Source organism: Lactuca sativa, chromosome 3, assembly GCF_002870075.4.
Source record: "Lactuca sativa cultivar Salinas chromosome 3, Lsat_Salinas_v11, whole genome shotgun sequence".
NCBI classification, from domain to species: Eukaryota; Viridiplantae; Streptophyta; class Magnoliopsida; order Asterales; family Asteraceae; genus Lactuca; species Lactuca sativa.
In genome coordinates this window covers 185,560,861-185,632,949 of record NC_056625.2, presented here as the reverse complement: position 1 = coordinate 185,632,949, position 72,089 = coordinate 185,560,861, and the positions used below count along the sequence as shown (strand labels likewise).

General features: G+C 38.4%; 2 protein-coding genes across 2 annotated transcripts; both read left to right on the top strand.

The window, feature by feature from the left end:
* The first annotated feature begins 20,466 nt into the window (after positions 1-20,466).
* Positions 20,467-24,120, top strand: LOC111907759 (uncharacterized). Its single transcript, XM_023903568.1, has 6 exons — positions 20,467-20,628; positions 21,601-21,726; positions 21,834-21,957; positions 22,042-22,376; positions 22,520-22,551; positions 23,652-24,120. Exons 1-6 carry the CDS (start codon positions 20,467-20,469, stop codon positions 24,118-24,120), a joined length of 1,248 nt encoding a protein of 415 aa, XP_023759336.1.
* Positions 24,121-25,279: 1,159 nt separating this feature from the next.
* Positions 25,280-25,633, top strand: LOC128132866 (uncharacterized mitochondrial protein AtMg00810-like). The gene has a single exon (XM_052769864.1). It carries the CDS (start codon positions 25,280-25,282, stop codon positions 25,631-25,633), a length of 354 nt encoding a protein of 117 aa, XP_052625824.1.
* The last annotated feature ends 46,456 nt before the right edge of the window (positions 25,634-72,089 follow it).

The window sequence follows — 72,089 nt, the reverse complement described above, 5'->3', positions numbered from 1 at the left end:
AGCACGCCAAATCATTGTTGATTCAGCAGCTATAAGCAAGTAGGTGAGACCAATTAGGGTCACGTCGTGGTCAATCATATAGTACTCTCTAACGAACTCACTATATGATTCAGGAAGTGACTGAAGAACCCAGTCAATATCCAACCCACTTGAAATCTCGACACCCAACATGTTTAACCTATCAATGTATGACTTCATCTCTAAGACGTGCGCACACACAGGTTTCCCATCTTCGTGTTTACTTGCCAAAAGGGCTTGAGTAAGCTTGAACTTTTCAAGCCTTTGAACTTGTGGGTCAGGGAGAATAATTGGAGGAGGTGGAGGAAGTGAAGCATGACTCTCATTTCCTTGATCGTATCTCGGAACGTCATCTTCATTTGGAAAGCTTGTTCCAAAGGATTTGGGAAGACTATTGTAAGATTCAGACATCTACAAAACGGGAGAAAATTCAAGTTAAGTTGATTAGAATTCTTGATGCAACACCCAAAAGAAACATCAAGCTAGGATCCAACACAATACTCTACAACCTAGAAGAGGGATGCCGTAATCTAGTTGCAGAATATTTGAAGGTAGGTAAATGACGATTTACCAATTTCCACCATGAAAAACGAAAAAGAAGTTTAAGTTTTAAATGAATTGAAACTCCTAGATCTTTTGAGACTCATTGAACTCTTCAATGGCATGTTTAATCTCGATTATGCCCTACTATTTGTGACTGGGATGCCGAGGATCACAAACAAGGTGTGAATAACCATGCGAATCACGTGGTGCACCCAATGTTACTATCACCTAATCAATGTGCCGGTTAGCCACACACGCTCCATTGATCTATGACAAACATCGAGTCACCCTTCGCTACCAATGTCATCCCCAAATTAGTGTGCCGGTTAACCACACACGCTCCACTAACGTTTGACAAGGGTACGAAGTGTAATTCCATGGGTTAGCATACAATTTCACCTTTTGCCTAAAGTAACTATGATTTGGGAATTTGAAAAAAAAACATTTAGTTACTTTGTACTTCATTATACTTATAATGGAAGGTTTCTGTCCTATCCTACCCGTTCGGCTAATGACCCTCCACTAGTCAAGTGTGTGGTGGGTAAGAGTGGATACCCATTCAATCGCCATTTTATAGGCAATTTCCTTAAACACCCCTTATAGACTAGCTTCGTGAATGAGGTCTACTAACGGTAAGACTGAATTTTTTTTTTTATATATATATAATATTAAACTTTTAATGTTATATATAGTATAAGGGTGTATTTTACACTTTTAAAATACTAGGTGGTTTAAATTATACTTTTAATTAACCAAAATCATTATGGATTTATTAAATCTCTTTTAATTATACACTTAATTAACTTAATAAAACCATAAGGGTTTAATTTGAACTTTTCAAAATTAGGGTTTTGGATTTTAGACTTTCAAAATTAACTTTTAATCAACAATTTAAATTCCAAAACTTGAGGGCAAGTTTTGAAACTCTTCAAAACAATTAGGTTTTAATCTCACTTAAAATTTTGAATTTGAGACATTTAAATTAAAATTTTAAATATTAAAACTGTTGATTTAATAATTACCATAAATTAAACAATTAATTTAAATTATTAAATCACAAGGGATTATCTAGATCATGAGGATAATTACCAATTATACATCTAAGATATCCAAATCCCTTGAATCCCTCTCTAAATCTCGAAAATAAGGGATGGGATAATTCAAGATCTTTAATTACCATATTTAACAATTAAAAGATAATTACAAGATATGGGATTATCCAAATCCCTAAAATTTAGGATCTAACCTTGGGGAAGGAGGTAATTTCGAAATCCAAGGGTTGGAAAACCCTAGATTTCAAAATCTTGGAGGCTAAGGAAAGGATTTGGGAAACCCTAGCAAAAATCGCCATCTAGGGTTTAGCAACCCTAATTGCGAAAAATACCTAGCCTTTAGGGTTCATTAGCCATAAACCCTAATATGTCAAGTTCATAAATTTGAATAAAAGCTAATTGAAAACAAAAACCAATGGCTCTGATACCACTGATGGGTTTAACACAAACAATCCTATGTGTGCATGCAACCCTAGTATTGGATCTATGTTTTCACTATTAGATATACAGCTTTATGAACACAAAAAGAAACCTGGCATGCTACTATAATTTTCGAAATTCATATATAAAGCTAGAATACATACCTTTTGTTGTCATATAGCAATAACAACTAGTTCCTTGAATTTCCTTAGCTCTTGAAAGCAAGTACCACAAGTGTAGTACCTCTAATGGAGTCACAAACACCATATGCAACTTGGATGAAGAGGAGAAGAAAGGGAGGCACCAAAAACGGCTGGAAACCCTAATGGAAGACTTGTTCACGTTTTTGGGGCATAGGGGCCCTTTATATACATGTAGGCTATTAGGGTTTACAACTAAGAAACCCTAATTTGACTGCTTAGGCCCTAAGCAGCCCATGGACTCCTTAAACATATCCCTTGGACGATTTCTAATGGGCTTCCCATAGAATTCGTCCAACCTATATATTATTAGGTGATCCATAGCCCAATTATAATTATCTTATAATTACAACTTCAGTCCCCTAAGTTTAATTAATCTCTTTTAGCCACAAAATTAATTAACAATTAATTCTTGACTAATATTAATTAAACAATATGATTTCTCCTTTAATATATTATTCTCATAATATATTAATAAATCATATTTAAACCTTTCTCTCCTTAAATCATCCTACATATTGCTATGGTGAAGGCAACCCAAAAGAACCATGCTCATAATCGGGTCAAGTACATACCAAAACAGTTATGGACTTAGACACTAATCCAACAGGGAAGCCATGAAAGAACTCCTGATAGCCGAATACTATCCCCGTGGTGAAATGCAGAAACTAGAGCATGAGCTTTGGAACTTGAAGATCAAGGGTTCCTATATTGCTGCATACACTTCTCGATTTGATGACCTCGCACTTCTCTACCCGGGATTGGACACTCCTGAAAGTAAAAAGATAGAAAAGTTTATTAAGGGGCTGACCCAGCCAACTAAGGGAAACGTCTTAGCTGCACGTCCGGATACCTATGATAGTGCCAAGAGTTTAGCCCAAACCCTAATTGATCACAGTGATGACGTCGAGGAAACCACCACCGCTCCTGAACCGACCAAGAGGTGTTATGAGAAAAGAAATTTCTGGAAGAAAAAGAAGAAGGATCAATCTTCCCAAGGATCCTCCAAGAGACAGCAGATTGTAGCAGTCTATGTTGCTACTTCCCCCGTTGCTGCGGCTGCTTCTGTTGTGGGATCCACAGCTCCAACTCCTACTAGCAGATATGTTGGTAATCTCCCTCTGTGTGAAAAGTGCAAATACCACCACAACCCCGACCCCTTTCGTGAGCTGTCATGTACCAATTGTGGTAAGAATGGGTACACAGTGCAATTTTGCAAGGCGCCAGCCCAATCTGTAAATCAATCTTCTGGAGCAGGCATTGGTTAAGCCTGCTATAACTGTGGAGAGGTTGGGCACTATAAAAGGAACTGCCCCAAGAAGTCAACAACTGATAATACTGGAAGAGTCCTAGCCATGGGACGGGAGGAGGCAGTCGTCGATCCCACCGTTGTTTCGGGTACGTTCCTTCTCGACAACTCATATGCTAGTATTCTTTTCGATTCGGATGCTAAAAGAAGCTTTGTTAGTCATTCATTCAAGCATAACCTAAAACATAATCCCCAACCTTTAACTGAAATGTTTACCGTCGAGATGGCTAACGGTGAGAAAGAAAGCGCCAGCGAGATGTTCATAGGTTGTACTCTTACCCTAACTGACCATTCATTTCCCATTGATCTGATGCAAGTTTCCATAAAGAGCTTTGATGTCATCATTGGCATGGATTGGTTGAGTCCCAATCATGCTGATATCCTCTGTTTCGAAAAAGCCATCCGTCTCAACCTTCCTTCGGATCAAACTCTCGTAATATATGGCGATAAACTCAGTCCCAATCTTCGTATCATTTCCTGCATCAAAGCTTAAAAGCTTCTGCGAAGGGAGTGCATTGCATTCATAGCCCATGTAATTAACGAGAAATAGGATGTTAAAGACCTCGCGAGCATCCCCGAAGTTTGTAACTTTCCTGATGTATTTCCCGAAGAGCTTCCAGGAATTCCTCCCGAGCGTCAGGTCGAGTTCTGCATTGACCTAATTCCTGGAGCCACCCCCGTAGCGAAATCTCCATATCGCTTAGCTCCAGTAGAAATGCAGGAGTTATCCAACCAACTCAATGAGTTGCTCAGTAAAGGATTCATTAGACCGAGTTCCTCGCCCTGGGGAGCTCCGGTATTGTTCGTTAAGAAGAAAGATGGATCCTTTCGGATGTGTATCGACTACCGTGAGCTGAACAAGTTCACTGTCAAAAACCGATATCCTCTTCCGCGAATAGATGACCTCTTTCATCAACTCCAGGGAGCCAGTTACTTCTCCAAGATAGACGTTTGGTCAGGGTACCATCAGCTACGAGTTCATGAGAGTGATGTGTCCAAAACAGCTTTCAGAACTCGGTATGGACACTATGAACTCGTAATGATGCCCTTCGGTCTAACCAACGTATCGGCAATGTTCATGGACCTGATGAACCGGGTGTGTCGTCCTTATCTGGATAAGTTCATCATTGTATTCATTGATGACATACTTGTCTACTCCAGAAGCGAAGAAGATCACAAATAGCACTTGAGGCTAGTGTTGGAAACCCTTAGATCCGAGTAGTTGTACGCGAAATTTTCCAAGTGTGAGTTCTGGATTCGGAAGGTAACTTTCCTCGGTCATGTGGTAAGTGAGGGGGGTATTCATGTAGATCCTTCCAAGATTAAACCGATAGAGAATCTGTCGGCACCGAAGACACCCACAGAAATCCGACAATTCTTGGGTCTCGCCGGCTATTATCAGAGATTTATCCTGAACTTTTCCAGAATCGCCAAACCCTTAAGCACTCTAACACAGAAAGGTGTATCCTTTTGTTGGAGTGAAAATCAAGAAACCGCATTCCAAACATTGAAGAAAGCTTTGTGCAGTGCACCGGTCCTGTCCTTGCCCGAAGGAACAGAGGACTTCATTGTTTTCTGCGATGCGTCTAATCAAGGCTTAGGATGTGTGCTTATGCAAAGGGGAAGGGTGATTGCATATGCCTCAAGACAGCTAAAAGCACACGAAGTCAACTATACCACACATGACATGGAATTAGGAGCCATAGTTTTGCATTGAAGATTTGGAGACATTATCTCTATGGAACCAAATGTACGATCTTCACTGACCACAAGAGCCTGCAACACATCTTTGATCAGAAAGACTTGAACATGAGGCAACGGTGATGGGTAGAACTACTCAGTGATTATGAGTGTGAAATCCGTTACCATCCCGGCAAGGCCAATGTGGTAGCAGATGCCCTTAGCCGAAAGGAGAGTTCAAACCAAAAGGTGAAGACCCTGACGATGACCATCCATTCCAACTTATCCATGCAAATTCAAGAAGCCCTCAAACCCGAGAACGTGTCAAACGAAGCCTTAAGAGGAATGGAAAAGAAACTTCAGATTAGAGGTGAAGGGGTCTACTGTTTCATGGACCGAATCTGGATTCCAAAGTCTGGAGGATTCAGGGAGATTGTTATTAAGGAAGCACACAAGACCAGATACTCGGTTCACCCAGGTTCGGATAAGATGTACTTAGATCTCAAGAAACAATACTGGTGGCCAAACATGAAAGCTGAGATAGCTACGTTCGTGGGCAAGTGTCTGACTTGCGCCAAAGTGAAAGTCAAGTACCAAAAACCCTCGGGCCTGCTCCAACAGCCCGAGATACCCGAGTGGAAATGGGAGATGATTACCATGGATTTCATCACCAAGTTACCCAAATGTCCGAGTGGGTATGACACCATTTGGGTAATTGTCGATCGTTTGACAAAGTCCGCTCACTTCATTCCGATCAAAGAATCATTCAAGATGGAAAGACTCGCGAGAATTTACATCCAAGAGGTAGTCCGACTGCACGGTGTACCTACGTCCATTCTCTCTGATCTAGATAGCAGGTTTACCTCTAGATTTTGGCATTCACTCCAGAAGGCTCTTGGAACCAATCTAGACATGAGCACGGCGTATCATCCTCAGATCGATGGACAAAGTGAGAGAACAATCGAAACCCTAGAGGACATGCTTAGGGCATGTGTCATTGATTTTGGAAAGTCGTAAGACACACATCTACCTTTGATCGAGTTCTCGTACAACAACAGTTACCACACCAGCATCAGGGTTGCCTTGTTTGAAGCCCTATACGGTCGTAAGTGCAGATCCCCTCTGTGCTAGGCCGAGTTGGGGGACACACAGCTAGCCAAGAGTCGAGTCCCCGACAGTGCTCTCACTCGTCCTGAAATCATCCGCGAACCCACTGAGAAGATCATCCAAATCCGAGAACGATTGAAAGCTTCACGAGATCGCCAAAAGAGTTACGCTGAGAACCGCCGGAAACCTCTGGAATTCCAGGTTGGAGACCGTGTCCTGTTGAAGATCTCGCCCTGGAAAGGCACGGTACGTTTGGGAAAGCGATGGAAACTTAACCCTAGGTACATTGGACCCTTCGAGATCCTCGCCAGGATCGGTCCGGTAGGCTACAAACTTCGTTTACCCCATGAGCTCAGTAACATCAATCCCGTCTTCCATGTTTCAAATCTCAAGAAGTGCCTATCCGAGGAAACCCTAGTAATTCCTTTAGACGATATCGAGATCAATGAAAACCTCAACTTCGTGGAGGAACCGATCGAAATCATGGATCGAGAAGTCAAATGTACAAAGCAAAGCCGCATCCCGTTAGTGAAGGTCCGCTGGAATGCCAAGCGGGGACCGGAGTTCACTTGGGAGCGTGAAGACTCGATGAAACAGAAGTATCCGCATCTCTTTCCAGATCCATGATTTGTATCTTGACTTGTATCTTAATTTTGAATTTCGGGTCGAAATTCCCTCTAACAGGGGGATAATGTGACAACCCGAAATTTCTAACCCATGTAATTGATCTGTGTTTCAGCATTAAAACTTGAGTTCATTGTCTTTTATTAAATCTTTTGGTTCCATATGGGTGCTCTAGACATAGTATAATCTAGATATGAGTCTTAGGAAGGGTTGGAGAGTGTTTAGTATCACAATATCGGGCCAAACTCACCAACTAAGGTGTGTGAGGCCACACACTTGTGTGTGCGGCCACACACCTATGTGCACGGCCACACACCCAACCGCAAACACCCTCAACCTCTCACCCAATTCGATATATGCATGGATACCCCTTCATTCATTCATTTAGATGTTTCTTTTCCCTCTCTCTACTTTCTCTCTCTATATCATCGACCAAGAACACTTGGAAGGCTTCATAATCGTGATCTACTCCATCTTCAAGATAAGTATAGTGGTAAACACTTGGATCCCAAGCTTAAAACTCACTATTTTCATCATATTCATCATCCCATGAAGGTATACGGCCGCACACCTTCAGATGGGGGCAGCACACATTCAAAACTCCCAAGTATGAAGAGCATTCACTTCGAAAATCAACATATGGACTCTAATGAGGAGTGTATGGCCGCACACTCCTGTGTACGGCCACACACACCCTCTGTATGGCTGCACACTCTTGTGTGCTGCCTCACACACACTCCTGGCCGCACTCCCCAACCGCACACTTATTTTCAAGACCATACACCCACTCTAATAACCATATTTGTCCCTAAACTTGCATAAATCATTAAGTTTGGATCATAGGACACTTATTCTTAGTAATTCCAAGCCCTAAGAATGTTTTCCCATCATGATTAGTCAAGAAACACCTTAGTTCTAACTCATTTATGTGTCGTCACATGAAAAATAGGGGCCATAGGAGTTCAGGGCATCCGTTGACACTCGAATTCTACATTAAGCGGTGAGTTCATACGCTTACCCTTTTTCACTGTTTTTCACTGTTTTCAGGGGGAACACAGGCATAGTACAAGGGATTACTTGTACTCAAAACTTGTTTTCATGTGTGTATTTCACATTTTATATGCTTTTAACACTGATTGTTACAACTGATAATCGTTTGAACATGCAGATCACGTAAACATATATTTGTGAAATGGATTTTAAACCGTTATGTTTTATATATTTCACAAATGGTTTTCCACATTTTATCAGTTAAAAGCATGACATTAGAACCTTTGAGCATAGAACTTTTACACTGTTTTGTCCTCGGTAACACTCCACAGAGATACACGAGTGGAGGATTATCATATTATTACTAGTAAATTTGTTAGTCCTATATGATTGAAGACACGTCCTCAGTGAACACTCCACAGAGATACGCGAGTGGAGGACTGCACCCGTAAATAGAATCTCTTGGATAGGGAGCGTGACTTGAGTGTATAGATCTATACGGGGCTGACTACCCCATGTAACACCCCCGAACCAGACGGCGGAAACGTCCGAGGGCTGTCGTGACTTAATTGAATACCATAACATTGAATATATATGAAACATAACAACATTCGTCACCATGCATTAATATAGTAGAACCGATAAAGTTTACATGAAGTACATTGTTTAAACATTACATTCCCAAAAATAAATTGTTCGACTCGTTAATAAGTAAACTGTAAGCCATCACTGAGTACATTTTCCTTTGATTCATTGGTTACCTGAGAATACAAGTATTTTGAAAAACGTCAACATGTGAAATGTTGGTGAGTTCATGAGCGGTATTTGAAAAGCAATGTTTTGTATCATTTTGAAAACCACCAGGAAATCCGATATTTTCTGAAAAGAGCTTTTGAAAACATTTGTGAAGATCCATAGGTATGCTTGTTTGTTTCTATAGTTGTAAGAAAAATGTTCATCAAAATTGTGTACATTTTGAAAAACGTGTGTATTGAAAAACCCTAGGAAAACCCGATGTTTTCCTAATTCTTTGAATTCCATGAAGTTAAAAATAAAACCATTGCAGCGTGTGAAGTCATTAATTCCAGGCGATGTCGGTACTAATCACGTAATCCGACCGCCCTGACTTCGAGTAATCCCACATCCGAAGAGAAAGAGGACACGAAGGCCCCGATGACTCCATTAACCGGTTGGGGATAAAAAAAAAAGGTACGAGGGGCCCTTGACCCGCCTCGCATAAAATACCGACTTTACTAGCAATACCATAGGACCCTTGGGGACCAATAGTATAAATGCCATTGAAAGTCCTTTTACGCTGTGTTAGATCATGTAAGACCCAACAACTCGTAAGGTAGAAGTCTTCGGGCCTTAAGATCAGGTCATTGGGCTAGCTAGGCCCAACAAACAAGATTTTACACTTTGGGGCCCAAAGATGGTGCGTAGACGTCTGTGCACTCTCATGTGTGTATTAAATTCCCAAATGTTACTCGTGTGAATCGAGGTATCGTCGCGTTAGTAGTTTCGGATTTTTATTGGTTCGAGATCGAACCAATTCATTTAACAACGACTTTTGGTATTATTGTGTATTGTATTACGTCGGTAGTCGCGGTGCCAATGTTTGATCAAGTTGCGTGTATTGAATTAGCCTTGAAAGTTTTCTGTTTTCAGCCCCTCATTGTTTGTAAAATTTACTTTCTCAACCCTCTAATTAAATAACTTTCCGGTTTGGTCCTTAAATCATTTTTCTTGACATTTTAACACCAAAAATTATTGAAATTAATATTTTTCAGCATATTTTTCATTGAAAACAGTTTAAGTCCCTGAAATTGCAGTTTTCTCGGTTATAACCCCTCTTTTTCGCAGTTTTTACAATTTTGGCCCAATTGGAAAATTTTTGCAACTTTGGTCCTTTTTAAATTTGAAAAGCATTTTAAACCTTTGAAAAGTACTTGGAACACTAGTAGTCCACTGTTTTACAGAAAAACACAGTTTTGGCCCTCGAAAACAGAAAATTTCGCATAATGGGCCCTATTGGGCCGAAATTGTCATTTTTAGCCCATTAAGCTTGAAATTTATATTTTTAATCCTCCAAATGAGTATATTTCCAGAAAATATTTTATTGAAACTGTTTTGACACTCCTTATCCATCAGAATTCGTGATATGTCATTTTGGGCCCTTTAACTTTATATTTTTAACATTTTATGTCCAAAAATTGAGTTTTTAGCCCAAAGAAGATGTTATTAAGCCATTTAGCTATTTTTCTTGGAAAACTTTGTATGTAGAAATATATTTGATGCTAGTATCATTTAACATAAAGTATATCTCGATTTTTAGGGGTTTATGGCTAGATCCAACATCATAAACACACAAAATCACACATATAAGCATAGAAATCATACAAGGCATACAAAACACATATAGATCTACACTCTCACTTGTATTCCCCCTCCCCCCCCCCCCCCCCACAAAACTCATAAAGACAGAAAATAGGGGTATGAAGCTCACCTTAGGGTGTGATTTCGGTTTTTGAAGAAAAAATGGGAGAAAACTTGGTGATTTTTGGCCTTAGCACCCTTTTCTTGAAGATCTCGAGTTTGATGTGCTTCTAGGATGTAAGATCACGGGTTTTGCATGGATTAGGAAAAGATTTTGATAACAAAAAGAATCTAAGTCATAGATCTAAGCATAATCTTACCTTAGATGAAGAATTTGTGGAAATATCCTCTTGAAAGCTTCCTAAATTTCGAGATTTTGGAGTGGAGAGGGAGGAAGTGTTCTTGAGAGAGTTTGAGAGATATTTGTGTATGTGTGTATGTGTTTCGGCCGAGAGTGAGGGAGGGAAAAGAAGAGAAGTGATCCTTGATGAGATAGGTGCTTGGAAGTATGAGTTCCATGCATGGATATCCAATGAATAAAAATGAGGTGGCAATCCAAAGTCAACTCCTCCTTTATCCTTGGGCTTGGGCCGAAAATAGAGAGGGAAGGAAAGATTTTTGGGCTTTTTGCCTCTAGGCCCAATATTAGAGTTAGTTTGGGTGATCATTGGCCCCTTTAAAATAAAATTGTGATTTTTATTCTTCATTAAGCTAGATTAGGTTAATTATGGATCAAGGCTTTTAATTCATTTCATTCTAGGCCCACAATGGCCTAAAATGTTAAAATAAATGATTGTGGGTCGAATTAGAGCCCAATTAGGGTTCTAAGCCCATGATAGTCAAATCGGAAGCTTATTGGTCCATTTGGGCCCAAGGAAGTCCTAGTCCAAAGTGGACCTAAACAAGAACTTCTAGGGTTTCCAATTGTTTGATGACTATTTGTAGTACTTGTGTGATGTATTTGATTGAAGTTTTTGATGTCATAATAATAGGTATCACACATGCTTTTAAGTTTTTGATTCACATTAACTTGAGTGTATAGATTACATGACACAAAATTTCCAGTGGTGACATCATCCCCCCGTTAGAGGGAATTTCGTCCCGAAATTCTGTTTGAAAGCTAGATTTGAGAGTGCTAGAATAGGTGAGGGTACTTTTGCTTCATTTGGTCTTCGCGTTCCCACGTGAATTCTGGCCCACGCTTTGCGTTCCACCGTACTTTCACGATCGGGATGTGACTTTGCTTAGTACGCTTCACCTCCCTATCCATGATTTCGATTGGTTCCTCAACGAACAGGAGATTCTCATTGATTTCGATTTCATCAAGAGGAATGACAAGGGTTTCATCTGATAGGTACTTCTTCAGATTATAGACATGAAACACGGGGTGTACACCGTTTAGCTCTGCGGGTAGTTGCAGTCTGTAGGCTACCGGACCTATTCGGGAGACGATTTCAAAAGGTCCAATGTATCGCGAGTTCAGCTTTCCCCGTTTTCCGAAACGTATAACCCCTTTCCAGGGTGAGACTTTCAACAGTACTCGATCGCCGACCTGAAATTCTAAGGGCTTTCGCCGTTTGTCGGCGTAGCTCTTTTGTCGGTCACGCGATGCTTGCAATCGAGCTCTGATTTGAACGATCTTTTATGTGGTTTCGCGAATGATCTCCGGTCCCGTTAGTGCCCTGTCCGACGTATGTGTTCTTGCTAGCTGGGTGTCACCTACTTCCGCCCAACATAACGGTGATCTACATTTACGCCCGTACAGTGCTTCGAAAGGAGCCACCTTGATGCTCGAATGATAACTATTGTTATATGAGAACTCGATCAAAGGTAGATGGGTATCCCAAGACTTCCCAAAGTCTATCACACATGCACGAAGCATGTCTTCAAGTGTTTGAATGGTTCGCTCACTTTGACCGTCCTTTTGTGGGTGATACGCGGTGCTCATGTCGAGATGAGTTCCCATTGCCTTGTGGAGTGATTGCCAAAAGCGCGAAGTGAATCTACTGTCCCTATCCGAGATAATAGACACTGGTACTCCGTGGAGTCTCACGATCTCCCGAATGTACAAACGTGTCAGTCTTTCCATCTTGTAGGTTTCTTTTATAGGCAGGAAATGGGCAGACTTCGTCAGTCGGTCGACTATTACCCATATGGTGTCCAATCCGTCCGACGTCTTGGGTAGCTTGGTCACGAAATCCATAGAAATCCCCTCCCATTTCCACTCAGGGATTGCCGGTTGCTGTAACAATCCTGAGGGTTTCTGGTATTCCACCTTTACTTTGGCGCACATAAGGCACTTACTAACGTAGGTCGCGATTTCCGCCTTCATGTTAGGCCACCAATAGTGTTGTTTAATATCCAAATACATCTTGTCTGAACCGGGATGAATGTAGTATCGTGTCTTGTGGGCTTCCTTCATAGCGGCCTCCCTAAATCCTCCGATTTTTGGGACCCAAATACGGTTCATGAAGTAGTATACCCCATTCTCCCTTGTTTCTAGGTTCTTCTCCATCCCGCGCAATGCCTCGCTAGCTCTATTTTCCGTTTTCATAGCCTCCGACTGGACTGATGCAATTTGAGTGGCCAGATGAGATTGAATGGTTATCGAGAGAGTTTTCGTACGGCGATTAGAGTACTCCTTCCGACTTAATGCATCAGCTACCACGTTGGCCTTGCCTGGGTGGTACTTGATCTCACATTCGTAGTCGTTTAGCAATTCAACCCATCTTCGTTGTCTCATGTTCAGCTCCTTCTGGTTCAAGATGTGCTGGAGACTCTTGTGGTCCGTGTAGATGGTGCACTTCGTACCGTACAGGTAGTGCCTCTAAATTTTCAGAGCGAAGACCACGGCTCCCAATTCTAGGTCATGGGTCGTATAATTTACTTCGTGCGTCTTTAGTTGGCGGGACGCGTATGCTATCACTCTTAAACGTTGCATGAGAACGCAACCTAAGCCCTGACTCGACACGTCACAGTAGACTACAAAATCTTCCGTTCCTTCAGGTAGAGATAGTACGGGAGCGCTACAGAGAGCTTGCTTCAAGGTTCGAAACACAATCTCTTGTTTGTCTGTCCATTTGAATGGTACGCCCTTTTGCGTAAGTGAGGTAAGTGGCTTGGCGATCCTAGAGAAGTTTTGAACGAATCTCCTATAGTAGCTTGTTAGACTCAAGAATTGACGAATTTCAGTGGGCGTGGTCGGAGTTGCCCATCCTTCAACGGCTTTGACCTTAGAGGGATCCACATGAATTCCGTCTTGGCTAACTACGTGGCCTAGGAAGTTCACATTCCGGAGCCAGAACTCACACTTGGAGAGTTTGGCGTAAAGTTTTTCCGATCGCAGAGTTTCTAGGACTTGTCGGAGATGTTGGCCATGCTCTTCTTTGCTTCGAGAATAGACGAGGATGTCATCGATAAACACAATGACAAAGTTGTCAAGGAACGGTCGGCAGATTCGATTCATTAGGTCCATAAATGCTGCAGGTGCATTTGTTAGACCGAAGGGCATTACGACGAATTCATAATGTCGGTAGCGTGTTCGGAAAGCGGTTTTAGGAATATCCTCTTCCCGAACTTTGAGTTGGTGGTATCCGGACCGTAGATCTATTTTAGAAAAATAACTAGCTCCTTGGAGCTGTTCAAATAGATCATCGATTCGTGGAAGTGGGTAGCGGTTTTTAACAATGAGTTTATTTAACTCTCTATAATCGATGCACATTCTAAAAGATCCGTCCTTCTTTTTGACAAAGAGCACTGGAGCTCCCCATGGCGAGTAGCTAGGTCGGATAAATCCCTTGTCCAGAAGCTCACTGAGTTGGCTGGACAATTCCTGCATTTCACCAGGAGCCAACCGATAGGGTGATTTAGCGAGAGGAGTTGCTCCTGGAACGAGGTCGATTCTGAACTCAAACTGTCTCTCTGGGGGTACTCCCAGAAGATCTTTAGGAAATACATCTGGAAATTCACACGCTACCGGAATATCTTGGATGTTAGTTTCTTCCTTGGTCTCATCCACTATGTGAGCCAAGAACGCCAAGTTGTTCTTTCGTAGATGCTTTTGTGCCTTGATGCACGAGATGAGGCGAAGATTCATGCTGGGTTTGTCTCCGTAAATTACCAGGGTTTCGTGATTTGGGAGACAAAGGCGAACGGCCTTCTCGTGGCACATAATCTCAGCATGGTGGGGGCTTAACCAATCCATGCCGATAATCACATCGAAACTCCTAATTGACACTGGCATTAGGTCTATTCGAAAGACGTGTTGGTTAAGGGTTAGGGTACATCCGATGTAGATTTTCCCACTGGATTCGGTTTTCCCATTGGCCATTTCCACCGTATAGGTTTCAATTAGCTTCTGGGGTTGTTGTTTTATTAAATGTTTAAACTTCTCGCTTACGAAACTTCGCTCTGCTCCGGTGGCAAATAAGATGCATGCATAAGTGTGGTTTAGGAGGAACGTACCGGTCCTAACTGCGGGGTCCTGAACTGCCTCACCCTGACCCATAGTCAGCATCCTCCCTGCTCCTCTGTTTCCTGAATTGTTGTTGTTAGGGCAATCTCGGCGGAAATGCCCTGTCCTTCCACACCCGAAGCAGGTGTGGCTAGGCCCTACATTATGGCCGCCAGCATTGGTGTTGTTGTTATTGCGGTGGTTGTTGTTGTTATTGTTGTTGTGGTTGTTTCCCTGATTTTGATTCTGGGGAGGATAAGTCCTACAGTATCTTGCAGTGTGTCCCCTTCGGTTGCAACTGGTGCAATGGAATTCCCTGCATTCGCCGTGATGATGGAGACCGCACTTATTACATTTGGGAAGATTACCGGAATAGGGTCTTGAAGTATTTGAAGCAGCTGAGGATGGGGCATGTGGTGTGGCTGGAACCGGTGTGGTGACAGTGTTAACTGCCACTGTCTGCTGCTTTTTAGAGGTCTTGGGGCCCTGACGTCCCTTCCTCTTGTTGTTCTTCCCTTTCTTGCCATCACCCTCCTTTTTCTTCTCAGCCTCCACTGGCTTCTCGCCCTTCTTGTTGTTATGATCATACAGCCTCTTCGCCAATCTCTTCGCACTGTCAAATGTTTCAGGGTTCGCAGCTATCACATTCCCTTGAATGGGTGATGTTAGTCCCCAGATGAAGCGCTCAATCTTCTTTCCTTCCGATGTGATCATACCCGGGCACAGCAGGGATAGTTCACTAAATCTCGATATGTAGGCATCGATATTCGCATTCTGCATAGTGAGGTTCCATAGCTCTTGCTCCATCTTCTGTATTTCACCTCGCGGGCAGTACTCAGCCATTAACATCTCTTTCATTTCTACCCATGGTATAGAGTTGGCTACAGGGAGCGTCATGGCTTCCACGTGTCCGTTCCACCAAGTAAGTGCTTGGTCCACAAAAGTACAGGCTGCGAACTTCACCTTCATCTGTTCAGGGCAATCGCATATCTCGAATACCGATTCCACCTTTTCAATCCATCGCTTCAGAGTGATCACCCCTCCAGTGCCGTTGAAAGTTCGTGGTTTAGCGTTTGTGAAATCCTTGTAGGTACATGTTTTGGTAGGTCCTTGGTTCATCCCGTTGTTCGAACTTCCTGCCCCTTGCCCGTTGCCTCCTCCATTATTCCCCCGATGGAGTTGTGCCATAGCTGCGGTGACCGCGGCAGACACGGCTGCCTAGAATGCAGTGGAGTCAACCTCGGGTGGAGTTGGTCCTGGGTTTCCGTGAGTAGGTCGGCGAGGCATCTTTCTGTCATGAAACGGAAAGATGTTGAGTGTTTGGGGTTTCTGGAAGGTTGTGACCCTACGGACTAGGTGTAACGTACGTACTAAAACATTCCTATCATTCACATACAATCATAGATTTCTCAACACATAGCAATTTGTAATATCATAACAAGGCACGTAAAAGTTTACTAATATTATCCGCATTTAATACAAGAAAATTTTGCTCGTAAGAGCATACATGAGTGACACTAATTCGACAGCATAACGGCTGTATGAGTAGTGTAGTCACTTAAACATAGAGTCGGAGTACATAGCATAGTTCCTAATGACCTACTATAATAAGTCTATCCCTAACCGTGACGAGCTGTATCCGGAGGTGGTGCCGAGGATGTGGATGCTCCCTGAAGACGAGCCACCAAGCGTTCTGCGTCCTGAAGTCGAGACTCCCACCTTACCTGCCTCATGTGAAACTCCCGAAGGACGTCACGCGTCTCCTGTTCCGCACGCTCGACCCTAGTCCACAGCTGGCGTACCTGATCAGCAGTGCCCTGAGCAAGGTCGCCGGTGTCCCGTAATCGTCTCACCATGACCGGTAGGGCTCGGTCGGCCGATCCTCCATCCCTCAGGTCAAAGAACTCACGTGACATCCCAAACGGGGGTCGCTGTCCCTGATGTCTGCTCCGTCTCCAAAGATCAATGCCCCAAGGAGGGGTAGGACCAGTGGGGCCCACACGGTAAGCAGGCACCCTGATCGGGTAAGGGGGGTTGATGACCTCGGACTCCGCGTCCGAATCACCCCCTTCGCTGTCATCGAGCTCCTCTTCGAAATTCTCTTCGTCTTCTTCGGGTTCGGCAGGCTCGCCCTCGACTTCTGCCTCCGGTTCCCCGTCAGATTCCTCTTCGGGGTCTCCCTCAGGTTCCTCTTTAGGCTCTTCCTCAGGCTCCTCCTCCTCTAGCCATCCGTTGTTTCCCTGATTAGGGAAATAGGGGTCTCCAGGGTGATGAAAACCAGCCATGCTATCTGCGCGAGTATGTAAATATGCTAACATTATTCCTAGGATGCTATGACTATTGTACGGACTAAGCAAACGTCCTCTTTTAGTGATAAAGGGTATAGTTTTAGGTTCCCTAGCTATCCCGATCTCATTAAGACGTGTGTTAGTTTTACTTTGGAGAGAATGTAGTTGATCAGGCTACATTCACTCCTTGGTATCACTAAGAACAGTCCCGAATTAACCGAGATACTAGCATTACTGTGTTTGGTTCGACGTTATGCCCCTATTCCTAATGCAAGCAAGGGTGTTTTATTTACTTGTTTTATTCAGAGTTATGTTAGTCCCTCTTTTTGGTTTATAGTTGGATATCAATGTGTGGCTCGACATGCTAGTTCACGATAAACAAAGAACTGATACCAACCTGTCACACCCCCGAACCAGACGACGGAAACGTCCGAGGGCTGTCGTGACTTAATTGAATACCATAACATTGAATATATATGAAACATAACAATATTCGTCACCATGCATTAATATAGTACAACCGATAAAGTTTACATGAAGTACATTGTTTAAACATTACATTCCCAAAAATAAATTGTTCGACTCGTTAATAAGTAAACTGCAAGCCATCACTGAGTACATTTTCCTTTGATTCACTGGTTACCTGAGAATACAAGTATTTTGAAAAACGTCAACATGTGAAATGTTGGTGAGTTCATGAGCGGTATTTGAAAAGCAATGTTTTGTATCATTTTGAAAACCACCAGAAAATCCGATATTTTCTGAAAAGAGCTTTTGAAAACATTTGTGAAGATCCATAGGTATGCTTGTTTGTTTCTATAGTTGTAAGAAAAATGTTCATCAAAATTGTGTACATTTTGAAAAACGTGTGTATTGAAAAACCCTAGGAAAACCCGATGTTTTCCTAATTCTTTGAATTCCATGAAGTTAAAAATAAAACCATTGCAGCGCGTGAAGTCATTCCAGGCGACGTCGGATTATTTTTGCGCATGATTAATTGCTATAAACACGCGTTACACAAACGACCCGTTTATAACTATACTAACGATCCCGTAGACGTCGTCCGTACTAATCACGTTATCCGACCGCCCTGACTTCGAGTAATCCCACATCCGAAGAGAAAGAGGACACAAAGACCCCGATGACTCCATTAACCGGTTAGGGATAAAAAAAAAGGTACAAGGGGCCCTTGACCCGCCTCACATAAAATACCGACTTTACTAGCAATACCATAGGACCCTTGGGGACCAATGGTATAAATGCCATTGAAAGTCCTTTTACGCTGTGTTAGATCATGTAAGACCCAACAACTCGTAAGGTAGAAGTCTTCGGGCCTTAAGATCAGGTCATTGGGCTAGCTAGGCCCAACAAACAAGATTTTACACTTTGGGGCCCAAAGATGGTGCGTAGACGTCTGTGCACTCTCATGTGTGTATTAAATTCCCAAATGTTACTCGTGTAAATCGAGGTATCGTCGCGTTAGTAGTTTCGGATTTTTATTGGTTCGAGACCGAACCAATTCTTTTAACAACGACTTTTGGTATTATTGTGTATTGTATTACGTCGGTAGTCGCGGTGCCAATGTTTGATCAAGTTGCGTGTATTGAATTAGCCTTGAAAGTTTTCTGTTTTCAGCCCCTCATTGTTTGTAAAATTTACTTTCTCAACCCTCTAATTAAATAACTTTCCGGTTTGGTCCTTAAATCATTTTTCTTGACATTTTAACACCAAAAATTATTGAAATTAATATTTTTCAGCATATTTTTCATTGAAAACAGTTTAAGTCCCTGAAATTGCAGTTTTCTCGGTTATAACCCCTCTTTTTCGCAGTTTTTACAATTTTGGCCCAATTGGAAAATTTTTGCAACTTTGGTCCTTTTTAAATTTGAAAAGCATTTTAAACCTTTGAAACGTACTTGGAACACTAGTAGTCCACTGTTTTACAGAAAAACACAGTTTTGGCCCTCCAAAAGAGAAAATTTCGCATAATGGGCCCTATTGGGCCGAAATTGTCATTTTTAGCCCATTAAGCTTGAAATTTATATTTTTAATCCTCCAAATGAGTATATTTCCAGAAAATATTTTATTGAAACTTTTTTGACACACCTCATCCATCAGAATTCGTGATATGTCATTTTGGGCCCTTTAACTTTATATTTTTAACATTTTATGTCCAAAAATTGAGTTTTTAGCCCAATGAAGATGTTATTAAGCCATTTAGCTATTTTTCTTGGAACACTTTGTATGTAGAAATATATTTGATGCTAGTATCATTTAACATAAAGTATATCTCGATTTTTAGGGGTTTATGGCTAGATCCAACATCATAAACACACAAAATCACACATATAAGCATAGAAATCATACAAGGCATACAAAACACATATAGATCTACACTCTCACTTGTATTCCCCCCCCCCCCCACAAAACTCATAAAAACAGAGAATAGGGGTATCAAGCTCACCTTAGGGTATGATTTCTGTTTTTGAAGAAAAGATGGGAGAAAACTTGGTGATTTTTGGCCTTAGCACCCTTTTCTTGAAGATCTCGAGTTTGATGTGCTTCTAGGATGTAAGATCACGGGTTTTGCATGGATTAGGAAAAGATTTTGATAAAAAAAAAGAATCTAAGTCATAGATCTAAGCATAATCTTACCTTAGATGAAGAATTTGTGGAAATATCCTCTTGAAAGCTTCCTAAATTTCGAGATTTTGGAGTGGAGAGGGAGGAAGTGTTCTTAAGAGAGTTTGAGAGATATTTGTGTATGTGTGTATGTGTTTCGGCCAAGAGCGAGGGAGGGAAAAGAAGAGAAGTGATCCTTGATGAGATAGGTGCTTGGAGGTATGAGTTCCATGCATGGATATCCAATGAATAAAAATGAGGTGGCAATCCAAAGTCAACTCCTCCTTTACCCTTGGGCTTGGGTCGAAAATAGAGAGGGAAGGAAAGATTTTTGGGCTTTTTGCCTCTAGGCCCAATATTAGAGTTAGTTTGGGTGATCATTGGCCCCTTTAAAATAAAATTGTGATTTTTATTCTTCATTAAGCTAGATTAGGTTAATTATGGATCAAGGCTTTTAATTCATTTCATTCTAGGCCCACAATGGCCCAAAATGTTAAAATAAATGATTGTGGGTCCAATTAGAGCCCAATTAGGGTTCTAAGCCCATGATTGTCAAATTGGAAGCTTATTGGTACATTTGGGCCCAATAAGGAAGTCCTAGTCCAAAGTGGACCTAAACAAGAACTTCTAGGGTTTCCAATTGTTTGATGACTATTTGTAGTACTTGTATGATGTATTTGATTGAAGTTTTTGATGTCATAATAATAGGTATCACACATGCTTTTAAGTTTTTGATTCACATTAACTTGAGTGTATAGATTACATGACACAAAATTTCCATACTATGAATGCTGTAATTGTGCAGGGAAACATTATTGATGATGAGTTCCGTGGTATAGAAGTCTGGTCTACAGACTCTGAAGATGAAGAAGTTCGCAAGCCCACGGATGGCAGAGCTTTTGTGGAAAAGGAAGGAAACTCTAAGTCTGGTGGAAGATATTTGATGGTGACTGCTGGAGTGTCACAGATGAGAGGATACACAACTTAAGGAGAAGGTGAAAAAGCGAAGGAAAGAGAAGACAAGTACTTCGTAGCCAATCCAATAGGAGAACAGATCAACGAATGTGATAAGTTGATCAAGAAGGTACAATCTATCATCGAGTATCTGAAAATACCAGTTAATAACTATGAAAAGGAATTAAATGCTTTAAAATTCAAGTTTTCTAGTTTAAGTGGTAGTCTAAAACAAAATCGCCTAGAAAATTCTAACCTAACTGATCAGATCAGCAGGGTGTCTTCAAAGAGTGGGGAAAAAAGATTTTGGATAGAGCAGAAGGAGGTGGAGTTAGTTAGGACGAAAGATGAAGTTATTTATTTGCAACGTGATAATTTGAAGCTTTTGCAATAAATAAACATTTTTTGCTTAATTAGTAAATGTTTATATACAAATATCACTCAATTGCATTTAGACTGTGAAATCAGCAAAAAGATTCACAAAATGATTTTGCCCTTCCTAGAGTTAAAGGAGGACGAAGTTGATATTGATGGTTATAACTGTGAATCTATTGTTTCTTCACATGAAATATTTGACGCATATAAGATCATTCCGGACCAAATCGAGTCTTTTATTAAGTCCAAAGACCATAAGGATATGCTTAAAAACCTTTTGGACAAAAATGATAAATTGAAAATAAAGACTGAAACCATGCAAAAATTTGACTCATTGAATGCCAAGTTGAGTTCAGAAAACAAAATAAATTGGAAAACACTTCTGAATTTGATATGGACAATGATATGAGTGAGATATATGTGGAGGGTGAAGTTGATTGTTCAGAGTTTGTCAAAAGCGAAACCGAACCTACCAAAGGTCTTATATCTTAAAATTCGGTTGAGTTCGCTCGAATGTCCCAAGATAAGTCTAAGGTTCTGAAAGAGAAGGTTGTGGTGTATCAAAAGATAAAAAAATGTACCTAATCAGGTATACACCAAAATAGGGGTCACTCCAAAATACACAACCAAACTTACAACCATAGTAAACGAAGACAATGCCAGTGCCTGTGATGATCATTTCCGGTCCGCTCCAATCGACAATACAGATGAGACTGTAAGTTTATCACAGAGAACCTCTAGAGGGTTAAAGGCAGATACATGGCAGAACCACTCAATAAGCCTGCAATTTTTGATGTACCAAGTACAAGTGGTACCAAATAGATTCCAAGCAAACCTGAAAAGGTGGAAAGCAAAACCTCTTCAATGAAAAATGAATCTCAAGCTAAGAGACCGAAACCGAAAGAAAATATTCACAAGTCTCTAAAGCAACTTGCTAAACAAAAACGTTAGTGGAACAGGAGATATCAGAAGAATCTCAATGAAAAGAAGCAGTTTTTGCAATCCTCAGACTCCAATTATGTTCACACAGAAAAGGAGTCGAATCTCAAGACGAAAGCAGGGTCAAAGGAAAATTCTGGTCCATGCACTCACTGCCAATCTTGCAGCCAGACGTACCGAAAAATAAGTTTTGGTCCCAGATCAATTGTTGGCAAGAACCGAAAGCCCGATTTCGGTCCTAAACCTCATCCTCCTCATTCTCAACCAAAGCAGAATCCTATCAAGAATGTCAAGGATGTCAAGGGAAAATGGAAGCTCGTTTCTGAAGACAAAAAGCAAACAAAGAAGACGTATGCTAACCCTAGGAAACAAGAAAATAAAAATCCTCAACCTGATTTAAGCAAACCAAAAGATAACAAAATCAAGGTTTTACCATCAAAAGGAATGATAAAACCACTATAATAAAAGGAACTTATATGGTTGATCTTTCAATTACTATTCCTTGTTCTGTAAAAGGATCACATGGACTCAAGCAACTTTGGGTTCCTAAATCTGCTTGACTTTTGTAGGTTATCAGTGACGAGAAGTTTGAGGATGAATGGTACATTGATACTGGCTGCTCACGTCACATGACAGGAAGAAGGGAAGAGTTGAGGGAGTTTCGCGCTCTAATAGAAGGTGGTTGTGTCAAATATGGTAACAACTCATATGGCACAATAAAAGGCTATGAATGATCACAAATGGGGAGTTTTCGATTCTAAAGGTGGCATACATGAAAGGATTGCAACACACTCTCATCAGTGTCTCACAATTGGTGATAGGGACTGGCTTAAAGGTCTCATTTGATGATGAAGTATCAGAGATCATTAAAAAGAAATCTAAGACGATTCTGCTAAAATCACAGCAAAAAGGCGAAATGTAACCATTAAATTCGAACCCGATATGTGGAAAGGCTGTTGTATATCTCCAAATGAAAGCTCATTCTAATGAAATCTGGTTGAGGGATCGACAACTTTCACACCTTAACATCAAAGACATCAATAAGTTAGTTCTTGGTGATCATGTGCGAGGACTGCCACTTCTAAAGTTTGATAAGGAACATTTGTGTGCTGCATGTGAAATGGGAAAGCAAAGCCGAAAGAGTTATCCCATAATTGTTAACACAAAGATCATCAAACCTCTTGAGCTTCTTCACATCGATCTATGTGTTCCTTCGGCCATAGAAAACATTGGTGGTAGTGAGTATATTCTCGTTATAGTTGATGATTTTTCATGTTTCACATGGGTTTTCTTTCTTAAATAGAAATCAGAGGCGACTCCATAGCTCAAGAACTTTATTTAGAAAGTGGAGCTTCAACTGCGAAAGGTGGTTAGAAATGTCCAAAGTGACAACGAGCTGGAATTCAAAAACCAAGAGTTTGAAGAATTCCTTACTGAAAAGGGAGTGTCTCACAACTTCTCTGCTCCCTATGCTCCACAACAAAATATTGTAGTTGAAAGGAAAAACCGTTTGTTGTTTGAAGCGGTCCGAACCATGCTCAGCTTAGCTTCTCTACCTCTATACTTTTGAGCTGATGCAATTGCAGCTGCCTGCTATACCCAGAATCGAACCTTCCTCAATAAGCGATTTTCCATTACACCCTATGAAACTCTGAATAATCATAAGCCTAACGTTAAATTTTTCCATGTTTTTGGTTCTAGGTGCTTCATCTTTACTTCTAAAGAGAAGCGAAACAAGTTTGATGTGAAGGCGGATGGAGGGATCTTTCTTGGCTACTCTCTAGCCTCAAAGGCATATAGAGTTCTGAACAGAAGATCAAAGAAGATTGAAAAAACTTATTATGTCACATTCGATGATAATTACGTGAAGAAACTTCAATCCAGTGAAAGTCCAATGAAGGAGATCTTCCTACAAAAAGGTCAAGTCACGGTTCCAATATCAAATTTGTTTGAAGAGTACATAATGCTCTTTGTTGAACCGGAGAAAGCCACTCTCTCTGAAGCAAAAGCAATAGATAATAAAGTTGACAACCTGAAGGAGATAATAAACAAAGTTGCGCAAGACATGGAAAGCGAACCTCAAAGCTCAAGCGAACTTCAAGATCAAAGCGAACCTACTCAAAGATGTTCTACATTCCAGTGGGAGTTCATCTACACCAAAGCGACCTGACTTACCATTCCAAGGGGAGAACCCATCTCCAACTACGACCCATGAAAGTCCAATCGCAGGGGAGAATTCTGAACCGGATGTTGAGATTGTTTCGTCATTCGAGGGGGAGAATAAAAATACAAATGACGAAGATTCTCAATCAAAATTCAAAGAAGAAATAAATGTTGAATTGGATACTGCTGATGATCAAAATTATCCCCCACTTGTAAAATGGACACGCGATCATCCAAAAACTTAAGTAATTGGTGAATCATCTGAGGGAGTTCCTACACACTCTCAATTGGAGGCGTAGCAAACTGCTATATTCTCTCAAGTAGAATTGTGTATGTTTAATTCATTTTTTTCCAAGATTGAGCCGAAAACAGTGAATACTGTAATTGATGACTTCGATTGGGTATATGCTATGCAAGACGAACTCAACAAGTTTGAGCAAAATCAGGTCTATAGGCTGATTCCCACACCAAAGGATGCATCTGTGGTTGGATTAAAATAGGTGTTTCGAAACAAGATGGATAAAGAAGGGAACGTAATACATAACAAGGCAAGGATGGTAGCTAAGGGATATTGTCAGGAAGAAGGTATAGATTACAAAGAAACCTTCGCTCCCGTAGCAAGGTTAGAATCCGTTCAGATAATTCTGGCATACGTTGATCACAAATATTTTGAAGTTTTTCAAATGGACGTCAAATGTGCGTTCTTGAATGGAGAACTAGAAGAGACAGTGTACGTTGAGCAACCGCCTGGGTTAGTTAACGAGAAGTATCCTAATCATTGCTACATGCTGGACAAGGTAGTTTATGGTCTGAAACAAGCCCCAAGAGCATGGTATGAAACTCTAACTCTCTTTATGAAATTATCTAAATTCAAACAAGGTTCGGTTGAACCAACCTTCTTTCGCAAGAAAGAGGGTGAGCACCTAATGATCGTCAAAATTTATGTCGATGACATCATCTTCGGTTCCACGAATCCTAGCTTAATAGTTGAATTTCGAAAGTTAATGGAGACTAAATTTCAGATGAGCTCAATGGGTCCGATTAACTTTTTCCTTGGACTGAACATAAGACAGGGACCCGAAGGCATATTCATTAATCAGGAGGCTTATACTAAGACACTGCTGGCGAAGTTCGGTATCTTGGGAGATTCTAAAGTGAAGGTTCCAATGGCATTCGGAACGAAGCTTAAACCATCTCTGGAGAAACTGGCTGCTGATATGACTCTCTATCGTCAAATGATTGGGTTTGTTATGTATCTAACAACTAGTAGACCAGATATCATGTTTTATGTCTGCTATTGTGCCATGTTCCAAGCTAATCCACAAAAACCTCATATGGTTGCAGTGAAAAATATATTTCGGTATTTGAAGCGCACCTCATCTCTCGGTTTTTGGTACCCAGAGAATTTTGGTTTCTTGGTTCAAGCATTCTCTGATTCCGATCTTGGACGATGTGGTTTAGACCAAAAGATCACAACTGGCGGGTGTCAGTTCCTTGATGGAAAACTCGTTAGCTGGTAATCCAAGAAGCAATCATGCGTGTCTTGCACTTCCTAGGTCATCCCGATACAAAGTCAACTTAGAGACTTTGGCCTAAATATGAAGAGATTCCACTATTGTGACTCAAAAGTCGCTATTTGAATATGTCACAACCCAGTGCAACACTCCAAAACGATACATATTACACTGAGATACCACTTCATCAAGGATCACATTGAAGATGGTAATGTGGAAATCCACCTTGTTTGATCTGCTGATCAACTAGCTGACATCTTCACGAAAGACTTACCTGAAGTAAGTTTTAATAAAATACTCCAAGGCTTAGGAATTATGGAAGTTGAATCAATACCGAACCAACTTTCGCCTCATTAAAATTGAATGAGAAATAGAGCGAATGCTCGGTCTATTTTGGCTCCTGATTTTTCGGGAAACGAAATGAACCGAATGCTCGGCCCATTTCGCTTCACTACTTTTAGGTGAAGTTTCGGTTATATACTTTTACACTATATATATCTTTTCTTAATTCATTTCTTTTCATAAAATTCGAAAATATTTTTCTTTCCGTTTTAATTTCTTTTTCATAAAATTCATAAAATCCAATTTTTTTTTTTTTTTATGTTTTTACTGCTTTTTATCAAAATCAAAAATACCAAAAATATCACTAAAAGGTATCATGGATAATTCAAATGATGGAGCTAGGACAGGTATAAATCTCTTAATCTTTGTACTAGCTAAGTGTCGCTAGAAGCATGCTATTGTATGTTGACCAAAGCCTCAAAGACTTCAAGTGAAGCCTTACTAATTTGATATACACAAATCAATTCTTCCAAATCAAGCTGATAAAATCACTTATGTCATGAGCTACCTTACACGTCTCACATTGAGTTAAGAGTTATCTGGTCGGTCCTTACTATATAGCAGAGGTACTTTCGAATTCTTTAACCTCCTTATCACTTTTCTCCATCACACTTCGGATCATAATCGTAACCCTTGAGACTCTGAAAATTTACCAATGAGGTTTACGGTTACACAACATCTATGTTATTGATCTTCGCTTCGTTTCACCAAGTGCTAAGTGAAACCCAAAATCTAATATATATAACGAATTAATGGTGAACAATCAAACATTCTAGTTTTCACCCAAGTATTAACGAAACCAATTTAATGGAAGGTACCAAGAAATCTATTTTTAATTTTTGTGCGATCTTTATGAAATAGTCTGACACCAAGCCTTTTCTACCCATAAGATCCAGTTTATTTTTGTTTTTGATATTTCTACAAGTATCACGAAGTCACTGAAAATGATCAAACCTACTTGATTTATAGACTACACCGGTCTCACAAGTATTTCATCCAACTTTTGGTCTTATATTAAATTTCGTAGTTTGAATGAAACGAAAGCCAATAGCCATAAAATTAAAAGATGCCTTGCAATGTTTTTTAATAAGCATTTGATCTTATTTCAACGGGAAACCACACAGACACTTCTAAGTCTATCTTGACTTTGAAGGAAGAGATTCGTGCCCGGGATCCACAATTTCGTGTCTTAATTGACATCACTTAAATCCCAAAAATTATTTACTTTGTTTCTTTTTCTTTGGCACACTTTTACATGAACATCTTTATGATTTTCCATAAGTCTTGATCGAGGTACAAATTGGTATTTTTCAAATACAGTGTTCGGTTCAATATGTTGTGGTGGTACACTATGTTGGGAGCGAAGGGAAATTTTGATCGTTTCAAAATTTAAGAGAACATGAAAGGAAACATTTTAAAGGCGTGTGGATTTGAATCTTTTCTTTTCTCACGCCGTCTGACATGCTTGACACGCTTTTTGGGGTAATAATTATCAAATCGCGCTTTTTCAGGCGTTACGTCAGCAGATCGTACAATCATCACTCCGAAGTTTTCTCTCTCATTGTAATCGTATAAAGAGATTTCTCAACTTCCTTTTACGCTCTTACCACTTACAAATCCTCTCAAGCACTATATGGTGAATTTTGTCTTTACTGTTCATCTTTTTCTTCAAGGTTCATCAATGACGGATTCCTCTTCTTTTCATGAACATAGTGCCCAGTCCTCTCTTCTCACCATTAAACCAAATAAAAACCTTATCACTGATCTCTCACCTTTTCAATAGGATCCCTACATGCTGCAAGTGGTTGAATGCCTCAAATATTCACCACTTGTAGTTGCCCTAACCAAGGTGGAGTATGTTCCTATGTCGTTACTTTCTCAGGTCTACTAAACCGCTGTCTACGATAAAGTCAAGGATAGAATTTTCTTTGAGATCTTCAATGAAAAGGCATCGATTTCAAAATCTAGGTTTTGCTTGTTACTAAGGATTGCTAGCGACGACTCCATGATCAACCCTGATTCCATTACCACCACTCAACTCTTCACAATGTTCTATGATATGGGTACACTGAGGTTCTCACCACTGTCACAAATTTCAAGAAATCATGCCTTCCTCCTCAGTGGAATGGTCTTTTTACCCTCCTCTTCATGGGTTTATCAGAGAGGGTTGCAGGGTCTGATAGGGTGAGCAAGGCGTTCATGACCCTTCTCTACGGTCTGTAGTATGGGGTCAACATGGACTTTGGGTCTATCTTATGGTCTCAAATGGTTCAAAGTCTCATTTCTACTTCTCAACACTTTGAAATCTCCTGTGCTACTTTTTGGACTCTTGTTACTCAATGGGTGATGGAGAAGTTTCAAGTTCCAATAATGGTAGACTCCTTAATGTCATCTATTGCTACCTTTCACATGACGAAGATAATAGTTTGCGATCTATGGAAGTTTATGTTCATTGGTTCAGTTCCGGAATCCATGTACAAATGTGTTTCCAGTGAAAGCAAATTGATGAATGAATACAAGAAGCTCCCTCCTTCAGGACCAAGGAAGCTTACTCCCGAAATACAAAGCTCGCTGGACGCAACAGATAAACTAGCAAAATGAGGGAAGAAGCCTAAAAGAAAATGTGAGAAGGAAGGTCACTCATCTAAAGTTTCTGCACTAAAGAAGCAAAAGTCGGAAGAAGTAGCTCCCTCTGCTCCAAAGAAACACAAGATCAAGAAGAAGGCAAACAAGTCGAAGGCTCCTTCTTCAAGTGATTCTGACTACGTTCCATCTTACCAACAGCCCAAACCTGAATCTAGTGATGATGATGTTACTCAACACGAGAGTTCACTTAGAGGTAATTCGCCTCCACCCACACCAGCTCATGAAGGTAACCGAAGCTCACCTCCTCCTTCTCCTACACAATCGGTTCCTATAACAATTGCTCCATGCCCTCCTCTCATCTCATCTTCAACTACAACCTCAATTCCAATTCCCACCCCTTTATTCACCGAAGTTACCACAACCACTATTACTACAACCGAACCTCACGTTTATGTCAACGTATCTGATACGGGGGCACCTACTTCAGAAACTGAACCCCATATTACCTTAAAACCTTTATCCCTACCTCCCTCACAAGAATCTAACATTGTTCTTGGCGGAGAAGAAATTGATTTTGCTTCGGTCTATTTTAGCCCATACCAAGTCCAGAGTAATAATGATGATGACGCTCCTGTCACGAAGAGGCATTTACAGGATCTGAACGACAAGCTTGACCAATTGCTTTCTTCTTCCTCTTCTACTCCAACTTAGGCATACTTTGAAGTTGCAATGAAGGCTCTGTTGGAAACCGTTTTCAAGGAGCATGATACTTCCATTTCCAATGTTACCAAAGCTATAAAAGCTTCCACTTCCTCCTGCCAGAAAGCATCAACTTCTGTTGAAGAATTCACCAAAGATTGCAAGCAGGCGACCGCAAAATTCGAAAAACTAATTTCTGATGCTCACATTTTTCATGATTCTCTTCAGGCTGCAGCTCAGAAGAATGCACAAACTATAAATCCTTATGTTGATAATCTTACTCAATCGCTTCAGGCTGAGTAGAAACATCTCAAAAAGGCCCGTCAAAATGTTAAATCTGACTACAATGTGCTTCGAACTTCTATCTATGAGCGTCTTGATAAACTCCAGGCTGATCTAGCCATGGATAACAAAGTAATGGATGAATTGGCCCTCAAAACCACCAAAGTCAAGACTCAGGCTCTAAAGCTTAACCAAGCGCTAAAAGAAAATGATGACCTTAAATCAGAGCGGGTTGTCATCAAAAGCGTTGTTGGTGATGTGCATTCCATTCATTTAAATCTTCTGGATACACATGACTCAGTCCATACTATCTCGGTTCGACACAACTTGGCTGAGAAATTGAGACTTGCTCTCGACATTCTAAGCAGGAATGAAGGTTTTTTGGAGACCGTTGTCCCTCCGAAACACGGGGGAGAAGATGTGAGTCAGGGTCTATCACAACAACCTCCAAAAAGCAAAGCCATCTCCCAACCAAAAGTCACTGCTGAACCAAAGGTTAATGAAGCTTCGAGCAGTACGAAGGACAAACGAAAGAAGAAAATTATTGATGATGATGAGGTTGAAATTGAAGATGTGGTTGAAACCAAAGATAAAGCTTCCAAAACCAAATATCTCAAAATCTAGCGAAGTGATCGAGAGCTTGAGGAAAAGCTTCGTAAAGAAAATGAAGTAGCTGAAAAGGAGAGGAAACAAAAAGAAGCGAACGATGCATTGGAACGAAGGAAATATATGTTCCCTCTGTGGACGATGGAAAAACTTCTAAAGGAGGTAATTGAATCCCCAAACACAAATTGGCTAGAACCTAACCTCTCATTTGATCTTGATAATTCCAAAGATTCTCAATTTTATATGCCAATCACCCGAAAGGCGTTCATCTTTCATTGTTTCGAGTCAACAGTTGCCATCCCCTCTCCTGAACCAAAGGTTGATCGAGACCTGATCGGGTACTATCTTGTGTTCTCTCAACCGCAATACCTGACTTGGAGTAAATAAAAGATCACAACAGTCAAGGTGTTGAAGCCCACTTTGGTAGGGAAGTTTATCAATATCAAATTCAAAGTGACCCGAGGCTCAAACAGTTTGGTTCATATGATCTCCCTCATTGATTTGCCAAATTTGAATCATCATGAATGGATGCTCCTGAAGAATATCTTGCTGACCAATCAATAAGAGTATGAGCCTATCATCGATCACATCAAGCGAATGCTGGTGTGTTAAATTCTTGAAGTGGCGAAGATGGATCAGGGGATCGCCTCTGCCTTAAGGAAGAAGCCCACTATCAAACCAATTGCGAAGGGAAGCGACATCAATGTGATGATGAAGGGAAAAATCAACCCACAGTTTCATACGGTCATGTTCACTAGGGGTGAAGGTCAAAAATGCCTGTTCGCTCTTGTTGACAAACACCAGTTCTCCACTTCTTGCCTTGAGCACATTCTCGATATCATATACAGGTGTAATCAGAATAGTGAAGCGGATAAGAAGATGTCTTCGGATATGCTTCGATGGTATATTAATTTTCGTCAAACTCTACTTGCCATCATACCGAAGCTATTCAAGACTGTGAGGAAAACCACTGTTACTCAACCGAAGTGATCTCTCGCCTCAATTGGAGCAAAGGGGGAGATTGTTGAGTCTATTGGTTGTGCCATCGGGCTTCGTTAGTTTAATCCAATGTATTCATGGTATGGGGTTGTCCAACCGTGTATTTGTTTTTAGGGTTTAGTATTTATGGTGCATGCATGCATCGCATTATTTACGCTTCTTGAATATTTTCTTTGATGGTACTGTAACCCTAGCACACCTCTACAGTAGAAGTTCTTTATCGAGCTCTTCTGAGGTGTTGCTGTTTTAATCATTCAACATTCGTTTGATTCATTTTGTGTTTGTTCTTTGATTTACTTTCTGTTTTATTTGTTAAGAATCTAATCGAACTTATAAAAGTTTTCAACTCATCAATGTGTAATCAATATGGTGATTAAATAAAAGATGTTTTATTTATATTCAAAAGTTTTGAGACCATATTGGATTCGATTATTCATGTGTTTCACTTCACTTGTTTTGACTTTCGGCGATGTGTGCAAGGAATACATGATATTCCTTTCGTAAGCATTTCTGATCTTGCATACACGAAAAGATGAGAGGGTTCGTACTTGGTTCGTGGTTGTAAATAACTAGGGCTTCGTTGTTTAGGGAGGTTAGGACGAACTGCTTTATCAAAGCACTTGATGTTGGCTCGACGTAGACTGAATCAACTCCTACTGATTATGATGTCAAAACATGGGGGTGGATTAGCTGTCGTGAAGGTTTAAAAGATAGTATGACTACTCATGAATTTTGGGAAAAGGATAGGTATTTCTAAGTTTATTCTCACGGAAGCACGATCATTCGCAGTCTTGGGCAGTCTTCTTCCTGAAGTTCATAGTAGAACTCATACCTGGTTCATCTATCACAGTCTCGGGTATACGAGTCGTTTATAATTAAGATTGAAAAGGTAGTCGAATAAATGATTCTTCTTTAAGCCCACATCCCAACGAGGAAAAGAAGTTAAAGTGGAATCATCAATTCTAAACCTGTAGAACCTTGATTATATACCACCCCTATGTATACATTCTTCAGCGATAGATCGACCGTATGGGTCTTTAGATTGAACCTGACGTACTGTACGAGTGATACTTCGGGGAGGTTTGCTGAGGTTTCTTTGGAAAGGATAAGAAACATGAGGTACTCCATGCATGAGTACTTCGGTGTTCTGGAATGACGGTTTCGCTAGTAAGACATTTCCGGAGAAGGAGAAGTGCGCACGAAACTGATATTGCGAGGATCGAATTGAGTCAAACTGTATAAGGATATCGGACTTACTTGGGAATAACGTATTATATTTGATCATAAGGGTGTTACAGACAAAACGCAACAGTACAACTTTTAACAAAGTTGCAGTACTTTGGTTTTACCACTAGACTATTGTTGCGAACAAGGTATACTACTAAAAGGCAAGTATACATAACACGAGGGTCCCTTATACTGACGGGATCTCTCAAAAGGTAAGACTCGAGTTGCACTAGTTTTAAGCGAGTTTAACGACATATTTAATGCTGACGATTGGGAGTGAGCCCCTATTATAGTCAGGTCCTTCATTGCCTTTTTCCATTCTGAGGTCAAACTCCTCCTGTTCTGTGACAACCCGAAATTTTCCATTCAAATCAATCCATTTCAATCCAATTGAAGTAGAGCAGTTACAGTGAGAATTCAAACTTTTGGAGTAAGTTTGGCAGTTTTAGGGTTTTACACCTAAGGAGTTATTAGGAGAGTGGGTGCATTAGGATTTTGTGCAACACTGTAATTCCATTACTCTAGGTCATTAGAATCCATTCCGAGAATAGAAATATTTTCTGCCAAAAAATCTCTGGACTATAAATAGAATTCTGAACCAAATTGGTTCATTATTTGATTTCCATTTAGAGAAAAGCCAAATACTCTCTCACGGATCTTCGGGTTTTCGTCCCAGATTGTGAGTCTACTTCCCTAAATGTGTTTTAATACTTGTTATATGCTTTATAACATTGTTTACATGTCCAAAACACAAGATCCGGGAGTTTACCGCCTAAGAACGTTCTTGGGGAGTAAACTCCAAAATCAAGCCTAAAGGCCACATAGTCCCATATCCGTGTTAGGCATCTATCTAAGGACCTAGTGTATGATCATTGGAGGCTAGAAACAAATCAAAATCACTTAGTTTGAGGAGTTTACGGCCAATGAACCACCTCTTGGGCCGTAAACTCCAAGTAAAGGGCACAAATGAGTGCCTTGTGATCCCTAGCCTTAGAACAAACACCTAGAAGCTTTAAACTCATGACTTATGCCATCAAAACCCTTAGAAATCTATTCTATAAGGGAGTTTACGACCAAGAAACTCCTTGGGCCGTAAACTCCAAGTTTTAGGTTCCAAAATGCCTTTAAACTCTTCCTAAGGCTTAGTATTCATTTTTGGCATGTACCTTAATGTGTTTAGGACCTAGAAAACACATAAGAAGCATAAGTGTTTGAGAGTTTACGGCCAAGAGTATTTCTTGGGCCGTAAAATCCTTAAATGGGGTCAAAGGACACCCTAGACACTTCCTTAAGCCAAGAAACTTTTAGGACAAGTACTTAGAGGAGATATGGACTAGTTAAAATTCTTAGGACCTCATGTGTGAGGGAGTTTACGGCCCAAAGAGTTCTATGGCCGTAAACTCCATCAAATGGTCCCATTTAGTGCCTTAAACCTCCCTTAATCCAAGTATTGAAGCCTAGACTTGTTCCTAGAATTGTTAGACACTTGAAAAGACAATAAGAACCCTCCCAAGGGAGTTTACGGCCGTAAACTCCAAGGGAAAAGGGTCTTTGGGTCGTAAACTCCCCTTAGGAGTCAATATGGTGCCTTAAACTCTTGCCTAGCCTTGAAACAATTCCCCTCTAAAGTTGTAGTACTTCTAAACTCCATTTCATGGCTTGTTTGAGAGTTTACGGCCAGGATCCTACTCCCCTGGGCCGTAAACTCTAATGATTATGGTCTTTTGACCTTAAACTCTCATTAGGGGCATTGCACTCCTTTATTGCAACCCATTAGCCTCCTAAAACTTGACCAAAAGTGTTGTCCTCGCGCTTGAATGTTTATACTTGTATAATTAGTGATTTAATCTCTAATTATTTATATACATATGTCTTCATATGTAATTAGGATCATTGTGTGTGTCTAAGTCTCCACTTGACACCAAGCACTTGTCCGATCCTTGCGTACGATAACAGCCCGTTCATTTCCAGTCGCATACTGCAGGTGAGTTCATACCCCTTAACTAATGTTTTAAACTATTTCAAATGTTTTATGGGGGGGGATACAAGTAGAATCATGCTACTTATTATGTCAATCACATGTGATTAGTAAGTTGGATTATATTACTTATTACATCAATCACATGTGATTAATATACAGCATTCAAAAGATTTGGCTACTCATTAGCCGTTTTACCAAATAGTTTTCCTTCAAAAGATTTTTATAAACATTTTATATGTTTTCAACTACTTGTTACACTGAACTTCTTACTCTGTCATCATATTTCAAACTCATTTACAACTGTGTTTTCAAACAAGTGTTCTTTGTACTTATACTGTTTTATCAAACAAATGTTCTTTATACTAAAAACTGTTTTATTATACTTATTCCTTCAAATTGCTTTATGGATTGACATCAAGTCGATCTTCTATTAAAATAATATTCCTGTTTCAAATGTTTTACAAAACTTACTTATGCTTTTATTTTATTATAAATTGCATGCCTCTATATGTATAGTTATATAAGGAATGTTTAAAAGACTTAGGAAGACTATCCACCCTATTTCCTTTTCGCGCCTTGAGATGTGGTCTGGTGGGACATTGGGTATTCGTCCGAAGGTCGTTTAAAGATTTGTTATATATCATGTGTACATATATAGTCATAAAGGGTCTTTCCAGTTCATCCTATGCCCTTGGGTAGTAAGGGTATACATCCACGTCCATACGTACCACTTAGATTACTAGAAAGCTACCATAGGGGTAGTTCAGGAAGATACTAGAACCATTACTAGAACGCGATATCATACAATGAGTCAGTTCATTCATGAGTCAATACTTTCTAGAACATTACTATACATTACATGTACAATTATACTAGGACGAGAACATATACATCTATACTAGAATGTTTACAATTACTATACTTGCTAGATAGGGAGAACACACATTCTAGCTAGCACACGTAGAACTTTACCGTACTCTACTATAATATTTACATTATTATACTTATAGGAGTACTTGTGCATAGATATATCAGTAGGAGTCCTATTACATTTTATATGTATCGACTCTGTTATCAAATCCGTGTTCTTATCTTTACCTTGTGATAAAATCACATAATCGACGAGATAGAATGGATTATTATCCTAGTACCAAAGGATACGTATTGAGGGATTGACCATTCCTAGAATCTTTGTTAGCTACAGAGGTAAAAGTACATCCACGGATGTCAAACGGTTGGTATCATTACAGGTACGCAATTAAGGGATTGACTATTCCTATACCCAACTGTTAGCAACAGAGGTAAGAGTACATCTACGGATGGCTTAAAGTTAACAATGATAGTTACCCTAGTACAAAAGGGTAATATTCAGAACAGTCAGGTCTTGGTAGAAGACTACATTCAGAACAGTCAGGTCTTGGTAGAAGACTACATTCAGAACAGTTAGGTCTTGGTAGAAGACTACATTCAGAACAGTTAGGTCTTGGTAGAAGACTACATTCAGAACAGTTAGGTCTTGGTAGAAGACTACACACATAACAGTTAAGTCTTGGTAGAAGACTCCTTTTTGTTACTAATAGGAATCATAGGGATTTCTAGGGATTTTTAAACATTTTCAGTTGAGTTACAAACATTTTCATACTTAAACAAGCTTTCTTTCAAAGCAATGTCAAGTCTTAGAAATTATAAGTTTTCACAAATTAAGACACATTAATACTTATGATCTCACCAGCTTTATAGCTGATACTCGCTTTCAAAATTACTTGTATCCTCAGGTCATCATAGACAGGTACCGATGCAAGGAGAAAGGAAGATGAAGCTTATTCAAGACTTATCTTTCATTTTGATTTATGCTTTAGTGTTTATCAAAATTTGACAGAATACAATTGTATAATAATTATTTTATTAATGCAATGGATGATGTTGTTGCTTGTTTACTACTTTGCATTGTTGTTGATACTATACATGACGTCCTCCGCCCCAGAACGTTTCCGCCGTTCTTGGTTTTGGGGTGTGACATGTTCCCCTGTCGTTCTTCTCTGTTGGGCAATCCCTCTTGAAGTGTCTTATTAAACCACATAGATGGCATATCCGAGAAACTTCGACATTGGTGGTTGAAGTAATGTGTTTGACCCGAGTCCTGCAGAAGCGGGTAGTGTGTCCGTTCTTGTTGCAGGTCTTGCAGTGTAGCAGACGACAACTACCTAAGTGATGGAAGTTGCACTTATTGCAATTCGATAGGTTTCCAACATACTGCTGATCCAGGTTAGGGATGATTGGGATACTTGTAGTGTTGATGGTAGGAGTTATAGATGTCGTGGCTGCGAAGGCTGCCACCGGTGATGGTTTCTTGTTTGTCCCTTGAGGTGATTTGCCTTTAACTCTATCCCAAAATTTTTGTTTGTTGTTCTTTGGTTTGAGGTTCAGAGTGTCGTGGTAGTTTGTTACTCATGGGTGTACTTGGTTGTCACTTAGGATGAATTTATTGAAAACCATCCCGCTAACATTTGCGTTGTTAGCATTAAGGTAATTCAGAACAGCTGTTACGGCAGCTGAGACTGCAGCTTGAAAGGTAGTTGTATAAATCTGAAGAGTTGGTGTGGGGCTGATGAGTTGATTACTTTTTATTGGCGACATGATTCTGTAACACGAAGGAAAAAGGAGTTCATGAGATATTATGTTTGAACCTAGATGTATTTCGATCGCTTTAAGTAAAGAGTAAGAGTATGTTCTCGAAAGTTTGACCTACATCCCTATGATGCAGTCCTAGTACAGTGTAGAAGTATGTTTGTTGTTCAAGCCGTTAGTTGGTGAATAACATGATCCAACCACTAAAAGAGACTTGGAAATGTCTCCGGAGTTAAATTACTATCGTCCATTGACTTGACTAACGCATGTTTCAGATAGACTCCAACGAAGGTATGCTGAGGGTTTTTGAACAAAGAGCGACACGAGAGTTGGCTGATTGTCAATATCATCAATGTTTAAGATGGAATATGTTTAGGGAAATTTTATCTTGAAGAAGGTCTTACCTCATATCATGAGTAGAAAGGTTTTGGCCGCATAAAGGCCTAACTAATCAGTACTTGCAGTACAAGATAGTTACACAGAAAATGCTATATAGGACATACATAGGAACAAGGATTCCTTTAAACAAGGAAAGGAAATAAAGCCTTTCTTTCTGGCGGCGGTCATCCTTCTGGTGAACTCTTAGTTCAGTCAATTAGCGTTCCATTATTAAGAAGGTGTCCTTCGTACACTCTCTGGCGTACTCGTTTCTCTATGACTTCGGCTCGTGTTTTAGTTAGTGCTTGCAGCAGGGTCTCATGGTCTTTCTCAGATCTCTCACGAGTGCTTTCAATATGATTGGTGTAGATGGTATGCATTCTTGCGTTGGTATTTAACCTCTTTGATACAATGGAGAGTCGTACTGCCTTGAATTTCGTTCCGACCAACTCTGCGGATCAGGTTTGTTAGGACTTTGTCTGCTGAGCTCCCTTCGCTTAAGTTGTAGCAGCTTCGGTCTCCTTTTTATGAGATAGGTTGATCTTGCTCTGCGCTATATGCTTCCAAGTATTCTTCCCAAGGAGGCGTCGGGCCATGAAGAGCTAGACGAGGGTTAGGGTTTGAATTGGGAGCCACCGGGGGTAGGTTCTTATCCTCGAGTTCGGATTTATCATCATCCGAAGGGTCTTCAGTATGGTGATCATTCAAAAAGGGATTGGATGATCATTCTTTGGTTCTTCTCTGAACCATCTAGCATTGCCTTTGTTCGGGAAGTACGGGTCGTCGTAGGGATGGGGTCTAGCTATGTTATCTATATGGTAATTGGGGTATAATAATCTAACACATAAGTAGTTTATAGTAGTACACAAAATACTCCTATAGTATTTTAGGTTTATGTTCTATTGTTCTCATTGTGGTATTGTGGGTAAGTTTTTAGACTTGTTGCAACTCATAACCACACTTAGGCACATGCTAGTCAACCCTTGGAAAATATAGTTGATCAGGCTATATCATCCCAGTTTTGACTATATGTCTCTAAGTCTACATGTGCTGCCCAACGATCGTAATACTTTTGTTCTGTCTTAGTGATACTGATTTTTGTATGAATGCAGACACGTATACTTAAATATTTTATTATCTAAAAGTATAGACTCTTTATCAGAGTATTTTAATCCCTATTGTATTTATAGTTTGTATATCTTTTATGGGTTGATATACTTAATTCATATATAAACAATGCTCTGATACCAATCTGTCCCCCCCCCCCCCCCCCCCGCCAAAACCGAGAACGGCGGAAACGTTCTGGGGCGGAGGACATCATGTAATGTATCACAACAATGCTAAGTAGTAAACAAGAAACAACACCATCCATTGCATTAATAGTATAATTGTAATTACATTTGAGTTCTTTCATAGTATAATTCTACAAAAATGAATATTCAGAAATAAAAGACGAGTCTTGATCGCTCCTTCTTCACAGAGCCTGGTAGTCGTACCTGTCTATTCGTATCCTGGGAATACAAGTTATTTTGACAGCGAGTATCAGCAATAATGCTGGTGAGTTCATAAGTATTTATGTGACTTTGATTTGTAAAGTTGTAAAGAAAGACATGTAATTGTTTGAAAGAGAGTTTGTACCAACGAATATGTTTGTAAGTAATAGTAAACGTTTGAAACTCCTAGAAAATCCCATATTTTCTACTAGTATAAAGTGTAGCCTTCCACCAAGGCTCGACTGTTTTGAATGTTTGTTTCAGAAATCCAATATTTGTTTATAAGTGGGTGGTAGTTTTTAAAGACCCAAAATGAACTACCATGATGTTTTCATGTCATAAAATAGTAGATTTGTCTATAGTTATAATTGCTAAGGTATATGAAAACTCCGTAAATCAACGTGTTTTTAATACTCCATGTGAGTTTTATAACCATGCTATTGACACTGACGGCCTGTAACAACGTTCTTCAGGCGTTGGAATGTTATGACATTTGTCACCCCAGACCTGCCGGTCTAACTGTAGCTAACAATTTAGGTGCGGGATTGTCAATCCCGTATAGATCTATACACAAGTATCACGCTCCCCCTACAAGGGATTATGGTATATAATACAAGACTTAATAATGCATACTCGAAAGTACGTGAAGCTGTCTCACAACCTAGTATAAAACAGATTTACGTATGAAAATATCCATTTGTTTTTATATGAAAATACCTTCTTGATATGGTACTTGTAGTATATAAAACTTTATGAATATCTAGCATACTATCTCATGTAATTGTATTCATTGAAATGGTATGTCTTGAAGTTGTATGCTTTTGTAATTGTACCTCTTCGCATAGTATGTAATGTATTTGTATTGACTCATGAATAGACTGAATCTTGTACGATTCCTGGTACTTGGAATGGTAAATAGTATGTCTTAACTATACCTATTATAGTTACTGATAATGTCTGTGTATAATCGAAGTATGCCTTTGCTACCTAAAGGTACTGAACCAACTGGATAGAAGACTGTTATAGGCGTGCATTTGACAATTAAAATATAAAAGAAGTTTTATATAACCTTTGAGAAGTTTAATTAATAAAAAGTGATGACTTGATGTCAGTTTATAAAACGGATCTATACACAAGTATCACGCTCCCCCTACAAGGGATTATGGTATATAATACAGGACTTAATAATGCATACTCGAAAGTACGTGAAGCTGTCTCACAACCTAGTATAAAACAGTTTTACGTTTGAAAATGTCCATTTGTTTTTATATGAAAATACCTTCTTGATATGGTACTTGTAGTATATAAAACGTTATGAATATCTAGCATACTATCTCATGTAATTGTATTCCTTGAAATGGTATGTCTTGAAGTTGTATGCTTTTGTAATTGTACCTCTTCGCATAGTATGTAATGTATTTGTATTGACTCATGAATAGACTGAATCTTGTACGATTCCTGGTACTTGGAATGGTAAATAGTATGTCTTAACTATACCCATTATAGTTACTGATAATGTTTGTGTATAATCGAAGTATGCCTTTGCTACCTAAAGGTACTGAACCAACTGCATAGAAGACTGTTATAGGCGTGCATTTGACAATTAAAATATAAAAGAAGTTTTATATAACCTTTGAGAAGTTTAATTAATAAAAAGTGATGACTTGATGTCAGTTTACAAAACGGATTGAAAATAGTTTGTTTTGACAAGAACAAATTTTAAGTATCGGAAGACCTTTGTTTGAAATATGATTCTAATGGTGTTTGAAAGGAAACATAAAGTATGTAAGACAGTTTGATAAAAAGTTTTTAACATGTAAAAATGTTTGTCGTAAACTATTATAGTTTTTCCAAAAGTTCGTTTTGTTTGTATAGTAACCCTAGTGTAATGCTCACTTGTTATGAAATGTGTAACTTTTTATGGTGACATAAATGAACACCTGTACTCAAAGTATAAATAAACTGTTTGATTCGTATACGTATAACAACATATTTAATTTCAATATATATCAGATGATATCGTGTTATGTTTTCCATACGAAAGTTTCCATATAATAGTTATAAATCACATATGATTTATTTGATAAAAATGAGTATTTAGTGAAACTTTGGGTTACACACGATAATAATCGTGTGTTTACTTGTATCCCCCCCCCCCCTTAAAAGTGTGTATTAAAAACAATATTGATAACACATTTAAAAATGTAGATTATAGGGGTATGAACTCACCGATAAAGGCGCGTGTTTTGAAGAAAACGAGATTTTCCCGTGCGGCACCTCGACCGGAAAGTGACGAGATTTTTGGGAATCTCGGGGCTTCGGACTTTCGTCGGGGCTTGGATATGAAACCGGGAAGTCGGGATGTTGTCGGCACGAAAAACGAGGCGAAAATGAGAGAGAATTGAAGCATTTGTGTGAAAACAGCCGGCACCCTCGCAATCTATTTATAGGGGCTGGAGGTCCTCGGTACGTAGGGCGTACTTCGGACTTACGTTGGGCGTTCTTCGTACGCGGGGCGTTCGTTTGCATCACTGCTTACCGCATCCTCAGCCGAAGGGTCTGTCGACGTGGTTGATCTGGAGCCTTGTATCCAAGTACGCGGGGCGTACGAGGGTACGCAGGGCGTACTCCTTCGGATAAGACTTTGAAGTGCGTGCCAAGAACTTCAAAAACCAGTAACTTTCGCATACGAGCTCCGTTTTTGACGTTCTTTATATCCACGCGAAGGTGAGAAAATATTCTACAACTTTCATTTAGACTCCGTCGGCTAATTTTGACTTTATTTTTAATTATATTTAAATTAATAGGTCGCGACACGATATCCATGTTAAAAATCCATAATTTCTTCATCCGACGTCCGATTTCGTCAGACTTTTTATCGTTATACTCCTATTGTCGGGCTCTCCAACTTTTGTTTAGGTTGTGTCGGCTAAGGATCGCTCGATCTCTATTTCGAGTTTTTAGCTGTCTACTGCTAGGTTAGAAACTTCAAAAAAATCATAACTTCCTCATACGAAGTCAGATTTGGGCGTTCTTTTTATGCATGATCACGGTTTAACGTAATCTATGACTTTCGTTTAGATACCTAAGGCTAAAAATTATTGTATCGAAATTCCGCGTTTTTCGCTTAATCGGTGTTGCCTAGTTTTGCCGAGAATCTTCGGTTGGTCATAACTTCTCCGTTATAACTCGGATTTTAGTGTTCTTTATATGTACGAAAACCTTGATACGATTCCTACCACTTTATTTAACCCAAATACGATTTTAGGAAAGTTAAATTTTGGCTTAAGTTTGATTGGTGTTTCGTTATATTGACTCAAAATGTTGGGTTGTCACATCATCCCCTTGTTAGAGGGAATTTCGTCCCGAAATTCGAGTTTAAGCAGAATTAATGATCATGCTACGGATAGAAGTTTTATTTGCTTCTCGTGTTCTTAGGCTGTCTTGAGGTATAGGTAGTGACTTTTCTTCTTGCTTAAGAACGCAACCAAGCCCTTGGTTGGATGTATTGCATTACACCATGCAATATTCTATTCCCTTTTTGGGAGGGATAAAATTGGTGCGATGCATTAGACTTATTTTAGCGTTTGGAACGCTCTTTTTTTTTGTTTACAAACAAATTTGGTGCTCTTCCAAGTGAGAAACTTGTCCTAAAGAATCCCCTTCTGAGGAGTTTGTTAAGCTTGCTAGGAAGTTCTTGCATCTCGGTTGTAGCTATACAGTAAGGTGATTTTGGCTATTGGGACAGCCCCTGGAATTAAGTCGATTCTGGATTCGACTTGACGTTGTGGTGGTAGTCTCGGTTGTCCTTCCGGAAAGGTGTCGGAAAAAGCCGCGTACTTCTTGGATGTTCTGAATGTCCTTCACTTTTCGACACGTCTCGGCGATGTGTGCAAGGAATACATGATATTCCTTTCATAAGCATTTCTGATCTTGCATACACGAAAAGATGAGAGGGTTCATACTTGGTTCGTGGTTGTAAATAACTAGGGCTTCGTTGTTTAGGGAGGTTAGGACGAACTGCTTTATCAAAGCACTTGATGTTGGCTCGATGTAGACTGAATCAACTCCTACTGATTATGATGTCAAAACATGGGGGTGGATTAGCTGTCGTGAAGGTTTAAAAGATAGTATGACTACTCATGAATTTTGGGAAAAGGATAGGTATTTCTAAGTTTATTCTCACGGAAGCACGATCATTCGCAGTCTTGGGCAGTCTTCTTCTTGAAGTTCATAGTAGAACTCATACCTGGTTCATCTATCACAGTCTCGGGTATACGAGTCGTTTATAATTAAGATTGAAAAGGTAGTCGAATAAATGATTCTTCTTTAAGCCTACATCCCAACGAGGAAAAGAAGTTAAAGTGGAATCATCAATTCTAAACCTGTAGAACCTTGATTATATACCACCCCTATGTATACATTCTTCAGCGATAGATCGACCGTATGGGTCTTTAGATTGAACCTGACATACTGTACGAGTGATACTTCGGGGAGGTTTGCTGAGGTTTCTTTGGAAAGGATAAGAAACATGAGGTACTCCATGCATGAGTACTTCGGTGTTCTGGAATGACGGTTTCGCTAGTAAGACATTTCCGGAGAAGGAGAAGTGCGCACGAAACTGATATTGCGAGGATCGAATTGAGTCAAACTGTATAAGGATATCGGACTTACTTGGGAATAACGTATTATATTTGATCATAAGGGTGTTACAGACAAAACGCAACAGTACAACTTTTAACAAAGTTGCAGTACTTTGGTTTTACCACTAGACTATTGTTGCGAACAAGGTATACTACTAAAAGGCAAGTATACATAACACGAGGGTCCCTTATACTGACGGGATCTCTCAAAAGGTAAGACTCGAGTTGCACTAGTTTTAAGCGAGTTTAACGACATATTTAATGCTGACGATTGGGAGTGAGCCCCTATTATAGTCAGGTCCTTCATTGCCTTTTTCCATTCTGAGGTCAAACTCCTCCTGTTCCCCTGTCGTTCTTCTCTGTTGGGCAATCCCTCTTGAAGTGTCTCATTAAACCACATAGATGGCATATCCGAGAAACTTCGACATTGGTGGTTGAAGTAATGTGTTTGACCCGAGTCCTGCAGAAGCGGGTAGTGTGTCCGTTCTTGTTGCAGGTCTTGCAGTGTAACAGACGACAACTACCTAAGTGATGGAAGTTGCACTTATTGCAATTCGGTAGGTTTCCAACATACTGCCGATCCGGGTTAGGGATGATTGGGATACTTGTAGTGTTGATGGTAGGAGTTATAGATGTCGTGGCTGCAAAGGCTGCCACCGGTGATGGTTTCTTGTTTGTCCCTTGAGGTGATTTGCCTTTAACTCTATCCCAAAATTTTCGTTTGTTGTTCTTTAGTTTGAGGTTCAGAGTGTCGTGGTAGTTTGTTACTCAGGGGTGTACTTGGTTGTCACTTAGGATGAATTTATTGAAAACCATCCCGCTAACATTTGCGTTGTTAGCATTAAGGTAATTCAGAATAGCTGTTACGGCAGCTGAGACTGCAGCTTGAAAGGTAGTTGTATAAATCTGAAGAGTTGGTGTGGGGCTGATGAGTTGATTACTTTTTATTGGCGACATGATTCTGTAACACGAAGGAAAAAGGAGTTCATGAGATATTATGTTTGAACCTAGATGTATTTCGATCGCTTTAAGTAAAGAGTAAGAGTATGTTCTCGAAAGTTTGACCTACATCCCTATGATGCAGTCCTAGTACAGTGTAGAAGTATGTTTGTTGTTCAAGCCGTTAGTTGGTGAATAACATGATCCAACCACTAAAAGAGACTTGGAAATGTCTCCGGAGTTAAATTACTATCGTCCATTGACTTGACTAACGCATGTTTCAGATAGACTCCAACGAAGGTATGCTGAGGGTTTTTGAACAAAGAGCGACACGGGAGTTGGCTGATTGTCAATATCATCAATGTTTAAGATGGAATATGTTTAGGGAAATTTTATCTTGAAGAAGGTCTTACCTCATATCATGAGTAGAAAGGTTTTGGCCGCATAAAGGCCTAACTAATCAGTACTTGCAGTACAAGATAGTTACACAGAAAATGCTATATAGGACATACATAGGAACAAGGATTCCTTTAAACAAGGAAAGGAAATAAAGCCTTTCTTTCTGGCGGCGGTCATCCTTCTGGTGAACTCTTAGTTCAGTCAATTAGCGTTCCATTATTAAGAAGGTGTCCTTCGTACACTCTCTGGCGTACTCGTTTCTCTATGACTTCGGCTCGTGTTTTAGTTAGTGCTTGCAGCAGGGTCTCATGGTCTCTCTCAGATCTCTCACGAGTGTTTTCAATATGATTGGTGTAGATGGTATGCATTCTTGCATTGGTATTTAACCTCTTTGATACAATGGAGAGTCGTACTGCCTTGAATTTCGTTCCGACCAACTCTGCGGATCAGGTTTGTTAGGACTTTGTCTGCTGAGCTCCCTTCGCTTAAGTTGTAGCAGCTTCGGTCTCCTTTTTATGAGATAGGTTGATCTTGCTCTGCGCTATATGCTTCCAAGTATTCTTCCCAAGGAGGCGTCGGGCCATGAAGAGCTAGACGAGGGTTAGGGTTTGAATTGGGAGCCACCGGGGGTAGGTTCTTATCCTCGAGTTCGGATTTATCATCATCCGAAGGGTCTTCAGTATGGTGATCATTCAAAAAGGGATTGGATGATCATTCTTTGGTTCTTCTCTGAACCATCTAGCATTGCCTTTGTTCGGGAAGTACGGGTCGTCGTAGGGATGGGGTCTAGCTATGTTATCTATATGGTAATTCGGGTATAAGAATCTAACACATAAGTAGTTTATAGTAGTACACAAAATACTCCTATAGTATTTTAGGTTTATGTTCTATTGTTCTCATTGTGGTATTGTGGGTAAGTTTTTAGACTTGTTGCAACTCATAACCACACTTAGGCACATGCTAGTCAACCCTTGGAAAATATAGTTGATCAGGCTATATCATCCCAGTTTTGACTATATGTCTCTAAGTCTACATGTGCTGCCCAACGATCGTAATACTTTTGTTCTGTCTTAGTGATACTTATTTTTGTATGAATGCAGACACGTATACTTAAATATTTTATTATCTAAAAGTATAGACTCTTTATCAGAGTATTTTAATCCCTATTGTATTTATAGTTTGTATATCTTTTATGGGTTGATATACTTAATTCACTATAAACAATGCTCTGATACCAATCTGTCCCCCCCCCCCCCCCCCGCCAAAACCGAGAACGGCGGAAACGTTCTGGGGCGGAGGACATCATGTAATGTATCACAACAATGCTAAGTAGTAAACAAGAAACAACATCATCCATTGCATTAATAGTATAATTGTAATTACATTTGAGTTCTTTCATAGTATAATTCTACAAAAATGAATATTCAGAAATAAAAGACGAGTCTTGATCGCTCCTTCTTCACAGAGCCTGGTAGTCGTACCTGTCTATTCGTATCCTGGGAATACAAGTTATTTTGAAAGCGAGTATCAGCAATAATGTTGGTGAGTTCATAAGTATTTATGTGACTTTGATTTGTAAAGCTGTAAAGAAAGACATGTAATTGTTTGAAAGAGAGTTTGTACCAACGAATATGTTTGTAAGTAATAGTAAACGTTTGAAACTCCTAGAAAATCCCATATTTTCTACTAGTATAAAGTGTAGCCTTCCACCAAGGCTCGACTGTTTTGAATGTTTGTTTCAGAAATCCAATATTTGTTTATAAGTGGGTGGTAGTTTTTAAAGACCCAAAATGAACTACCATGATGTTTTCATGTCATAAAATAGTAGATTTGTCTATAGTTATAATTGCTAAGGTATATGAAAACTCCGTAAATCAACGTGTTTTTAATACTCCATGTGAGTTTTATAACCATGCTATTGACACTGACGGCCTGTAACAACGTTCTTCAGGCGTTGGAATGTTATGACATTTGTCACCCCAGACCTGCCGGTCTAACTGTAGCTAACAGTTTAGGTGCGGGATTGTCAATCCCGTATAGATCTATACACAAGTATCACGCTCCCCCTACAAGGGATTATGGTATATAATACAAGACTTAATAATGCATACTCGAAAGTACATGAAGCTGTCTCACAACCTTGTATAAAACAGATTTACGTATGAAAATGTCCATTTGTTTTTATATGAAAATACCTTCTTGATATGGTACTTGTAGTATATAAAACTTTATGAATATCTAGCATACTATCTCATGTAATTGTATTAATTGAAATGGTATGTCTTGAAGTTGTATGCTTTTGTAATTGTACCTCTTCGCATAGTATGTAATGTATTTGTATTGACTCATGAATAGACTGAATCTTGTATGATTCCTGGTACTTGGAATGGTAAATAGTATGTCTTAACTATACCTATTATAGTTACTGATAATGTCTGTGTATAATCGAAGTATGCCTTTGCTACCTAAAGGTACTGAACCAACTGGATAGAAGACTGTTATAGGCGTGCATTTGACAATTAAAATATAAAAGAAGTTTTATATAACCTTTGAGAAGTTTAATTAATAAAAAGTGATGACTTGATGTCAGTTTATAAAACGGATCTATACACAAGTATCATGCTCCCCCTACAAGGGATTATGGTATATAATACAGGACTTAATAATGCATACTCGAAAGTACGTGAAGCTATCTCACAACCTAGTATAAAACAGATTTACGTATGAAAATCTCCATTTGTTTTTATATGAAAATACCTTCTTGATATGGTACTTGTAGTATATAAAACGTTATGAATATCTAGCATACTATCTCATGTAATTGTATTCCTTGAAATGGTATGTCTAGAAGTTGTATGCTTCTATAATTGTACCTCTTCGCATAGTATGTAATGTATTTGTATTGACTCATGAATAGACTGAATCTTGTACGATTCCTGGTACTTGGAATGGTAAATAGTATGTCTTAACTATACCCATTATAGTTACTGATAATGTTTGTGTATAATCGAAGTATGCCTTTGCTACCTAAAGGTACTGAACCAACTGGATAGAAGACTGTTATAGGCGTGCATTTGACAATTAAAATATAAAAGAAGTTTTATATAACCTTTGAGAAGTTTAATTAATAAAAAGTGATGACTTGATGTCAGTTTATAAAACGGATCTATACACAAGTATCACGCTCCCCTACAAGGGATTATGGTATATAATACAGGACTTAATAATGCATACTCAAAAGTACGTGAAGCAGTCTCACAACCTAGTATAAAACAGATTTACGTATGAAAATGTCCATTTGTTTTTATATGAAAATACCTTCTTGATATGGTACTTGTAGTATATAAAACTTTATGAATATCTAGCATACTATCTCATGTAATTGTATTCCTTGAAATGGTATGTCTTGAAGTTGTATGCTTTTGTAATTGTACCTCTTCGCATAGTATGTAATGTATTTGTTTTGACTCATGAATAGACTGAATCTTGTACGATTCCTGGTACTTGGAATGGTAAATAGTATGTCTTAACTATACCCATTATAGTTACTGATAATGTTTGTGTATAATCGAAGTATGCCTTTGCTACCTAAAGGTACTGAACCAACTGGATAGAAGACTGTTATAGGCGTGCATTTGACAATTAAAATATAAAAGAAGTTTTATATAACCTTTGAGAAGTTTAATTAATAAAAAGTGATGACTTGATGTCAGTTTATAAAACGGATTGAAAATAGTTTGTTTTGACAAGAACAAATTTTAAGTATCGGAAGACCTTTGTTTGAAATATGATTCTAACGGTGTTTGAAAGGAAACATAAAGTATGTAAGACAGTTTGATAAAAAGTTTTTAACATGTAAAAATGTTTGTCGTAAACTATTATAGTTTTTCCAAAAGTTCGTTTCGTTTGTATAGTAACCCTAGTGTAATGCTCACTTGTTATGAAATGTGTAACTTTTTGTGGTGACATAAATGAACACCTGTACTCAAAGTATAAATAAACTGTTTGATTCGTATACGTATAACAACATATTTAATTTCAATATATATCAGATGATATCGTGTTATGTTTTCCATACGAAAGATTCCATATAATGGTTATAAATCACATATGATTTATTTGATAAAAATGAGTATTTAGTGAAACTTTGGGTTACACACGATAATAATTGTGTGTTTACTTGTATCCCCCCCCCCCCTTAAAAGTGTGTATTAAAAACAATATTGATAACACATTTAAAAATGTAGATTATATGGGTATGAACTCACCGATGAAGGCGCGTGTTTTGAAGAAAACGAGATTTTCCCGGGCGGCACCTCGACCCGAAAGTGACGAGATTTTTGGGAATCTCGGGGCTTCGGACTTTCGTCGGGGCTTGGATATGAAACCAGGAAGTCGGGATGTTGTCGGCACGAAAAACGAGGCGAAAATGAGAGAGAATTGAAGCATTTGTGTGAAAACAGTCGGCACCCTCGCAATCTATTTATAGGGGCTAGAGGTCCTCGGTACGCAGGGCGTACTTCGGACTTACGATGGGCGTTCTTCGTACGCGGGGCGTTCGTTTGCGTCATTGCTTACCGCATCCTCGGGCGAAGGGTCTGTCGACGTGGTTGATCTGGAGCCTTGTATCCGAGTACGCGGGGCGTACGAGGGTACGCAGGGCGTACTCCTTCGGATAAGACTTTGAAGTGTGTGCCAAGAACTTCAAAAACCCGTAACTTTCGCATACGAGCTCCGTTTTTGACGTTCTTTATATCCACGCGAAGGTGAGAAAATACTCTAGAACTTTCGTTTAGACTCCGTCGGCTAATTTTGAATTTATTTTTAATTATATTTAAATTAATAGGTCGGGACACGATATCCATGTTAAAAATCCATAATTTCTTCATCCGACGTCCGATTTCGTCAGACTTTTTATCGTTATACTCCTATTGTCGGGCTCTCCAACTTTTGTTTAGGTTGTGTCGGCTAAGGATCGCTCGATCTCTATTTCGAGTTTTTAGCTGTCTACTGCTAGGTTAGAAACTTCAAAAAAATCATAACTTCCTCATACGAAGTCAGATTTGGGCGTTCTTTTTATGCATGATCACGGTTTAACGTAATCTATGACTTTCGTTTAGATACCTAAGGCTAAAAATTATTGTATCGAAATTCCGCGCTTTTCGCTTAATCGGTGTTGCCTGGTTTTGCCGAGAATCTTCGGTTGGTCATAACTTCTCCGTTATAACTCGGATTTTAGTGTTCTTTATATGTACGAAAACCTTGATACGATTCCTACCACTTTATTTAACCCAAATACGATTTTAGGAAAGTTAAATTTTGGCTTAAGTTTGACTGGTGTTTCGTTATATTGACTCAAAATGTTGGGTTGTCACAAAGGTTGACTTTGACCAGGACTTTGACTTTGACCATAGTTGACTTTTGGAGATCAGTTAAGCTAAGTCATATACGTTTTGATATTGGTAGCTCGGTGAGCTAGTGGAGCAGGAGTTCAGAGAGTTGTCGGGCAGCAGCTAGAGGGGTTATCAGCAAGTTCAGCAAGTGCAGGTGAGTTTCCCTTTGTGTGAATGGGTCTAAGGCCACAATGCCGGCCCATGTAGTTATGAGTAGAAGGCCTGGGGGTTAGCCCTAGGCACAGTATGCTAGTATGATATTCAGGACGAGGTCCAATGATAGCGGGCGGGTGCCCAAGGAATGGTTTATGTGATAGTTTATACTTGTTGTCTGTGTGATACTTGTATGTGCCTGGTAGGGAGGTGAGTGTGGGCGAGGTCCAGTATCTCACCAATAGCAGAGTGTGGATGGTGTTCCACATCTCATTAGCAGTAGATCAGGAGCGAGGCCCAAGTTAGGAAAAGAGTGAGTGTGGGTTGGGCCCGCATCTCACCACTAGTAGGGGCGTGGACGGGGCTCCATGACTCATCAGTAGCAGGACAAGGGCGAGGCCCAAGATAGGCGAGGCCTCAGGACATGATTTATTAGTATATGTTAGCTTATGTGTTCTTATATGTTTATAAGCTATGATATGTTGGCGGGCGGGGCCCAGTGACAGGCGAGGCCTAAGTTAAACAGATCTGTATCCAAGCGGGGCTCGCAGCCAGGCGAGGCCTGGAGTGGCGGGGGTCGTTGTAGCGAGCGAGGCCCGACGTGGGGGGGGGGGGGCAAGGCCCAGAATAGCGGGCGTGGCCCAGTATGTGCAGTATGTGGTTATGCATGGTATGTGTTAGGTTGGGGAACTCACTAAGCTTCGTGCTTACGGTTTTGAGTTTTGGTTTCAGTTAATTCCGGTAGCGGAGGGAAGAGCTCAGGGTGATCGCATGGCATACACCATAGGTTAGTCAGCCTGGGAATGTTTTACTCTGATAACGAACAAATGTTTTGGAAATTAATACTTTGATTATGTTATGGATTGACAATTATGTTTTAATTAATGTTTTATAAAAGAAATTTTTAGTCTTGAATTTTGGGAAGTTACACTATCACCCAAAGTAGAATGTCTCTAATGGCTAACACTTAAAAGTCTAAAACCCTATAAAATTAAGGAACGAGCAGACGAGACTATGAGAACCGAATTCTCACTCTTGAAAGGTTAAGACTAAAATTATGAAGGTCAAAAAGTTCCTTATATTGTAGACGTAGGTTGCAGATATAACATATGATGTAGCTTGCAGATATCAATGATTTTAATCGGTTAAACAATTAGATTTAATCCAGATTCAGATCATTTCCTTATATGTTACCTGGACAATTCTAGAATCCTTCTAGAGCTCCCAAAAACGTTCAAAAGCTTAAGGGTTTGTAGAATGTTCATATTGTTCAACTTTTACACAATTAACATTCAGTATTTGCACCTTTAATCAACTCATGATTAATTCTAATTAATTCAAATTAACTCTAAATTAATTTTAACAAGTTTCTAATTAATTTATAGATATATGATAAATTATTAAATTATTTATATCACTACCTAAATCATATTCTAGCCATTTTAGCTCTTGAGGGTAACCAAAAAGGGATTTTGTTATTATTCCCAAAGTTATACCATTTAGTTATGATATTGGATACCTATTTCCAACAAGAACGATGCTAGGTTGTGAGTCTAGATACCAGAGTTGTATACGAAACGATATAAGGTTGTGAGTCAAGCTATACTTACATTATTTCGTTAAATGTTCTTCAGGTTTTTCATATGTGAAAGGGAATGGCGCAATATGATTGTACAACCGCATTATTGTTGTTATTGTTTTGGAGATGTTTTTGGTGATGTTGCCATCCTACTCTGATTAAATACTGTGTTTTTGGAAACTATGATTTTGAATAGAATTGTTTATCGAGATTATGAAAGCAATAATGATTTGAGTGATTGAAAAGTAAGAACACGAAGAGTAAATATTAATCAGATCTTATATTGATAAAGACTGATTACAAGAATAGGCAGAAAGGATATTTGAGTTCCAAAAGTTATCCTCTACTTCTATCCTCAGTCCCTATTTATAGGGAACCTGAGTGTACAAAAAATATACTAAGTCTAAACAATACACTTCGCATTAAACTGACTTAGTAAAATGACTAAAAATGTGAAACTAAACAAACACACAATTCGACTTTTACAATTTAACCTCTACAATCTCTCCCTTTGTAAACAGTCGAAGCTATTTAGTCCATAAGCCTTTGAACAGCTGAGTGAATTGTCTTTTGCACTTCTCCATACCAGGAAATCACCTTCTTGAGCTCCTTCTTGTCTCCTTCATTATTCTTCTTGCAGTTGTTCATACGAACAATAAAGTGCGTATATTGCGAAGAAGTATATCTTTCAACCTCTGAGACCTTAAACAAAAATTTCTTGGGCATCCCCTTCGTATCTCTTCCCGAAAACACCATGCCGAAAGGTTTCAGGCATATTTCCCCGACAACATACTTTGATAATGGTGACTGGGTTAAGGTTTCTTCCCAAGGGACGTTCACTTCCCCTCCCAAAGTAGTTGCCAATTCTACATATGTTAGAGCCAAACAATCGAAGTAATTGTCGATCTACGTCTTGACATGTGCGAACCCGATCTTAAACACCTCAGTCTCAGATCCTTTGAGCTTATACTCTTCCATATGTTTCAAAATGAGAGCCACTTGAATCAAATCATTGCAATTAATCAGAGAGGAGTCAGCTATTGTGAAATCATACTGCTTGTTATCAGCTCGAATAACAAAGTAATGAAAATTCTGAAGCATGTCTTCATACATTGTATCTTTCTTGATCGTTAACACCTTTTTGATCTTCATTAAAGACCATACTTCATTAGGATTCTTCCCCAATACAGCATGAAATCTGATTTTCATGTGTATGTAGTCATCGGGATTATCAAACTTCTCGCTAATCTTGTATTGAGCTGTAATGAAGAGCATTTCGTTAATCGGAAAATCTAACTGACAATTGTCTGAATTCGCAATATCATAACTTCTCTTTGGCTTCTTCTCGAATTCATGCATTTCCCTTCCCACAACTTTTGACTCTATAGTTTCATAAGAGTACATCTTCGCAGGATCTCCTTTGTTCATTGTAGGAGGATCACTTGCCCTTTGCGTCATAATACTTTAGACTCCTCCTTCGATTTTTCGTACAAAATTCCTTTTCCTTTTCCTACAATATCAGTTTGAGGTTTCGTACTCGAACTTCCTTCTTTTGTCCCAATCGATATTCCTTTGGCAATTAGTCTTGTGGTTATTGTTGTTGAGGAAATTGGCATCGTAAGTATTGGAAGAGTAGATTTGAGCTGAGTAGATATTACTTTCCCCACGGTCTTCGCATCATCCTCTTTACTTAAATTTTTCTCTCCCCCTTGCACCCCTGTGAAAGCAGGTGGGGCACTCTTTGGTAGTAAAGAGGTAAAATTGGCGATTGGTGCAAGAGCCTTCTGAATTGCTTGTTCCAAAGTATTAACCTTTAGAGACAAGAACTCAGGAGTGAGAATTTGCTGAGATGAAGATTGTGAAACCACAGTTTTCAGCTTAGTCACCAACTTGATCAACTGATCAAAATTTTCCTTGGTTTCTTTGTGGTTAGCTTCAAGGATACGGGTAGCAACAACATTGTGCATTGCTGTAGCAACCATATCAACCTGCTTTTGGACTTCGACATGTTGAGAAGTAATATCCTGAAGCTCCTTCGCAATTTCAGTTTTCAACTCTTCAAGCTTAAAGTTAACATCCTCTCTTACTTTTTTCACATCTTGTACAAATAGAACATGGCGTTCTTTTGCTACAGCTTTTAACTCCTGGATCACCCCTAAAAAATTACTTCCTTGAGCTTGAATGCGAAGCTCAGTGTTTTTATCTGTCTGATCAACCTTATCCAATATTCGCTTCTCAGCAGCCTTAAGCATAATATCAACCTCCATTGCTGAGATAGATGATATTCTGCCAGAATCAGCTTGTGACTGAATAATGGCATTCAACTTATGATTCAGGATTTTGAACTGCTTTCCTGTCATAAGCATATGATCAGGTATATCCTCCTCCTCTGAATCAAAGTGAATATCTTCAAATACTCCTCCAAAAGCTCATCCTTCGGTTTCATTATCAGACATGGGTTGCGAAGGTTGAGGAGTTTTAGGTGATTGTGAGGGAAATAGAGTTGTAAATGGGTTTTGTAGAGGATGGTCAAAAATGGATGAGGTTGTCGATAGTGTAGTAGTTGGAAACGATACAGGTGGTAAAGAAATGGGTAAGGTGATTGGTAGGCTAAGTGGCAAAGTGGTTTCAACACTTGTGATAGGTGCCCCCGTATCAGATACGTTGACAACCATATCGAAAATAGGTACCTCCTCAGAAACTGATTTGGTAGTGACTATTTTAAGTTGTTGTGAGGAAAGTTGCAAAACTTGAATATTTGACACAGGTTGAACAGAAATGATTACCGGTGTAGAAACTAGTGGAGTGTCTGGAACCACCTCTTCATCGGAAGACTCATTGCGAATAATCAACTTTCGCTTTTTCAACAATGTTTGTTGCATTTGTTTTGCAACATCTTGAGCACGTTGCCTCTTAGATCCTGGAGAGACACGAGCTGGAATATTGCGAACTGTCACCCCCCTCACTTCTCACTTCAGTCTTGCGAATCTTTTTCAATACCCCTGATTTTGAGGGTATTGTGTCCTTCTTCAATTTTAGCGAGGTTTCCTCTATCTGAACCTCCTCTTCTTGACCCTGTTTCGAAGATTGAGCAGTTGAATCATCCTTGGAAGCCTTCTTCTTCTTTGGGGTTTTGGTAGCAACTTCTAACAAAATTCCAGTCTCCACAGCTGGATCGAAACTCTTCATGTAGCGTATCAACACCTTGTGAGTGGATGATACTTTGCGAAGCATCGCATCCGGAATGCAAGCAACATGAGTAAAAATATTTTCATCATCCTCCACCTCCTTAGGAAATTGATATAACGAAAATTCTGCAACCTCAGCATCCTCTGGGACTGGAATTGTTGGATTTTGAGCAATCTAACACTTCCTAAGTGTGCATGCAACCCTAATAAACCTTGGATCTATGTTTTCTTCTAAAATACATGCAAATAATAATTTCCAAGGTTTCTTCCTAACTAGCATAGCATAAGGATTATGAATCATAAAACTACTAGTAGAAATACATACCTTTTGATGATGGTTGATTGTTTGGAGTTTGAGAGCCAAGCAGCAATAGTGTGAATGCCTCAAATGGAATCACAAATCACCACAAACACTTGGAAAACTTTGAGAGAGTGTATACACATATAGAAAATCGGCCACACACACAAAACCACACTAGTGGCTATTTCATGCAACATAAGCATGCTTATATAGTGTGCATGGTTAGGGTGAAACCCTAATAACCCATGACCTTTCCTTTTCCAAGGATCCATGGGTTAAAAGCTCCATGGATCATCCATGGACTTCCATATAAGCCTAGCCCATTAACAAATGAGTGTTAGCCCACACTATATAAAACCAATAACCCACAATCTAATTAGTCTTCCTTTTAATCTCTAAATTAATTCATATTTAATTTAAGACTAAGACTAATTAAATAACATGACTTCATATTAATATATTATAACCTATAATATATTAATAAACATATGTGTATAACTCTCATAAAATTATCCATAAATAGTTCAGGTGAAGTGCAACCCAAATGGACCATGTCGGGTCGGGTCAAGTATGTACCAAATAAGTTTTGGACTTAGACACCTTATCCAACAGACTCCCACTTGGATTAGTCTAATAACTATATTTGCGTATGTTACTTTAGGAACCAACCAGCAATCGTAGCTCTCGAAAACTCTGTTGAACTATGAAGCGCCATTTTAGATAAGTGATCATATAATCCTCTGTTCTCATGATATCAGCCAGAAAAATACATGGAACAAAGTCGTACTTATTGTCCAGCAGTTTGTTTCCCGATTTTCAATTTGTTTGACAAAGAACTTAATCGAACACATCAATTTTAGTTCTGACCGGCCGGTACATAGGTCACAACAAAATCATCGAGGGGCCCAGATATCGATTCTATTTCTAGAAGGAACAGATAAACTTCGACTCATATGCTTGTTCTACTACTTGTTGAATTGTACACAAAGGCACGTTTTATAACATCAAGTTACTGATGCGTTTACGTGCAATCAATGCACAACCAACTCATAGGTAACAACTCATATCTCTAGGTTTGAAGATTTATATGATATTACCGTCTCATGATCACTCGAGATAAATTCCATGAAGTGATACAAGTGAGCGTGGGTTTATTCCAATACTCATAACTTATGAGCACTCATGAATGTTGTAGCAACCATTGCTATGACTAAACCCATTCAGCCATCTACAAACTCGATTCGTGACAGTCTTGATTCATACCTACTTCCAACATATGAACGACTGTGGAGTGTTTAAATAACTTAGTCATACGGAAAGAATAACCTAGCTATTTTGGAAGTCAAAACATGCAAAGTGAAACACAATAATAATCGAATCCAATATGGTCTCAGAACCCTTTTGAGTATAAATAGAACCACCTTTTATTTCTCACCATATTGATTACACATTATTCATTGTATAATGTTTCAAACAATCAACTTAAGACTTGAATAAAAACAATAGTCGTACCATGCTCCTAGCATGTACACTTTGTTTTTCTAAACAATAGTTATGCCATACTCCAAGTATACACACTATGTTTGTCTATGATCCTTACATTGTGATGTAGATCAATTGAACATGATTCCAATGATACTCATTCCACAATCCCAAATCCTTATTGTAAATGTGAGAATCCCCAATTCCTATCATTTACCAAAAAATCTGTTAGATTTTAAACTTTTATGCAATGTTCCTCTTGTAATGATTATGCATAAAGTCACCAAAACCTTTTCACCAGTCATTACAGAGTATTCCAAAGAAGGTCAACTTCTATGGAACGGAAGTCTCATATTCAAAGTACATTGCTTTGAACATCCTTCTTGCATTAAGCTTTTCTAATCTTACATAGATTGAATAACTTCCACCTATGGAGACATTTCCATAGTCCCATTTTGACTATCACTTCCGAAGAAGAGTTACTTCTTTTCAGAATATGTCAATATGGTCCTTTTCGACAACTTACTTCCAACTTTCCCTGAGCAACCAATCTTTGGCGAACCTCAGATTGTCCTCGACAATTGCTTAATCACTTTAGTCATATCCAGTTCTAGACTTTTCCCTTCTCAATGCCTTCAGCATTTGGAAAATTTAGAAAAGATGAATATTATAGCACATGCAATCGACCCCATATCCGAAGCATATGGGACACGATTCATGATGTTTGACATAAAGACATGATACTAGACCAGTCTTTTGCTACAATATTTTTATTTGCCATGTTTTCAAAAGTTAACTATGAAGAGGGATGCCGTAATCATAATCGAATTTTGAAAACGCAATATATATAGAATTTCTTCAAGTTGAACCATTCCAACATAAAATTCATATATATATATATATATATATATATATATATATATATATATATATATATATATGTATGTATATATATTCTTGACTAAAGATGATTCACTACAAGAAAAAGGCCATTTTACGACGCGCAAACCACGACACTCGTTGTTTTATGTTACGCAAAAGAGAGTGACATTAAAAATGTGTCATCTCTTCAAAAAAATTTAGGATTTAGGTCACGCATTATTGCGTGCCGTTAAATTAGTGTCTCATGTAAAAAAATTAAAAACATGGAGGGCACTTTATAAAAAATGTGCGCCCTCTGTGAATGTCGCTTTATATTTTTTTTTAAGGAACGCACGTCTCTCTTCTCTTCTAAGAGGGAAAATGAAATCCCAAAAAATTTTGAACCCCGCTTTTTCTCCTACATTCGTATCGATCTGTTCTCTAACATCTATCTCATCTCCTTCGTCTCCGCCCCTCACCCACCTCCACTACTTCCAACCCACATCGACTCTTTAACTCTGCACAACATAGCTAGGGCTTTTTTTGATCGAAGGTTATGGTGAGGAGGAATTTGGGGAAAACAACGAGGATGAGGAGGAGGAAAAAGGTTAATTATCTGATTTCATTCCTGTTGGTGTTGATTTTCTCATTGATGTTCGACATCTTCTCCGGTGGTGATGGTCGTCGGACACGTTAAGGTTTTGTTGAAGGCGTCGTTGGAAAAAGCAATGGAGGTTCTGGTGCGATTTTCTAGATTACCGGTGGCGGTATTGGTGCTAGTGGTGGCTCTGGCTCCCAATCTATTAGTCATCGTGGATTCATTTGCGATCAGTTCTATTAGTGGTTGCTTCCTCATCATCATCCTCACCAATTTCTAGGTCAGTTCCCTCATTCCTCTTTCATCCCCTTTCCAGATCTCGATATCCAACTACTATCTTTTACTCCAAAAAAATGCACTGATCTCTTGTTTCTCTACTTGCTTAGCTGATCTGTTCTAGGTTTTTTACTTCTGTATTCAATACACCTACCTTTCACCCGATATTGTATTCCTCTTTTTTTTCTTCAAGTTTCCAAGGGAAGAACCCCGATTTTACAAGCCCAAGGTGTGATTGCACTAAGGTATGAAAAGGATGTTTCTACCCTGCCCTATTTCTTCATTCGTTCAACAAATAACAGGGCAGGCAATATCTCATTCATATCTCGACTTCATCTTCTCTATCAAGAAAAAGGCTTATGATTTTTCCCTTTCAGCTTATAGCTATTGGCTTAGAACTAGCTGCTATTTGGGAAGCTATCTGTCAAGCACATGTTTGAGTTTGTATTCACACCATTTGATGATGCTAGTAACCCTATCATAGCTCAGGTAAAGATGTTTAAATTAAATCCAGTTATCTTAATTCTTAACATTAAAGAATCAGATAATCATAATCATACTAAAAACCCCTTTAATTTAGTGTTTACAATTTTAATTTGACTTTTTGGATTTAAATTTTTTTAGGCAGCTTTCAACGTAGTATATATTTTAGCACTATAACTTTTTATATATATGTTATTTTTTTCAGGTGGGGACATTGTAAAAAGCTTGCACCTGAATGGAAGAAGGCTGCAAAGAATTTACAAGGAAAGGTGAAGCTTGGACATGTGAACTATGATGACGAAAAGGTATTCTTTAATTTCTATTCTTTTTATCTAAAACAATATTATTATTTTTTATTATTACTAACTGATTATGTTTTTTTTTTCTTTCAATCTTTAATGAGCAGGTTTAAGGTACAAGGGTTCCCAACTATATTAGTATTTGGTGCAGATAAAGAGAGTCCAATCATTTTCCCTTGTTCAACTAGAAACAAATGTTGCTCCTCCTGAAGTGATAGAGTTGACTAGCTCAGTGAGTTTTCCGAATCCCATTTATAATTTTTCAGGATTTCCCTTTTTGCCCCTGGTAAAATCATGAATTTTCCATTTTAGGATGTGATGGAAGAGAAATGTGGTTCAGCTGCCATCTGTTTTGTTTCCTTCCTCCCTGATATTTTGGACTCTAAGGCTGAGGGAAGGAATAAGTATATAGAGATTCTTCTATCAGTTGCTAAAAAGTTCAAAAGGAGTCCTTACAGGTATAAAAATTTGATTATAGCATTTTACTTATATAAAAATAAGAGTAAATTACAAATTTGGTCCCTATGTGGCTATGCTTCACACAAAATCTCAATTGTTCCTGGATACAGGAAACACTTCAGGCTTCTCCCCTTTGGAGTTCAACCAAAATTAACATATGATGAGATGAAAATTCTTAGAAGACTTGGAAGGCCTTTACCATGTCATTTTGCTTTAGGTTAGTCACTCTCACTCCAAATTCTAGTTCTATATGTTAGCGAACCTGATACATATGCCCTAAATCTACGTTCAATCGATGAATTTCCTTCTCAAATATTGGTTTCCTCCTTTCATTTGGCTATTTCTTATCATCCTCTTATTTAAACACACATTTTTATAACTTCCCCCATTGTTCGTTTGATAGAGCTTAATCAGAGGCATTAAACAAGTATGCCTTAATGTCTTCTAGCTTCTTCTGACGATTTTCTCTTTTTATGTAGTTAAATTGCTGGATATGCTTCACTTTTTATCATGAACTAAGTTCAATTCAATTTGAAGAATGTAAAGACCTGATGATTGCTTTCTTCTGAAATGTGATTGAGTAGACTGAATGAGTTGCCCCCAAACAATTTACTTAACATTACTTTTAATTACATATTCACTGTTTTTGCTGTTTGTTCCTCATATAAGATAACAACTTATGTACTACTACAGATGATTGTATTATTCGTCCAACCAAATGGGCTTTCATCACCAGGGGCTGGTTATGCAAAGTTTCTTCTCCAAATAGTTATTCTTATTCAATATGTTCCCAGATTATACCGATTCCTGCCTCTTCTTGCTGGACAATCTTCAAGTGGATTTATATTTGATGTCGGGGGCAAGGAAGGAATTTTAGCAGTGGAACTTATTCCATCTGATGGAGGAGATGCCTGAGGAGGGGCATTTTCAGGGGCATTTTTGGAAATATGAAGTTTTTCCCATATATCAAAACAATTAGTCTTCCAAAAATTCATAGAGGTACTTCCCTCATTTTACCTGTGTATGTGTTGCTATGCCCCTCATTTGAGGCCGACTACTTTGTAGGTTGGCTATTTGTTGTCCAAGCCTGATCAATTGGCGTGCTAAAATCTTTGTTGCTGCGTGATCAAACCACATGTTACTACTTATGAATAGTTAGACGTAATAAAAAAAACTTAGGAATCCTAATTTAAGTAGATCTTTATTGCACACCAATTGTTTGATGATATGCCTTAGTGACAATGTGTATGATTTTTTTCTTCTTATATGATAGTTGTCTGAGATTGTATCATATTCATATGTAGCATTGAGTTTCTTTTTTTGTTTGACTTGTTTCATATTACGAAGTTCCCATTTCCTACTCCCCCAGAAGCTAAATCATTGGTTGAAGCATAGGTTAGTTTAAAGTCTCTTGAAGCTAAATCATTTTGTATACTGTAATGCAGATTTTGACAATGTTAAAGAGGAATTTATGCATACCAATAACATGCAAAATACGCCTCTTGAACTCAACTGGAGATATCTAGAATTGGCCAGACGAATTGAAAAAAGTGGGGTTTCTGCTGTTGTTGTTCATGGAAGGTAATAATTTATAAAAAATTGATTGAATTATGTCTGTTTGTCATTGATTTATAGGGGCGTTTCTTTTTGACTTAATACATACACACTTTAATGTTTGCCCTATATTCAAATATCAAATTCTAAGGCCTAGAATTTACACACAATAACAGACAGTAGGTAAGTGTCACATAGAAGGGTAAAATTGTCATTTACTCACATTCAAGCAATTCATGTAGTCTAAAAAAGAGATAGTCTTATGTATACAACACTAACTCCAGACATACATCGTTAATCATATTCAACACTTAATGGAAAAAATAAAATGCCCTAAGATCTGTTTGATTCAACAATTCCCTTTTTCCCACAATCAATGCAACATTAATTAATTTTTAATCTCCCACATTAATTAAGAGACATTGCATGTTTTTTGTTAAGTGAATTGCAGAAAAGTTTCAGACAGACCAAGAGATCCTGCAAACTGGAATGAAATTGCACATGTTGTAGATATCATGTTTTTTGTTCAGTGAATTGAAGGTGATTTTGGTTCTTGAAACGAGACTCCAGATATCATATTTTGGCATGGCTAGAAGCTTTGGAGGAAACGAGACTGAAGCAAAAGTAAACACACAGAGATTTGTTGGCACGTAGTAAGCTAGATGATGCAATTATATATAAATGAGTTCATTTTTTTATAACATTTACTCACTTTTGGAATAATTATTTTTATTTGACATATTAGAGAAATGAATTATCTTTGTTATTTATGGTATTTTATTTTGTATTATGAGATTTTTAATGTATTATTTAATTTGAAAATTAGTAAATCTATAAATAATTTTTTTTAAACATTTAAAATTATGATATGCAAAAATGTTTGTCATCTTCATTTATGACATGACCTTTCTTGACAGGGGCTTTCTTGATACGCATTGCGTGTCATTAACATGTGCGTCGTAAGGTTACGACACATGAATGCGTGTCGTCTTCCTTTATGACAGGGCCTTCCATGATACGCATTGCGTGTCGTAAACGCGCGTCGTAATTGCGCGTCGTAAATGAGCGTCGTAAATGCGCGTCGTCTTTCTTTATGACAGGGCAAAAGCGCGTCGTAAATGCGCGTCGTCTGAGCCTTTTACGACGCGCAATGAGCGTCGTAAAAGGCTGTTTTTCTAGTAGTGATTAAAATCTCAATCTAAGCTTTAGAATTGAAACGAAGTATAATTTCCTCTCCCTTAATTATAGCAAGACAACTTTTCAACCCCTGCAACTTCACGAATTGAAACTTTGTTTTCTATAATTAACATTGCTAACTTGCAACACTAAACGTAATAATCATGCTCCCACTAACATGATGATTATCAGCATAACACTTATGCTCCCACTAGCTCTGACATATTTCCAAAAATCTGCTGGACTTCTGAAATTTAGATTCATACACCCTTTCTTAGATAGCTCACATGTGTGTCTAAAAAATTTTCAGAACTATGAAAAGGGATACCGTCATCATAGTCTTAATTGCTTAGGCATTTGCCATTTCTCACAAGTCCATGTTAGTGTGCCGGTTAACCACACGCGCTCCACTAACGACTTTTTGAAAATGCAAATAACACAATTGATATCTACGTAAAATCTACTTAGTGAAAGCGTTTCCTCACCATCATTTTCATGAATCGGAGAGAAACCTTATGACACTTAGATTTTATAGTGTATGAGTTCCTATCCATGTGAATTTGTCAAAACCATAATCACAAGATAAGATTAGTGACAAATTCAGCCTTACATGGATTAAACTTGTTCAATTTTAGTTTCTTGTCACCTTGGTAGCACAAGGCCCACCAATGCTTCCAAGTTGAACTCTGATAACTCACATGCAAATTCAACTTATTTGAAGTAGGTACAGAAATAAGAATTATGTCAACACGACAGGTTGCAAACCTTAAGTCGTGTGCTAGTGATAAATTACAGGTTTTACTCTTGATTAAATCTTGAAACTCTTTCAGGATCTTTAAGGTTCCCACTGTCCCCTTGACATATAAGTTTCCCCAGTCAAGAACCATTCCTTGACAAAACAAATATTCAAAGGACAATGTGGATTCTTATCAAGACTAACACTTCACACAATTGGTCTTAGTTGGTCTTTGTCTCATCCATGACATCACAACTTACCAATCTCAAATGTACAAGAGTAGAAAACATTTTACTCTTACATTTGACTAGTGTTTTAAACCTTACTTTATGTCACTCAAAGTTACAATCTTGGAGTATGACTCTAAGAATTGTTTTGGAACGAAGTATGACTCATCTTCTTGATTTTAACCAATCCAACAATTCATGACCCCTCTTCTTAGCCATAACAATGCACTAAGACGTCCTTAGAGTATGAATTTGTGATATGGTTTCATAATCATTAAGATGATCATGAAATACGATACTAAAGTACTCTCCCATCCTTTTAGATTTGAGAAACTTTTATCTTTCTGCCTAATTTGACTCTTCTCATTTGTTTTGTCATACATTGTAACCTTTCCAATGTTACAGAATTATACTTAACCTTATAAGTATAATCATATTTACTAATCTTTAGTAAATCATGACAAATCAATCTTTGTGGTGGACCTTGACCAGCGTACACCCAGTGTACCTAATTCCTTAGTCCTTCAATTGACTCACATATACATGTGATCAAAGAATTAGTCTTAATTTTCAAAGATGAAAATTCTCATTCATCATACAATACAACTTGTATGATTCCAAGTTTCTGTCCAATTGAAACTTGGGTGATGAAAACTTTCCTCATTCGGTAAATTCAGACACTACCACAAATGAATGAATCAAATCCACTTTCCAATATTGCTATTACTGGAAACATATAAGCAACAATTTTCCACAGATGCTATTGTAAGGATATTTTTAAAATAAATAAAATTAAAACCCTTTTTTCTTTTATTTTAAAACTTTGCGGAAAAACTTATCCTTACAATCCACATGAAAACCTTGTTGTTATCTATTCATAAGCAATATATAATAACTCTTAAGCAACAGCTCAAAATTCTGATTACCGAACCATGCGATCGAAACCCACCTTCGCAATCAGAATCAACATATACTTATTTTAAGCTTCCTATCTTTTCTTTGATTCTTAAAACATCAACATGTGACCCATTCACATTATGTAATAAGAATCTCCAAATAGAAATTTAATAGAGTTAGTCAGTGGGCTTTAACTAAAGTAGAGTCAAACCTCTTGACTTGATCAATCTTATGACCTTTCAGGTGAATAGGGCAGCTTCGCAACCAATGCCCCTTCCTTTGGCAACAAAACACATGGACCCTTTGGTAATGGCACATGAGACTATCTCAGAATTTGCCTTTCTCTTTACTATTTGGTCAACCGAGTTGACTATAGCCGATCCCTTTCCATTGGGAAGAGAAATCCTTTTCTAGATATCCAATGCTACCATTGCCATTGTCCATTTAAGGTTTGGGAAGTTGATCTTCTAATAAAATTTGCTTTACTAGTGTTCCAAATCATTGTTGAATCTGCAGCACTAAGCAAATAGATAACATCATTAAGGCTCGTGTCATAGTCTGTCTCATAGTAGTCCCAAAGAGACTCACTATGTTACTAAGAAAGTGATTGAACATCCAACTTTCACGAGACTTTGACACCCAACTCTCCCGGCTTGTCAATATGTGACTTTATCTCCAAGATGTGAGCGCACATAGACTATGCTTGCCAATAGGGATTGAGTGACTTTAAACTTTTCAAGAACTTGTGGGTGAGGGAGAATAATTGGAGTAGGTGGAGGAAGTGAAGCATGATGTTGAGGGACACCATCTTCAAGAGATTTGGGAAGATCATAGTTGTCTGAACCAAACATCTATAATGGGAGAAAATCAAGTTAGTTGATTCAAAGTCCTTAATATAACACCCAATATGAAATATTAAGGCTAGGACCCAACACAATATTTTATAATTTGGAAGAGGGATATCGTAATCCAAGCTATAAAATATTTGAAGGTAGGCGAATGACGATTCACCAATTTCCACCATGAAAAACGAAATAATTTATTAGGTTTTAACTGGACTTGAAATTCCTAGATCTTTTGAGATTCATTGAACTTTTCAATGGCATGTTTCAATCTCGAGTGTGCCCTCTCAAATTTTGTGACTGGGATGCCGAGGATCACAAAACAAGGTGTGAATAACCATACCAATTCACTTGGTACCCTTAATATTATCACCTAATCAATGTGCCGGTTAACCACACATGCTCCATTGATCTATGACAAACATTAAGTCACCCTTCGTGATCCTTACTAGTCCAAGTTAGTGTGCCGGTTAACCACACACGCTCCACCAACGACTTGGTAAGGTACAAAGTGTGAATTCCATGGGCTAGCACCAAATTCACATTTTTCCTAAAGTAACTAAGATTGGGAATTAAATAAAACATTTAGTTACTTTATAATAATCATTATACTTTTAATGAGAATTTAAAGTCATTGTCCTACCCGTTCGGCTAACGACCCTCCACCAGTCAAGTAAGCGATGGGTGAGAATGGACACCCATTAAGTTGCCATTTTATAGGCAACAACCTTATACCCACCTTATAGACCGGCGTCGAGAATGAGGCCTACTAACGGTAAAACGACTTGTTCTTATACATATATATATATAATAATTAACCATTAATCTTATAATAGTATAAGGGTAGAATTTTAACTTTTAAAACTTCTAGGATGTGGAATTAAAGTTTGTGTGAGACTTTACAAATTCCAAAACTTGAGGGTAAGTGTTAAACAATTCATAAACTTTTGGATATTCATAATTTATGAGTTTTAATTAAGTGTTTAAAAATTTTAATGAAGAGTCTCTTGGAAATCCATAACTTGAGGACAAGTTATGGAGTCCATAAAACATTTATGGGAAAAACTCTTCAAGAAAATGTAACCTACATCTTCTTAAAAAAAACATTTAAAAGAAAAACTCTTGGAATTCCATAACTTGAGGACAAATTAAGAATTCCATTAAAACACATTAAGATCAAGAATTAACTAACAAACAATTTGCAAATAATTCCTACGATCTAACAAAACTCATATGAACATGAACATCCACATCAACAATTTCAAAAATCATATGAACACATATAAACTTGAAATTTTGATTATAAATTTGAAATGGGTCCACCATCATCATTACCACATCAAAAACAGGTTTTATGAGTCCAAAACAGTTTAAGGTAATGATTCTAGACCAATTCCAGCACCAAAACTCGAAGATATGCTGTCTGGGGGTCCAACTCGTCGAGTGCATGAACCAACTCGCCGAGTTGGATGAGTTTTGCCTTGGACTCGTCGAGTTCCTTCATGGACTCGGCGAGTCAGCTGTGCAGACAGCATAAAATCTTCAATTTTCAGCAATTTGCATCAAGTATTCAAGAAAACAAGCCTAGGCTCTGATACCACTGTTGGGTTTTGACCAATCTAACACTTCCTAAGTGTGCATGCAACCCTAATAAACCTTGGATCTATGTTTTCTTCTAAAATACATGCAAATAATAATTTCCAAGGTTTCTTCCTAACTAGCATAGCATAAGGATTATGAATCATAAAACTACTAGTAGAAATACATACCTTTTGATGATGGTTGACTGTTTGGAGTTTGAGAGCCAAGCACCAATAGTGTGAATGCCTCAAATGGAATCACAAATCACCACAAACACTTGGAAAACTTTGAGAGAGTGTATACACATATAGAAAATCGGCCACACACACAAAACCACACTAATGGCTATTTCATGCAACATAAGCATGCTTATATAGTGTGCATGGTTAGCGTGAAACCCTAATAACCCATGACCTTTCCTTTTCCAAGGATCCATGGGTTAAAAGCTCCATGGATCATCCATGGACTTCCATATAAGCCTAGCCCATTAACAAATGAGTGTTAGCCCACACTATATAAAACCAATAGCCCACAATCTAATTAGTCTTCCTTTTAATCTCTAAATTAATTCATAATTAATTTAAGACTAAGACTAATTAAATAACATGACTTCATATTAATATATTATAACCTATAATATATTAATAAACATATGTGTATAACTCTTATAATATTATCCATAAATAGTTCGGGTGAAGTGCAACCCAAATGGACCATGCCGGGTCGGGTCAAGTATGTACCAAATAAGTTATGGACTTAGACACCTTATCCAACAGGAATGTCTTCTTTTTCGTATACCTTTTCAAGAATCAGGCTCCAATACCTGGCATAAGAAATTCCTTTTTCTGAATTCGTGTTTTCCAGACTCTTAACAAACTCCTTCCATAACTGAGTTGCATAGTCCACGCTAATATCATAGTACAACCCCATTACCATGGCATAAACTTCCATACGCCCCCTGTCAAGACCAACTATGCGTCTTGTTAAGCATCTGAGAAAAATACCAAACAGAAAATTCCACATACACGATAATCCTGACTTTCTGAAGTCACTAATCTTCTCAAGTGTTGGTTGATGGCCCATTTCGTTGAACATGTGGATGATTTGGGAATTAATGGGTTTGAAAAATGGAGGGTTGTTAGGGATTTTCAAGAACTCAATGAACATCTTCTTTGTATTTTTAACCCGTTTGTTGTTTAGCATGTTGAAGGTTATCACATCAGTGGTGTAGTTGTGTGAAGCCGATGAAGCTGCCAATGACAACCATGTCATTGGTACTGAGAAAGAACTAAACATGGAGGTGGACAGGGGTGATCGTTTCAAGGCAACTATAAGCATCTTCAGTCCTTCGGGATAAGAAGATACATTCGGATCAACTTGATAGGTGGTGCTTTGGATTTTCATCAGGGATTGAGAAAGAATTCATCAGTGTTTGATTGAGTGCCAGCCATTGTTAGGATTTGAAAGAGATGAAGTTGAAAAAGTTTGAAGCTTTTTAGGATTGTGAGAGTTTTGTTCGCGTAACCATATACAATGATCTTGATCCCCCATTTATAGGTTACCCAAATCGATTTGAAATTAAAGCGGGATACATTTAATGTTATCCGATGTGGCACCTTGAAAATCGGATCATGACTGTAAAAGATAACCATGCTTCAAAAAGTAACTGTCACCTCTCCTAGAAAACTGGATAGAATACCAACCATCTTGAGTACACAACCTATCAATTTTCCCGTTAAAGAATTTGAACCGTTAAAACCCTTCGCATGGAGGCAAGGCTCTTTCACTTTATGGATGTAAAGTGAAGTCATATGCCAGATTTGCGAAATCATCAGCCTGAGTTGGTATTACTCAGAACCTCAAGGATTTCATGTGTGCATTGTTCCAAAGAAATAAGATGAGAATCAATTAAAAAAAAATTTGGAATTCTGTGATGTCAAAAATTCAATTTTACACGAATGCAGTTGAACCCCCGGCATAGGTTGCTTCGTTAATCATCAAGAGAGATGATCAACAGCTTGTGTAGTTTCCTGTGAATTACAATCGAATACTTTTTGATAAGTATCGAAGGGCTTCTTTTAAAAGATATTTTTGGGTTGGTTTCAAATTTCATTACATATCAACCTTAACATAAGGTGAAAAATTGTAAATGAAATTACTTGTATGACCAGTGTAGTCAATGACAAGTTGGCTTTTGAAAATATTTATCATGACTAGGATTTGCAACTAAAACTCACACATAAATCATATTCATAAAAAAAATTTGTACTGGATCTTGTTGGGTAACAAACATCGTGGGTTGCGAATGTTTGATCAAGACCACACATGCGAATTGAATATGATTTGGAGTTTCGAAATTTTGGTACTGAAACAAAAGTTTCATTCAAATCTAAAACTACGTTCCCCGTCAATTCCTTAAGGTTTATGATGTTTGGGTTTCACTTCAATCACGGACTCATGATGTCAGATCATAAACACACAATTTTTGTATATCTAAGTCTCGATGGCTTGAATCAGAGACCTCTGGGACATACGTCTTTGTGTGTGATTTGTGTGAAGAAATTTTGAGATGAAAAAGATTGGTTATTAGATCGAATGTACCTCTGTTATATATGGACCAAACAGAAAACTCTTAACTCATATGAGAAGAGTAAGGTAGCTCTTTTGACTTATACGAATACAAGCCTTTCGGGAAGAAATTTTATGTGATAATTTCATTAAGGCTTTCTTTTCTCACACATAGAGTCATATGAGGCTTGAGTCAACATGCTGCAGCATGCTTCTAGGGACATCCTAACTAGTTCAAATAAAAAAAATTGATACCTTTCCATAGAAACATATAAGCATGACCTCTTCGCATTAAGCCCTGGACTAAACTCACAACACACAACGTTTAAAGAACAAAGAAAACAAAAATATTTTTGTGATTTTTGAATTTTTCAAAATTAAAAACATAACAAAATAAAATCTTTTTGGATTTTTAATTTTTCAAAAACAAAAATGAATAAACATAAAATCTTTTTGGATTTTTGATTTTTCAAAAAGAAAAACTACAAAATGAATCGCAAACCTAACCTTAGTTGTTATGATCGCAAATGCGAAGAGATGTGGATGCAAAGCCATGCAAAGCCTCTGGATGAACAGTAACATCTGAACAATTCTGACTCATAACTGCTGAATGAAACTTTCATGCTTGATATCTTGGAATTGAATTCGCATCAATCATCCTCAAACCTGCTAAAATTCTTACAAATGATTTTTCATCAAGAGGTTTAGTAAAATATATCAGCAAGCTGTTCAGTTGTTTTAACAAAATGAATCCCATCTTCCACATGATCTTTGATAAAATGATATCGAAGAGCAATGTGTTTTGTCTTTGAATGTTGTACTGGATTATGACAAATGCGAATTGCACTTTGCGAATCACATTATAAGGGAATCTTTTTCATGTTTATTGCATAGTCACGAAGTTGACTCTGAATCCAAATAATTTGCGTAAGTGCAAGCAGCAGCAACAATGTATTCAGCCTCAGCAGTTGAAATAGCCACACAAGTTTGCTTCTTCGATTGCCAACTTACCAACTTCCCATCCAATAGTTGGCATCCACTACTCGTATTTTTCCTATCCAAACTACATCCTCCTAGATCAGAATCTGAAAAAGCTTTAATGAAAAATCCCGTTTTCGAAGGATACCAAAGTCCTAACGAAACTGTTCCCTTAAGATAGCGAAAAATATTTTTCACTGCAGTCAAATGAGATTCTCTGAGATTAGCTTGATATCTAGCACAATTACATACCGAAAACATAATATCAGGTCTACTTGCAGTTAAGTACAATAAAGACCCTATCATGCTTCGATAAAGTGTTAAGTCAACAGCAGGAGTATCTAACGAAGGAGCTAATCTTGTTCCCACTGCCATTGGTACTCGTAGTTTCGTGCTATTGGTCAAGTTCTTTGTATATTTTTCTTGATTGATTAAAATTCCATCTCTGTTCTGTCTTATATTCAATCCAAGAAAATTATTAATTTATCCCATCATGCTCATTTCAAATTGACTTTTCATTAGATTTTCAAATTCAATTGACAATGCTGGGTCAGTTGAGCCAAAAGTAATATCATCAACATAAATTTGAACAAGCATGAGATGATTCCCAACTTTCTTGCGAAATAGAGTGGGGTCAACTGATCCTTGTTTAAATTTAGACTGTTTCAAGAAATTTGTAAGTGTTACGTACCAGGCTCTTGGTGCTTGTTTTAACCCATAAACTGCCTTGTCAAGAATGTAAACATGATCAGGATGTTCCTCATTTATGAATCCTGGTGGTTGTTCGACGTACACTGTTTCTTCAAGTTCTCCATTTAAGAATGCACACTTAACATCCATTTGATAAACATCAAAGTCTTTGTGAGCTGGATAAGCTAAAAATATACGAATTGCTTCCAGTCTTGCAACAGGAGCAAATGTTTCTTCATAGTCTATTCCTTCTTGTTGCGAATAACCATTAACCACTAGTCTAGCTTTATTGCGAATAATATTGCCATCTTTATCGGTTTTATTTTTAAAAATCCATTTTAATCCGACAATTGAAACATTAGAAGGTTTAGGAATTAATCTCCAAACCTTGTTTCGTTCAAATTCAGCCAGTTCATATTGCATAGCAACAACCCAATCTGAGTGTTCCATAGCATCCTTTACTGTCTTTGGCTCTATTTTCGAAATAAAGACATTAAACATACACAGTTCTTGGTTCGCATTCAGTACCTCATTTTTTGCACGAATTTGAGCTCTTGTCAACACACCATCTTGTGGATTTCCAATTACCTGTTCTTTTGGATGATTTGTTGTCCATTTCTCAAGTGGTGGATAATCAGGATTTAATTCCAATGGTGCATCTTCATACATTTCTTCATTTTCAGCTCCTGCAACAGAAAATTATCATTTAGTTCATGAAACTCATCATTTTCATCAAGATTAATTGTCTCTGTTTCATCATGCTCCCCCTCAACATGATGTTCATCTTGATGCTCCCCCTCAAAATGATGTTCCTGTTGATTTTGTGAATGCTCCCCCTCAACTTGATGATTCATATTTTCATACTCCCCCTTGAAAGTTTGTGTTCTGGGTTCATTGTTAATCGTATGCTCCCCCTTCATACGAACTTCATGCACACTT

Bases quoted from the DNA above. Each gene is read 5' to 3' on its own strand.
- LOC111907759 (XM_023903568.1), top strand. From the start codon at position 20,467: ATGAATGCTGTAATTGTGCAGGGAAACATTATTGATGATGAGTTCCGT. The intron at 20,629-21,600 runs GTGACTGCTGGA...GTACCTAATCAG, and splicing joins CTGGTGGAAGATATTTGATG to GTATACACCAAAATAGGGGT. The intron at 22,377-22,519 runs GTTTTACCATCA...TGACTTTTGTAG, and splicing joins CAAAAGATAACAAAATCAAG to GTTATCAGTGACGAGAAGTT.
- LOC128132866 (XM_052769864.1), top strand. From the start codon at position 25,280: ATGGCATTCGGAACGAAGCTTAAACCATCTCTGGAGAAACTGGCTGCT.